Source organism: Melanostigma gelatinosum, assembly GCF_949748355.1.
Source record: "Melanostigma gelatinosum genome assembly, chromosome: 6".
In the NCBI taxonomy this organism is placed as follows: Eukaryota; Metazoa; Chordata; class Actinopteri; order Perciformes; family Zoarcidae; genus Melanostigma; species Melanostigma gelatinosum.
Window position 1 is genome coordinate 25,390,224 of NC_136639.1, and position 70,370 is coordinate 25,460,593.

Here is a 70,370-nt window from a genome sequence, read left to right on the forward strand (position 1 = left end):
CATTTTCTGAAATAATGGTGTGGTTTTGGAATCCCTCCACTTACAAACCTGTCAATTAAGTTAGGAGTACTCGATCTACTGCAACACAATACACATGTCAAACAGATGACTTCAGTAAGAATTGTGAGCAGTTAGCTGGCCGCATATATAGGAAGCATCTTGATTCAATGACGCTGAAGTGCTTTGAAGCATCAGAACCTCAGCCTGGAGTATGTTAAGATGGTGGGTGATTACTGAAAATGATCATGTTCAGCTCAAACCAATTCACTGTCAAAACAGCGTTTGTCAGATCACCATTAATATAAAGGCACCGTCAAAGAGTTGTCTTGTTCCACATCAACAATCATAATGGAGCCTTTTGATGAATAGAAACCCTTAGCATTTGATGTTCCATAGCCTGTCATTACTCAACAGTATTGTGGCCAAAGGCAGCTGAATGACACAAATACCAGCGTTTCTCTATCAGCTTCCCTCATTGGTAAGTCAGCTTTGCAGCTAAACCCCTGTTTGAAAACACTGACCTCTGCTACAGACCATGCACACACTCTGTGATGTACTCTCAGAGACAAAGAGGGCCCAACAAATGGAAATAAGATGTGCATGTTGGCTGCAGAGCTCAGGTGCAAAATTGAGAGGGATGAAACACCTGCTGATCCGTCATCGCTCAGAAAAACAACATTTGCCCAGGAAAATAAAGCAGAGACGTGCAGCAAGAAACCAGCATGGTGCTGACTGAGTCCCACTTCGATTCCGGCATGTTTTTCACAGATATAATTCTGTTCAATTAAAGGAACTGAATCACGTCACTGCAGTACAAGGGTTGAGTTGTCATAATAATGAGTTATAATTGTGCTTTTGGAAATTTGTAAAGTATTTAGGAAAGTACGTTTCTCTCCTTTTTATGTAAAATACGAGTTGCCATATTGAAATAATTCAAACATTACCAGATTTCAAGTATACATACCATTTGCTCCTGTAGCTGTGCCTACGGTGTAGAACTGTGATAGAATCTGAATTGTAAGTCACTTTGGATAAAAGCGTCTGCTAAATGACTGCAATGTAATGTAACCAAATCGCTTCATTGTTAATATAAAAATGTTGATAATAGCAGATTGCTGCATACAGTAGGATGTAGGCTGCTAGTAGTGACAAATCCACTACTATTCAGCTCTACGGGGCTTTTCAGTGTATTTTACCTCAGTCACCAGGAAGAGCACCTTGAAGACAATTTGACACAGTGGCGAAACTGTGGAATTACAACGTCTGGCTCCGTCGTGTGATGCCATGGCGCCCAAAAATACTTTTTACCATTGACTTACATTGGGAAAGAGACAATGAATGAAATAAACAAAAAATACTTTATAAGTGGAAGGTGGAGGAAGGTGGAATCTCCTAGCCTGAGGAAAAAAGGTGGTGGAGAGCAAAACAGAACTAAAAAGAGAGTGAATATTGCACTTAACGTTGTAAATAAGACACTATTCTAACACGTTTGTCACATCAATGGCAGAAGGTGATAATATGTCAATGTTAACCAACAACCAATTAATGTGGTTCTAAAATCCGATGTTATCAAGCCTTCAACAGGAATCTGACTCTCCTTCACTGAAACACCCTCCGCACCGTTTGACTCCTTTAGCATCGTTTGTCCCTATTTTTGCATTTTGACCGCAGTTTCCTGTGATTATTGGTAAGACCCCAAGAAGCCCAGCTGCCACTCCAGAGAGTCCATTCCCATTCTGTGGTAACAGCCCCATCGGCCCACCACAGCTGCCAAGGACTTCATGGAGCTGAGGGCAGAGACCCAAAACTTCCAGTGTGTGTGATGGTGAACCAGAAGGCCCTCTGGGATCACATTGACATCCAGTGGTGATATTACTCGCGGTTCCCTTTAAAGAGAGCACTCACTGGGTTCTCTTTTTTAGTCCCCACTGCCACAACACAATACCTACAATGAAGCACTGTTCAGTTCACATCCCTTCCATTTGAAATCACATTTTCATCACCACTGTGCCGAAATTCATGTAAGAATGATAAATTAGATTTTCTCCAAAACAATCCAACACAATTCCCTCATATGCGTAAGTGCTCCTCCAACAGGATGCTGGGTGCTTCTTATGTATAATTGCGAGTGAATAGGGCCTGATTTTGATGAAGGCCATGGTGATCGCTCCATTCAGGCGAAGTAAGAAGGCGATAAAACAGCTTGCCGGTCTTTATGCTCGGAACTCTGTTAATCAGCGTTGAGGAGGGAATAAAAAGGGATTCATTCTTACTTTTTTTTGGCCTCCGGGGCTTCTTCACAGGACGTGAAGGACAATGGACGTGAAATTCAGCTCTAAAATGTGAAGCTGCAAGAGCGAGTGTGTAAAATTTATGATACTGCCTCCTTTGCTGGAAAACGAGGGGACATTTTCCCCGTCCCTTAATCTGAATTTGTGATACTGATGTACGACTCTGCGGAGAATAACTTGTAAAATGTAGAAAAAGGTCACTGTGACAGGATTCAGGATGACTTTTTCACAGTAAGAAGACATCATCTCTTATTCACAAAGTCAGCCCTCTATTCGCCACCAACAGAGTGGCTCCACACTGCAGATCTGTATCACATCACAGGTTTGAGTCGTGAGTTTGGGTCCAGGACAGAATGGTTCATTCCACTTGTCCACAGTGTAATAACCCAAATGTCAGTTTCGGTGGGAATCCTAGCGGTGAATTGTCCTTCCTACACATCGTCTGTCAGGACGGTGAGCTTTCTGACCCGAACTGCTGCAAAATAAGACGAGTCAGCTGGCGTGCAAGTCACCAGTTGACATAGCATGCATCCAAGGACAATAAAATACATCTTTTTACATAAATATGTTGAATGAATTGTACTGTGATTTGTTTCTAATATCTACTCTGCCCTCACTGATATAAAATGAGTGGAAGTGGGTGAAGTTGAAAGCTTTGCAATGAGTTTGGCTGTCCCCTGACTTTTCCTCCAGCGCCACCATGAGGATGACTTTTGTGTTCTTGAGTGAACGTCTATTTGGTTTATGACCCATCAGCCTCTCTCAGCTGCACTTTGTGTTTAGTTTTAATGAGCAAAAGCTTACATTATTGCTAAACTATATTGTGAACATGGTAACCACCATTATACCTGCTAAACATGAGCATGTTAGCATGTTAGCATGCTGACGCTTGCAAGCTTTTTCTGAGAACTGCTGCATGTGTTCCCGCCAAATGATCTAATAACTCAACCAGGTCACGTGTTTGAGGTTGTAATCGAGGTGTGGTTGACAATGCAAGCATAAAGCTCACAACATGGAAGCTTCGACGCTCAAGCAAATGACTCAACAGTTTACCAACGTTTCACCATGAGAGTCTTCTTCAGGGTATCGAGGGACAAACAGCACCACTGTCATTAAATATGCGATATGGCACAGGTTCCTGAAGATGATTGGAAAGATATTGGAAAAATATATTTGTGAAATTTCAGAAAATACATATAGAGACAAACAAATGTATTACATGAAGAACAGGAAGTTCAAAAAGTGAAGGAGAGATTCTACCATCTGCTGCAGTTACTGCATGCACAACAGGGCAAATCTGAAATAAAAGCACCTGCAGCACAAACCTGGGAATATGCATGGTGTGTGCATTATTTAGTGACTGTGAAGCAGTCTGATAACAGGAATGACCAAGTAAGCGTATTCGGTACATTTGACTTATTGTGCATGTCTCGGTGTTTTTATTGCCATAGTGTGCTACTCTTTCAAACTGATTATTTTGTTTGATTCTGTCCTATTTCTTTTTCTTTATTTTTTACATGTTTTGCTGATGAATGAGTTTGCTTTAGTGTGTCTGCAAGCCAAATTTCAGTAAAGACAGAATATGTGCCAGTGAAGAAAGTGAAGAGTGAGAGTGAAGAAATATGATTATTGACTATAAAATACATTGTTAAGTACTGTTAATGATAGTAGTCAGTAAAACAAATAGCAGATTTTCATAATCAACAATTACAATTAAAGTATAAAGTATAAATGTAAAAATAAATTAACATATGCATTTGTAGAACCTACATTTATATGCATGCATTATTATGAAATTAGTTTTACTGCCTATATTACCTGTCATATTACTTACTTATAAGTCCTTTAAACTATAAATAAAATATATTTTCAGGACCAAAAATTCTTCAAAGTACCTTTTTTTTAGAGCAGTATATAATAGCATTGAAATGCATGAAGCAGACAACAACACAGAGGAACACGTCAGAAACGGACTCATACTGCCTCCAGGTGGAGCTGGAAGACAACAGATCTGTACAGGTCATCACGCAGCCATAGCCCTCCTCCTACAGGGAGGCCTTTTGGATTCATACGGTCACTGTAATCACCGTGTACAGTCACGAGTTTACACTGCCTGTTTGTATTTTTATGACTTTTTAATGTTTCAATTAATGTTCTTAATTGTTGGAATGCTGTTAAGCATTCTTAACCTGCTGAGACTGACCTGCTGAGGCGTAGGACTGGTTGATAGTCTCGTTTCTGGGAGCAACTTGGAGAGGGATGAACCTGTATACTTGTATACTATACCAAATATACTTGCCTTGCCTTACATTGTTCCGTTCAAACGTAGAATCATCACGATTAGATAGCGGGTGTGCTGGTGACAAAATAAAACCACATTTCCCACAAGGCCTTGCGCTGTCAATAAGGAAATGGCTTAGGTAAACATCTCTTCCTGAAATGAATTTCTTAAACCTGTTTAACTTGCATATGGAGTGTGTGTATACGAGTTACATGAATATAACGTTACGCTTTTTGAACCCGTGAATTATTCCGACTGTTTATGTACATGCTAGCAGCAGCGTTAGCTACGCAACTTGGGACGTGTACGTATACCAGACTTCGTTTAAAAAACATGCTAATTAAAAATATCGCCGCATCGTGAATTACCGTCACGTTAACGTGTACTGTAGAAATGACACTGTTTAAAACGCTGTACTTCAGAAATGTTGTCAGAATGTAAATTGCTGACGTTGAAATAGTTCGCTGGATACGTGAAGAAGACACCAATGTCACGCTGAAGGTGTAACCTGCCCTTTGAGTCACGAGACCTCCCTTTGCCAGAAAGCCAGGCATTGTTTTTTTTCCACTGAGGTTTTTGTTGCACTAACTTGGTCACTTTGTCACTTTTGGAAAGTCCGCAAAAAAAGTGTTCACTCCACTTTAAACTTAACAAACTTTTCATAATGTCAGTTTGTTTGGCTGGAGCAGATAATGTGTTTTTGTTTGTTGTTTGTTTGCCAGATGCTTCTAATGACTCTACACCCAGACTGATGAATGGACCCCACTCCCACTCTCCATCTTATTTATAGGCAGCAGATGCAGCAGGCTGGCCCCTCATCTCCCAGCTGTTCCACCTCTGACTGCTTCCCCCTCAGCAAAACAGCTGAATGTGGAAGTGAGCATTCAGTAGAACCAGCGAACCAGGAAGTGAGAGCAGCTGGAGCTGTGAGTATCTGTTAAACAGTAACCAGATGAAAGACAAAAACTTCAGTTCAGTAGAGTAGGAAGTGTTGTCAGTGTCAGAGCAGCGGTGGAGCAGGTAAGAAGTCCAGCACGACTGCATATTTCTTATGACAATGACATGTCTGGCTTATGATACAAGTGTTGGTTTGATGTGACATAAATAGTGTCAGTCAAAGGAAATAATAAACTTTCTTTTTTTAACCACTTTTATTGCAGTTTAGTGTGTTTCCAATGGATAAGTTGAGATTGTTAAAAATAATTGAAGTACATTTTCACAGGATTTTTATATTTCTTATTTCTTATTTCTGGCATTAATTTAATTTAGTGAACGTTCAAATGATGGCAGTTAGCTGCTGCATGTGTCCATTGCAGCTGTAACATTGTAACATTGACTACATGTGACCTTGATGTCTTCAGTAAAAAAGAAATAAAGCTCAGTCTTAAAGGGATAGTTTGGATCTGTTGCATGAGGAAGGCTACTTATCTGGTCAGCAAGCCCCCAGCTTGGAGAAGAAACAATATCAGTTTACGTGTGCGCTATATTTAAAATGTTTTCACCGCTTTACCTTGCCGTCAGACATGCATTTCCCTTCGGGGAACTGAAACTGTAATATCCATCTGCAGCCCTTCTTCAAAACATCCAAACTAACCCTTTAAATGGAGACATTCAGGAATCCTTTGACCGGCAAATGACCAAATCAGTGCTTCCTGGGCGATGTCACTCTGACTGTGTAAACCGCTTCAGTGCAGCGCCACCCTATCTGTTCTGATGTTGCTTCTTCTTCTTGGTTCAGCCGACAGGTCTCAGCAGGATGTGGTCCATCGTGAGCTTCTACATATGTTACCTGCTGTGCCTGGGCCTGAGCCTGGCCTGCGTGGTGTGCGTGTGTTTGTGGAACAGCCAGTGGCGGGGCGGCTTTGCCTGGGACGGCTCGGCGCTGCAGTTCAACTGGCACCCGGTCCTGATGGTAACGGGCCTGATTGCGCTGTACGGCAACGGTGGGTACCGTGTTTTTTTTTTTTTTTTAACGTTTTGGATGAAATTGTTTTATGTCTGTTTCTCACTTCTATTGTACCTTGTGTCACAGTCAGCCTTTATCGAGATAATTACACACGACAGGCTTCAAAGACACCTAGCCTATAATTAATTGCATCATTTCAGTCTCAAACATGTGGGCTCTTCTGCTTTAAGTGCCACACCTCAGTGATTGAAGTCACTGTTTTTGTTTCATCTAATGTGACGTTTAATTTGATGGAATGAAAGACGACGCCTTGCAGCAATGAATCTCCACCAAGGTACATTGTAGTCTAGTGATGGCTGCTGTTTGTTTCTGTCTTGAGTTCTGTGAGCAGTACACGGTAGACAGTTCACACTTTGGTCAGTGAAATCACATTCGATTTGTATCAGGGTGGCTGTACAGTGCACACGTAGGGCAGCGCCTCTGGACATTAACTGGTGTCGAAGGTATGTTCAAAAACTGAGGCAGAAGTGATATAAATGTCAGTAAATAAGTACACACACATCACCATGTTGGACATGTCTGAGTCCACCAGTTCTGTTTGCAGTTTGTTTTGTTCATGAACACACAAATGACACTACAGACATTGCTTCATACAATGTCAAATATTGTTATCATTAACGTTCAGTACCTGGTATGAGATAATCTCCGAAAAACACCAGCTCCTACATTTCCCATAATGCAACAATGCCCATGCGTTTCAAACTCCATGCCTCCAGTTTGTAATACAGACGATCAAAAGATTTGTCTTCAGGCCAAAAGCACGTGAACCTAAATGCCTTTATAACCAATAGACATTAACTGGAGTGTACGAATGACTTCAGCATGTTGTCTGTCGTTGCCTCCTCCCTACAGGAGCTGTGTTGTACCGCGTCCCCCTGACCTGGGGTCAGAATAAACTCCCCTGGAAACTGTTGCACGCCACAGTGATGCTCCTCGCCCTGATCCTGTCCATCGTGGGGCTCTGTGCTGTGTTCGACTTCCACAATGCCAAAAAGATGTCCAACCTCTACTCTCTGCACAGCTGGATTGGAATCGCTGCCACAGCTCTTTTCGCCATACAGGTAGACTTGACATGCAGAAACTGAAATCGTTGTATTTGTCAAGTTGATTACGGTGGGCGTGGTCTTTGTTTGTGTTCACTGTATCTGTGGACGTCTGTCCCTTTCGGTCCAGTGGGTGGTGGGTATGGCGGGCTTCCTCCTGCCCTGCTCCCCAATGTCACTGCGTGCTCTCCTGAAGCCCGTCCACGTGTGGATGGGAGGCAGCATCCTGTGGCTCAGCATCGCCGCCTGCATCTCCGGAATCAATGAGAAACTCTTCTTTGTTCTGTGAGTGCCATATTTTGGAGTTACTTTTTTTTAAATCAATATTTTCCCTTAAGATATAATGATAAAGTTGTCCTCTTGTATGCATTTTTCCACAGCCAAGGCAGTGCAAATCAGGCGTATGCTGACCTTCCACCGGAGGCCGTGTTTGCAAATGTATTAGGAGTTCTGATCGTAGCCTTCGGCCTGGTGGTCCTTAAGATTTTGTCCAATCGTGAATGGCAGCGACCAGAATCCAGGCCCGAGGATCTGGCTTACACGGTGAGAATATCAGCAGTTGATACGCAATAAAAGAGATTGGAGGATTTATTTTTAATGAAGTATTTCATAATCGTCCATATCTCCTCTCTCCACAGCCACTGCTTCAAGAAGAAAATGAGTGAAGTGAATCACCGCAAACCCGTCCATGCAAAATCAGTTTAACCATCACAGGTCACAATTCCCTTCATTAACAATCCAGAAGATCTACTTTGAATGTACAATCAGCTGAACACTGATAATTATCTGTTTGTTTTGGGTGTAAATATTTAATTGAAATTATATATGAAATTGTTTTCCCGCCAAAGAGTAAAATAAAGTGTGCTTTGCCAAAACAATCTCCTCGTGCACTGTTAAATCTCTTGCTAGCCAGCTGAGAGAACCTTGAGGGTATGAAACTGAAAAATGTTTGCCACAATTGCACTCCCAACTTAAAAAAACCCATAAATGCTAAGATTTAATTGTCATTAAATTCAATTTAATCACAGAATTGTTTTTTTTTTATTATTACATCACAGGATGTAAAAAAGAGAGTTTAATCATTTCAATAATTTAGAAAGGAAATTTGGTTGAACTGATGTCTGATGGAGCATAAAATAGTTGTAACGCTGGCGTTCTAACGATATTCAGTCGGTTGCAATCTGCAACCACGTCGCTGCTGACAAATCGCACTGAGATGGCACACTCCCTTCCTATGCTGTATTTTTTGATGGCAGTAAACGTTTTTGAAAGGCTAACACCAACAAATATGGATTGAAGCAATATTTTGCTGGATAAAAACATGTGAATTTAGGAAATGGTTACATTTCTCTTTTTGGATCACACGAGTCAGACACAACCCTTCGCAGGCAAGACTGGAATCTAATTCTACTCATAGTATAATACTAATATCAGTGTAGCCTGATCTTTATCTGGAACTGCAAAATACCCGGTTTAAACTAAATGAAAACTGTATGATGACGTGCTATTTTTTTGTAAATATAAATTATTTGTCAGAGTTTGCAATACATTTAAAATGTATGTTGTCATACTATGTAAGGGTTTCCATCTTTGAGCTTCGACTCAACTCTTCCATGCAGACTTCTGTTGAGACTGTAAACACTGATAACGCTGATCTCATCCTCTCAAGACTTCTTGTAGTGTTTCCTCAATGACATGGAGTGTGAAGCTGAAGTTAAAAAGGGAACAAGACATACATAACAGTTAGCCATAGGTGTGATTTAGCTGATACTCTTCCCAGACATGGTCCACCACAGAGAGGCTGGCCAAACGTTGCTGTAGCAGTTGACCTTAATAACAAATACCTGCTGAAGTACTTTGAGTGAAGACTCAGAACTCCCATTCTAATGGGAAGCGGTGGGGAGGTCTGCTGCTCGGTTGTAACCTTGCAGGACTGAGGGTGACTTATAACGAATGCGTTGATCCTACAAATGTCTTCACTGAAGGAATAGATTGAGATTTTGTGACATGCGCATGCTTTTTTGCAGAGTTAGACGAGAACATTTATAACACAGGAGCGTATCTGTGTTCCCAGGGTTCTGTGCTGCTTGGGGGTTCCCCAGCTCAATATGACACATTTAGGAGACTTTTCAAGGGATTTGATGTTGTCGGCAGTGTTATTTTCTCGAGGTCAAATGTTCAGTGTATATCGAGCTCAATAAATTAACAAAAGCCAGAGTGATGTTTTAATGCTTAAACCTGTAATCTCAAATTTACGACGGATTTTTACCATTCAAACTGCATTTGAAACGTACATCTCCCTTTAACTGAGGAAATAGCCCTTGCTATTCTATTCCAGTGTATGATTATATGATGACATACGACCCTGGACACATCGTGATGACCCCGATGCCACTCTTGTGTCTGTACGGTAAATGTCGTTAGTGTATTTCACGACATAACTACGTCACCAAGCGCTTGCGCAAGACTTCAACGGCGACTCGCCGACAGCGTATCTGGCCACACTTGGCCGCTGTCAACTCCAGCTCCTGGCCAAGAAGTAGTCGGACATTGCTCGTAATCCTGATTATAATAGCTGTGAAATTGAAAGGCAAAGATGTGATTTGTATTTGTCTCACTTGTTCCCCTTGACAGCCAAAGTACTCTGGGTTGTGCGACAACTCACCTGTGCAGAAATGAAAGAGGGCAAGATGAAGTGAGTTCACGGGCCACTGATCATGATCGAGTCACTGCTCCATGTGTCGTCTTTGTCTCAGTAACGAAAGAACCGGCAGCAGCAGTGCAGTAACGTGGAGGAGCACATGACCAGCAGATGCCACCAACACTGCAACGACAGCTATAGATGGTAGAACCTACCTCGTGAAAGACTCGATCACTGTTCGAGAAGTCACACAACAAAACCAAAACGTGGGAAATGTGAGTTCAAGACACTTCACATGAGCGTTTTGGGGGCCACAAATATGGCAAGAACACAGAATCCAACCGTGTTGTATCATATACAATCTTGGAAGAGAACATAATGATGATCATTGTGAGACATGAACGAATCAGACATGATGTTGAACATCAGCTGACATTTTGTTATACTTGTCAGCCACAAAGTTTGCAACATTACTGGAAGAAGGAATGTCCCACAAGGTGGCAGCAGAGTAGAGTTCCGTCCAGTGAAGCCTTTCAACACTTTCAGGACTTCTGCTGCACTCTGCGTGTTGAATTATACGTCATGTACAAATTGTGTCAACGTGTGCCAAATGAAGAACAGATGAGCGGGCAAATATTCTCCAACATGTGACGGGTCAAAGTTGCCTTCATGTACTTGCGGAAATATAGTTGAGGTCAAATGCATGAGAGGGTGGTATATATAATAAAGAATACCTGCAGAGATGTGATGTAATCGGAGACAATTTGTTAATAATGTTATGCTTTACTAATGTATTGCACTACATGTATAATAATTATAACAGCACATTTTCACAATTCAGCCTGAGAGACATTTTCAAGTACAGCACCTGTGACGTTCATTTCTTAAACAAGGCAGAAGCCAAAATGAGAACACACAATAATTAGTTTATTGTCTTACAGCCGTTTGGTTCCAGCCAAAAGCACTTCAAAATCCAACGGAGCACATTCAGTGTGTTATTGCTATGTGTTTAGCAATGCAGTGCAACAGTTTAAAGAGCACAAATCATACTCCTACTTTGTTTTCCTTGCACGCCCCCTGTATTGTAGACTGATGAACCCGAAATGTAACCAACAATCAAATAGTTTAGGTATTGTTTGTTCTTTTGTTTAATTTGAGGCCTGAAACTTGTCCAGCTAAACCTCAGCACACGGGACCAGTGGCGGCTGGTCAATAGAGGGCAATGGGGCCTGGCCCCACCATGAGCCACACACAAAAAAAAAAGAATTATAATAATCATAAATTATCCGCCTGTGTGCACGACACTCTGAGAACGCGCAGCTTGGGGGGCCAAATCGTGTTGGCCCAAAAGAGGCGGGTCTATGAAGCAGTTTAGCCAATTGCTGATTCAAGATATAAATGAGTGACATACAATTTAGCCAATCAGCGCCCTCAAATAGATTCAGCTATGGGCCAGAACGATCAGGCCCCCCTCGCTGCGCGTTCTCGTCAGGAGAAGTCTCTACAGGCGAGCGCCAGCGCGAGCACTACTCCTCCAAGACCCGTTTGAGAGGAGAACTTTGAGGAGATTCTGCAGCCAAAGAGCTGATATCAGATCAGCCTGACCTCACAACCAGACAAAGGGAAAGGGAAGCAGTACATGCGAAGCTTCTGTACTAGCTGTACACCAGACAGGTTTGGCTAGCTGGATGACGTCATGCTAATCATTTATTTAGCTTTTTAAAACAACGGGGACGGATCCAGCACGGACAGTTACGGGAGTGAGGGATGAGGAGGTAAGGAAACATGAGAACACCAGGGTAGGGAGTGAGGGATGAGGAGGTAAGGAAACATGAGAACACCAGGGTAGGGAGTGAGGGATGAGGAGGTAAGGAAACATGAGAACACCAGGGTAGGGAGTGAGGGATGAGGAGGTAAGGAAACATGAGAACACCAGGGTAGGGAGTGAGGGATGAGGAGGTAAGGAAACATGAGAACACCAGGGTAGGGAGTGAGGGATGAGGAGGTAAGGAAACATGAGAACACCAGGGTAGGGAGTGAGGGATGAGGAGGTAAGGAAACATGAGAACACCAGGGTAGGGAGTGAGGGATGAGGAGGTGAGGAAACATGAGAACACCAGGACACACATGGAGAACTCTGTCAAGCTACATATTAGACAAAGTGAACATCTTTTCTTCTACATAGCCTCAGTCTCATCTGCTTAACTTGGTCATGGAGGCATCAACATGTAATAGAGATGTTAAATTAACAGTGAAAACTCATCATAGTTTAATTTAACATCAGTATTCATAATTACACTTCATGTTTACTTCTCATGATCTTTACCTCCTATAACAAGGTCCATAGGGGCATCTCAATAAATACACATGTTATATTATATTATATAAGTGTTATTTACTGATTGTTTTCATGTAGGAATAAATGTTAAATATTTAACTGCCAAGTAATAATGCGTGTTTGATCCTTACATTTTTTTTTGCATTAAATCATACTGGGATGTTTGCTGAAATTGATAGGATGGCCCTACCTAGAACATGTTCCATGCTAGCTTCCATCTCTAACTTTGTTTCTTGTATGTTTTGTCTCTTACACTCAAAATACAAGTGTAGGGAGGCGGAGAGTCTGTTCATTACTGTACAAAAGGAATAGGCCTATTTACACTGTCATATGTGTATTGTTACCATGATATCAATATTTCACTTTTTTAAAACATCATGGCTATCGTCAATACCAGAATATTGCGACCCCTTCAAATACAATGACTAGTATATACACTACAACTTAAAATATAAAAAAAGATATCAATTGAAAATATAAAGATTGTAACGTTTCTGTGTAACATAAGTCATTACAAGCGAATACATGAATCATATTATTTTTGTAGTTCCACTATTTTTGTGGAAGCTAAAGGTACAACTAATGACGACCCCAAACTGGGTCGGTTTATCAATATGTTGACATATTATCGACTGAAATGAAATCATATTCTGCCCAGTACTTTTCCATTAAATAGATGCTCTCCCATCGACCCATTTCTTCATGGTAGTTCAACAATCGCCTCGGCGTTGTTCCTAATGTTTACGACAGTCTTTGAAGGCAGCACGGTCGCCTCTCAATAAATCAGCTCATAATAATGCCATCAGAGTGTGTTCACGGTCGCATCCGCTATATGTCCACGTCCCGGGCCATCTGCGGTGAGGTCATCGTTAAGGTGGGCGTCAGTGGGCGGGGCCACCGCCCCTCCGTTCCCGCAGCTGCAGCTTTTGCAGGAGAAAGAGTGAAAGTTTCGAGAGAAGGGGAGAAGCAGCTGACTTCAGGTTTTTGTTCTGCAGCCTGTAAAACAATCGCAGCCCGAGGAGGGGCACGGAAAGTAAGTTCAACTCGAGCTAAAACCACGTGAGAGTTACCTCAACAATGTACCACTGAGAGCTTAAAGCCTTTGTTTTCAAAGAATGTGATGATGCTGCCGTTTGCATCGTGTGTGACTGTTAGTGGTTATATATATCATGCTTTAAAGTTTTGCCCTGTCTTTCTAAAGTCTGTCCTCGGTAGATCTGAGCTACAATTACAGAAACAGACTGTTTTATTTCAGTTTTTACATCATTTTAAACATGTGGGTAGTTCACAGTGCATTACGTTTGATCACTACTTACAGTAGCTTTTAGTCAATTAACCAATTAGTCGATTGTCAGAAAATTAATTAGAAGCTATTTTGATGATACATGTTTAAGTTTTTCATCATGCAAACACACCAAACATTTTCTGCACTGTCAGTATCTTTGCGGGGAGGATGTGCTGCTTTTCTCTGTGTGGGATCAAACATTGAATCCATTTGGGTTTTCAATTGTTCCTCAGACAACTTCTGAAGATGTCACCTGAGCCTCTGGAACTTTTAATGAGCTTTTTTTTTTTTTATTTCATCCAATTGACTGAACGATGAAAAGATTCGTCTGAAAAGTAATTAGCATATTCAGGGCTCGTGGTTTTTCTGTGGGAGTTTGGCATTACGTCACCCTGCAGCTCTGTTTCAGGCTTGAGTCCAGCTATTCTTGGACTCATTTTCTGAAGTTATCGCAGAGACAACGAACGATTTATTAGCCCTTGAGACACATTCATTCAGACAGTCATTTGAATAGTTGTGCAGCTTTTTCCACATCGTAGCATTAATATTTAACCACTTTATTCCATCTATTGACACATCACAACAGTAATTCAAGCCATAGCAAGTTTTGAGAATGTTTCTATTTGCTGTTGTAAAGACGAAGGTGTCCTCTGTCATGTGAAAAATCCTGTGCTGCACAAGGACGTAATACCTTTAGAATTTCTATGTTTTTTGAAAAAGTATTAAAAAAGAATACCGTTAATTTGTGGACAGCAGTGGTGTACAGTTTTGTACACCGCAGGTTTGTGAATCAGTGGTCCTAGCAGCAAGTTAAATCATTGGTTCATCACGTTCATGCGCAAACAAGTGCTCTCAAAGCCGCGGTGCTGTGATGCCCAGTGATGTCCAGGATGCTACATGCTATAGCTAGCGAGCGACTACCTGAGTAGAGTTCCACACAGGACGGGTGGGATGAGGAGAGGTGGACGGTCAAACTAACACTGTGTTTCCTCCAGGAGGCCGCAGTTTGTGCCGTGTGTGAAACGAGAAGCCAATGTTGATTTATTTGTGCCGTGACTTCCGTACTTAAGCAACGCCACTTCCGTAGATATTTTAACGCAAACCACGATCTTTTCCTAAACCTAACTCAGTAGTTTCATCGCCTAAACCTGAGTTGTTTCCTGTGAAGATGGAAGTTTATTTTGAAAAGATGTAACAAGCCAAAACAGACTCATGTTGCTGGACTTTTGCAGGAAAAACGCACGAAGAATGAGGAGTAACTTTTCATAAGATATCAATAAAGCGGGGATGCATTTATATCATTGTATAAAGAGAGTGACATGAGAAGATCAATCTCATGTCTGTAAGTTAAATCAGCTACAATCACTCTTTTAAAGTGATTAGTGACTCGTCTAAAACATTTAAAACAGGAATAATTTCAATAGAATCATTCTATACACTGTAGCTTCTTTACATTCTATTAGAATGTAAAGAAGCTACAGTGTATAGAATGTAACTTCTTTACATTCTAATACAATGTAGCTTCTTTACATTCTAATACAATGTAACTTCTTTACATTCTAATAAAATGTAACTTCTTTACATTCTAATACAATGTAACTTCTTTCCATTCTAATACAATGTAACTTCTTTCCATTCTAATACAATGTAGCTTCTTTACATTCTAATACTATGTAACTTCTTTACATTCTAATACAATGTAACTTCTTTACATTCTAATACAATGTAACTTCTTTACATTCTAATACAATGTAACTTCTTTACATTCTAATACAATGTAACTTCTTTACATTCTAATACAATGTAACTTCTTTACATTCTAATACAATGTAACTTCTTTACATTCTAATACAATGTAACTTCTTTACATTCTAATACAATGTAACTTCTTTACATTCTAATACAATGTAACTTCTTTACATTCTAATACAATGTAACTTCTTTACATTCTAATACAATGTAACTTCTTTCCATTCTAATACAATGTAACTTCTTTACATTCTAATACAATGTAACTTCTTTACATTCTAATACAATATAACTTCTTTACATTCTAATACAATGTAGCTTCTTTACATTCTAATACAATGTAACTTCTTTACATTCGAATACAATGTAACTTCTTTACATTCTAATACAATGTAACTTCTTTACATTCTAATACAATGTAACTTCTTTACATTCTAATACAATGTAACTTCTTTACATTCTAATACAATGTAGCTTCTTTACATTCTAATACAATGTAACTTCTTTACATTCTAATACAATGTAACTTCTTTACATTCTAATACAATGTAACTTCTTTACATTCTAATACAATGTAACTTCTTTACATTCTAATACAATGTAACTTCTTTACATTCTAATACAATGTAACTTCATTACATTCTAATACAATGTAACTTCTTTACATTCTAATACAATGTAACTTCTTTACATTCTAATACAATGTAACTTCTTTACATTCTAATACAATGTAACTTCTTTCCATTCTAATACAATGTAACTTCTTTCCATTCTAATACAATGTAACTTCTTTCCATTCTAATACAATGTAACTTCTTTACATTCTAATACAATGTAACTTCTTTACATTCTAATACAATGTAGCTTCTTTACATTCTAATACAATGTAACTTCTTTACATTCTAATACAATTTAACTTCTTTATATTCTAATACAATGTAACTTCTTTACATTCTAATACAATGTAACTTCTTTACATTCTAATACAATGTAACTTCTTTACATTCTATTAGAATGTAACTTCTTTACATTCTATTAGAATGTAAAGAAGTTACATTGTAATACAATGTAACTTCTTAGATTAGAAGAATTATGATGATAAGTTCATAGTAGATGCAAAAGTATACTTATGTACAATATATTATGTTGAACATTGTTGCTCCTGGATGGATCACAGCCAACCCAATTATGTTCAACACAGCTCCATGTCCTTGGTCATGGTGGCCACAGCACTTAAAAGAATAAACTTCATAATTCTCAAAATTCTGACCCTTTGCTTTTTTATTAACAGCATTTACTTGTACTTTTACTTTCAATACTTAAGTACATTTAATATCAGAAAATTACTTTTGATACTTAAGTACAATAAATATCAGATACTTTAAGACTTTTACTCAAGTAGTATTCTAATAGGTGACTTTTACTGGAGTCGTTTTCCAGTAAGGTATCTTTACTTTTACTCAAGTATGGCTTTTGGGTACTTTATACACCACTGGTGGACAGTTGCCTTAATTGACTGCAAAATAAGTAATCTTATTTATTCAGTCTCCAAAACAATAATAAAAGTAAAGATAATTACTTTAAAGCTGCTATAAATACTTTTTCACCACGTGGTGGCAGTGGCTTCAGCTAAGAATGCAACATTGACATATCGCCTTGTGAAGCTTTCCAAACATGTTAGCAAACTACTGGATTTTTACACAACTAGCAGAGCAACATTAGCAACTTGGAGTTGTTTAATGAACGTCATATATTCACTCTCCTTTTAGCTCTGTGGTCTCCACCAACTTCTACGGGGAATATCTTGATTTTGAGATTCTAAATGTTAGTTGCTAACTTCGTCGTCTGTTTGGCGCAGGGCGAGAAGCATACAGTAGGTTTATCAGAGCCTTTTCATTGAAAACAGCTGCCTGCGGAGAGAGGGAACCAAAAAAACATTTACAGGCCAAAACCAAGGCAATGAGCTGATAGAGGCTAAAACGGGAAGAGCAGAGTCGGGAGATGATTCTCTAAGGGGGGCTCTTTCATCCTACACATCGACATTTAATCTGTTGCAGTATGGAAACATTGATTAGTGCAGCTTTAATATTCCAAGTGGAACAACAACATGGCGAGATGTCCCTTCCCATACCTATTCTTCAGTCTGATTCCTCTCTAATAAACGATTGTGAAGAAACATCTGAATTTAATGAATGCTTTTCTCTTTTCATCAGTTCCGGTCAAAATGCCGACCACCCGGTGTCCGCCCCGCTGCACTGTCGTTCTGTTAGTGCTACTACAGCTGGCTCTCGCCCAGTACGAACACCTCGGCTACCCGCCGGGCTTCCCTGACCCGGAACAGGAGCAGTACAGCGCCCCCCAGCTGACGCCGGACACGCCCAGGATCCAGCTCCGCTTGGCGGGGGACAAGAGGAAACACAACGAGGGTCGCGTGGAGGTTTTCTACAACGCCGACTGGGGCACTGTCTGTGACGACGACTTCACTATCCACGCCGCTCAGGTGGTGTGCAGGGAGCTGGGCTACCTGGAAGCCACCTCATGGTCACCATCTTCAAAATATGGGAAAGGAGAAGGTAGGTAAAGGAACGCAATGTTTTGTCAATGTTTGTCCTCTTGTTGGGTTGGAAACATCCAGTGTGCAACATGTTCTACCTCCACAATCTACGCTTCAAACTATGACGCGACACGTACCCGTCTACCGTCAGTTTTGTTTGTGTCAATTTCCCCTCTTTAGATGCATGCACTGTCTTTCTAAAGAAAACTTGGTTAGGTTTATGAAAAGATAGTAGTTTGGGTTCAAATATGTTTGTTACGTAGGTAAGTAGGCTATGTTGCGTAAGCTCTGTTACCTAAACAACATCATAAAGTTCTGTAATGTGCGTAACTCTAAATATCTCAATATTGACTTTAGGTTTCACACGGGACATGGACACCTGTCTCCCGGGTTAAAGTCTGCTTGTGTTGTATCTTTTGTAAGCGCCGTGATAACGTCACGTATCGGCAACTTCAAATAAGTCCACACTGACTTTGGTTTCACTTGCTTTTCTCCCGCCATGACACTGGCCTCGTAGAGCATCATAGTTTGATGCGTAACCTCTCACCAAGCTGCCCTATTTGAGGGGAGTGGACTGCAACATGTTACGTTCTCAAACAAATATCGTCTTATTCCTCACACTAAAAATGGATACCATTACATTTTTAATACAAGGCCAACACTGACTGAACATGCAGTATATTGAAGGAACCCATATGCATCATCTTTCAATTTAGGACTCATTTGTACTGCTATGCAATGGAAAGTGCTTCACAGTAAATGCCTCACCACTTTTGGAGAAACCAGGTTTGCCTTCAAAAGAAATCCATTTCTCCATCGTTTCCACGACCAAAGGGATGAAATTCCTCCCCATGAAAGCACCGACGGATTTCTCTTTTGTCTCTTCAGGACCCATCTGGTTCGACAATCTCCACTGCACAGGCCAAGAAAAGACCTTGGCGCTGTGTCCCTCCAATGGAATCGGCGTTTCAGACTGCAAACACAGTGAAGACGTGGGCGTGGTGTGCAGCGACAAGAGAATACCGGGTTTTAAATTTGTCAACACTCTCCCCAACCATGTCGAGGTAAACTCACTCACTCCAATCAATCACTTCTTTCGCTGCGAGACTTCGTGAACCTTTTGTAAACTTCTGTTGTTTTTCATTTACATTTACTGTCTGCCCAAAGGACATGTGTTTGCTGACACCTTAAGCTTCATTCATGTGGAATGTAAATCATACATTCCATATATTACAATATACATATAAACATCTGAAGTCTCATAAACCCTGTTCATACTTGGATTGCGCAATATAACTGCCTTCTTCTATCTGTTTTGGCAATGGCGTTTTGTCTTTCAGAGGGAGTCTGTTACTGTACATCAATCTTAGTTATGGCTGTATTCAGGCAGGGCCGTTATGGAAGAAATCACAATGCACATTATATATTGACACCTGGTGTACAACAGGGAGCAGTGGCACAGCTGGAGAGCACCATTTTACTGCACTATTTATCAAAAAGTTTTCTCTCACGGGCTGTTATCAGTGATAGATTTCCAAACTTATTTTGCTGTCGAAGCCCAAATGAATGAACATTTGCTGCATTCATCATGCATCTCATCACCTTTTATAGTTTGTTGTAGAATTGTGCTCTCTGTGTCATATTGGTTGTGGCAGACAGATTAAAACAGAATGTCCTCACCTTTACAGCCTGGTATAGGTCACGTTCCAAAACCGCTGGATGCTACGTGTCCCACGATACAACTTAACAGGGACTTTTCTAGCGTGGTGAACCAGACCCCCACTTTGTTACACTTTCTATGACAATCCCTCGACTCAAGATGACCCTGATGACATCACTCAGCTTTTTCTTTCAGACTTGACAAATGTCCTCCAGAGTTTTCAGTAAACGGTATACAATTGTACAATGACTAAACCCCCTTTGAGTAATACATCTTACCTAGGTGTTGGCTGGAAACAGCTCCGTACACTTAAAGCCAATCACCCAAAGTGATTCTGGTTTAATAACCTTTCTGAATGGCCTGCAGTGAAAGTGTGTCAGTGAAAGTGAAGTTAAACTGGTAATTGTTAGGTGTTGCACTCATAACTGTCAGAGTCGTCCGCCCGGACCCTTCCAAAGGCTCCGCTGAGCATCGCTCTCCGGGCCGGCCAATAAGCTCCGACCTAATTGCCACCAAAAGCAGAACGCTGTCGCTCTGCTCCCTGTGCAGAGCTCATGGATCCACATTCCAACGTTATGAGCAAAATGCAAACCAGAGCTAACTCTCCTTCTCTGAACCACTCCTCTACTTCTTTAAAAAAGAATCAAGCATTTTTCATAAGGCACTCAAAACATGCGCCGACATCTTAGCAGAGGCTGGTTTTTTTTTTTTTCAAAAACAACTGTCCGGATTTAGACGTTGTTCTGGTTGGCTTGAATTGAAAAACTAGCACTTGAGTCCCAGAGCTTGTCAGCTATAATCGTTCTTTCACAATAACAAGGTATCAAATGACAATGAGAAAACAATGTGGGTTGCTCATAGTGACATCACATCAGTGGCGGGCCGTCAGGGCCTGCAAGGCCTTCTCTGCTGACCTAAACAGAATCACAAATCTATATATATTTAAAAAAAAGAAAAAAAACTATTTTATAATTTTTCTTAAATACACTACATGTATTATAATTTACAAAAATATTTTCCCATTATCTTATTTTCTCATTGCACAGCTGCTGTCTTCCTCAGTTGCTCTGCTTCCAGTGCAGCTTGTTTTAAGTAGCTTTTATCCAATCAGATCTCACCTCTGTGTCTCTATGTAAGAACAGAGCCAGAGGCCTGCAGACTCTCACCTGCAGCCAGTGCAGATTAAAGTACATGGGGACGATATTGTTGATTGTCATAGTGTTCAACCAATCAGATCTTTAGTTTGACATGTTGGGCGTATTCTTTGACGTGTCAGCGCCTGCGCGCCGGCCTATAATGACGTCAGAATTACATGCTGCTCAGTGTTCATCTGTAGCTTTCCCGCTCGGTGCAGAGTGTGCTGTGATTGGTCAGTGGGCGAGCACGTGACTATCGTGAAACGAAACTTAACAGCCAGCAGAGGCTGATGGGTAGTGAATCACATCACGTGATGCAGTTCAGCCAATCAAAATGCATTCTGAGTTGAGCTGCACCATGATAGAGGGTGCTGAGCCGAGGAAAGACATTGCAGAGCAGTACGTTTAACGTTCAAGTTGTGATAGTAAAATCCTATGATACTCTCTTTGGGTCGTGGCTTTTAAGGATTGACGGTGGTTTCCTCAGCCAGACCACCTGAGGACGTTATATTTTCGTGAATTTAGGCTTTTGCATTTTCTAAATGCTTGAGCATTATTCAAACGACTCGTACCGAACGGTTTAATATGAAGACGTACATAGTTGGAGCATTAAAAATTTATAATAGCTGTGGCGCCACAATGTGGTTATAAGGTGGTATTTCAGCTGCAAGGACAGCAGTGAAGGCCCAGGTATGAAATGCACGGCCCGCCACCGCTTCACATGAATCTGCAGCGTCTCTCTACTTCACTGAGATTTATAGTGAGTTGAAGCTTGTTGCTCATTGTTGTCTGGCACACGACTGGGCGTCGAGATGCTGCTGCTGTCGTCGCTGACGTCCTGGCTTTGTTGAGTCAGATATGGTGGAAACAAGCTGTCTGAGCGCACCCAGGGCTCTACCTCATATTTGTACAGGCCCCAAAATGTACCATCATCTGTGGTTTGCCATACGTGTATCTATGGTATGAAGACTCCCTTATCCCTTTTTTTGCTAATTTATTTTCGATTTTAAATCACAGCAAATGCAAATTCAACCCCTGCCTGTAAATGATGTGTAAAATCAGTGGAGCCGCCCTCTAAAGCTGCATTGTGGGAGGGGCTACCTCCAGCCGGCTTCCTGCACGCAGGTTTACAGAGACGAATGGTAAAGATTATGATTCTCCAGCGAGCACGACTGGAGAGGTCTAGACGTCTAGAGTCGAGCGAGAATAGTAGCTGAAAAAAACCATTTTCCATTCACTGAGAGAAGTAGGGCTCTGAGCATGTAGCATGCAGCCGGGCCTTATCTAGTGGAAGTGGTAGTGACTCACCCCCACTCATTCCGGCGCGTAATAGCAGCCATGACGACATGTTGCGGTACGGCATGATTAGGACTTTCAGTGTGGTTAGGAGCCTGCACGTAGAGGCATCGCTGCCCTCTCAGGTGATGTTGACCTCAGTACAACAGCCAGCCAGTCCACCACAGAGGAAATACCCGGAGGGTGAGCTAAGGGAGGTGAAGCATGAACCTCTTGCAGGCACGTGTTGCTGACCTTTGACATGTGTGTTCAGATTCCTCTCTGTGACTGCTTTGTCTTCTCACATTGTTGAAATGTCGAGGGTTTTTTTACCGACTTGTAAACTTCCAGGAAACAAACAATCTCGTTCCATGAATTTGTTCGATTGTGTTTGAAGGGGTTCATGTGTTTTGCATGGACTCCAGCGACTGCATATTTAGCATCGTGTCTCAGTCGGCTGCACAGCAAACAGCGTTCAGTGCTGTGTCTCTGGAATATTTTAGTCACATCTCTCCGCTGTTTATTTGTGTGTTCCTGTAAGGGCTCGAGGAAGTCTGCCGCCTCGCCTCAACATTTCGGTTCACGCAGAAATGGCTACAGAGGTCCGACCTGTTATCGTGCACATGCATTACATTCCATCACATTCCACTTCAAACCAATTTCAACATGAAGGAACTCAGGGCTCGTGAAATGTGATGTTTGGCAGTGCCTGTGTGCTCGCTGGTCCCGCAGGCCGCCGCATTTATCCAAATTATATGTAAAGCAATGCAGTCAGATTTCTCAACCTGATTTATTCAAGTTTACTCAGAAAGGGACAAAAACAGCAGTTAGAAATGTCTGAGGATCGGCCTGTGAAAGAGGAAGATTCATAGTCATTTGACTTTATGTGGAAATGTTAACTGGTGTGGAGACTGACGGCACAAGGGAGCATTATAGAACTGTCTGTCGGCCGTGGAGAAAGGCTGGAGAGTTGTAATTAGGGCTCAGTATTGTAATCTTTCTAGCTTTTTTTGCCGCAAGTGTCCTCAATTATAAATCATCAAAAGCTTTTGAAAATGGGACATAATGTTGGGCTCTCACAGTCTTCTCACTTTATAAAGACATCTGCACTGTGAAATACTGTTCATTAGTAACTGTCACACATTCGTTTGACCTTCACTGGGGAAAACTTCTATTTTTGAACAGTGTCCTCTTTTTGTCCAGCTGACATGATTATTCATCAACTGTTTTTATAATCAAATAATCGCAAACGAGTGTTACCTGGCTCCGGCGTCCCATCGGCATCAATATTCTTGTCTTTGTCTTATATCGTAATGAACTGAATACCTTTATGTTTTTTTATTGGACAAAACTAACTATTTTAATGACTTCACCTCGGGCTGTAGGACCTTGCGTAGCAAAGCATCATTAACATGTTTCCACTTTTTAATGAACAAGATCGAGAAAGAAATTGCAAGTTTATTTCAAAAGGAAAAAAATGGTCAATAGTTACAGCCTTTCATATGAGAGTAACCTTCAGCTATTACTGTGCACTAATATATTACAGCCATATTATTAGAGCTAAAGCTGCTGATTTCATTTTGTATTCGTCCCTCGCAAGCCGTAAGATAATGCGTTCGGTTGTGTGTGTGTCTGTCTGTCCACACCGTATCTTGCATACTTGACCTGTCAGCCGAATATATTTTGTGCACATTTATGAATATGCTCAAGGACCTCTCTAGGTTGCGTTGATTACATTTTTAAATTACCAATTTTATTGTTTTATACCGTCATCGACTGCGGACGCAAGTGATCAACAACTGCTTCACTCGCAAAAGGCATTTCCTGAAAACATGACCTGCCTGGTCTGTTGCAGGCTAGTCTTGTTTTCTGCCTTTGTAGTGGTTCAAAAACTGACATTGATGGAAAAGTTTGGTCTCATTTTGAACCCGGACCACCATATTAATTCCATACCCGATATGTTATGATCCACTTAAGTTATAGGCCTGAAACAAGATGAATAAATCCCCATTATTGTTGTCTTGGCTGCCAAGAGTAGCGATTTGGTGAGATTGAAGTGTTTTGGAAGGGAGAGACTCACCTGGCTGAGATCTGCACTCTATTGATTCAGCTTTTTGATTTTTATATTGTTATTTGTTGCCAGAGTTGTAAATACAATGTTATTTAATTATCCTTTTTATTAATGTATTTCCTTCATTTCTGGGTCATTGCATCAATACTGCAAACATTTCGTCCACATTTGTAAGATGGCACAAAGACCGGTTCATGACAATCATTTGCGAGGTTGATACATAGAGTCCCCACTTCTACATGAGATCCGGAACTCTCCTCTCTTTTTGCATTTTTCATCTTCACTTTTTTTTCTCCTTTTCTTCTCTCATGCTCTCTCCTTCCTCTCTCTCTGCTGCTCCGCCCTCTCATAAGTAGATTACAAGCAGCCATGAAGTCACCCCAAGCAGAGTTTACAGCTCCCATTTTCCCCTCTTTAGTCATTTTTTCCCTCCGAGGCCTTAAGGTCAAATCTTTCACTTTCCTCCCTGTAAATCTCCAACGATGTTGCGGTAGGGCGCTGTAAATTGCCTTGTCAGCACATTCGCGCTATGAGCGTGGATTAATACATGTCTTCCCTTTGTGTCACAACCTTACAATGGTTTTGACTGTTTAATTATTTCGCACATAGCTGCAGAAGCATCTAACAGCTATGTTAAAGCTTTTGCCCCCAGGCATCACATTCCCACAGTGCAACGCGGGCGGATGTTTAGCCTCTGGAGACTCTAAAATGAACTGCTCCGTCTGACTTTAGTGTGAGTGGAGGATCTCTCTCCGGGCAGAGCAATTGCTTTCACAGACAATGTGATTATTTTATGTTTTAGACAAACAGGCATCAATGTCATAGGAAGTATGCCTTTAATTATTCTGACTGTTAATGTTTTTCTAGCCATGTGCAGAAGGGATTCGGCTCATTTAATCGGCTGTGTTGTTGAAGCTATGTCGTCTGCTAGTTCTTTGGCTCTTCTCCACAGCTGTTCCTTTCTTCTCTCTGTCACAATGTGTAACATGTGTCACATGTGCTGACAGAAAATAACACTTGTTATCTGGCCAAAAAAGTTTATTCTTGACCTTAGAAATAGGATTTTGACAAAAAAATACCAACTCAAGGACAACTCACGAGCTTTTTGTGGAGCTTTCAAACATCACATGGTCATGATAAAGATCAGACCAACCAGAGAACTTAGCAAACTCCATCCGAAGACATTTGTGGTGTATGGTTATACGCAATGTGCAAAACGTTAAGTGGACATTGAAAGAGGTTTTTTTAGCTGCTCGTGAGGCTCTAGTAGTGGTAATGTCAGTTGGTCCATACTAAAATATTTCATTAACTTTTGAATTCATTGCAAAGATTTTTTTGTACAGACAGTCATGTTCCCTAAAGACTTGACTTTTCCTCTTTTGCCAGCATGAAATTGACATTTGTAAGTTTGACTGTAATGTTTCATTGACCGTTGAATGGATTGCCATGACATTTGGAAAAGACATGTATGTGCCCCTGTTTTCATTTTTCCACTTTTCATTTTGCGGAATTGTTTTGACTGAGATTTGTCCAATACCCTGGTTTACAACAAAGTACCTGCAAAATGTCTAATTAGCAAGTGTTAGCATGCTAACAAGCTAAAACTAACAGTGTGAACGTCATGTTGTTGTTGTAAGTGGGAGCATGTTAGCTTGCTGATGTTAGCATTTAGCTCAAAGCACCGCTGTGGCCAAATACAGCCAATAAAATCTGCTATATGGACACTCCAATACGATCTATATGTGTTTGGGAAATGTCAGGAATTACATTTGAAAGTACAAATACAACCAAAGCGATTGAGAGTAAACAAGTGCTGTTTGTGTATGCAGTTTTCTTTAGCAAAGGGAACCCTGTGTGTGCACAAGGGTTTTGTGTTTCGGCTCTGTATGGACCAACTGAAAACCTTCCGCATATCTCACCTGCTATAACTTTACATACAGTACAGAGGAGCAAATGACCAACGAGTCTAAACTGCTGTTGTGTATTTAGTAGGTTTATCACCCTGTCATCTTTGTCGGCTCTAATAATGATTTACTTTGTCAACAGACAAAAGTGCTACAGATGTTTACTTTGAAATACAGAATGATACCAGCAGTACCGCCAGACAGATCCCTGAAATCACTCCCAAGTGTGTCTTTGATTTCCACACGTTTTTTTGTCACTTCAGCTTCAATGCCACATGAAAGTAGTTTATTTCCATTCAATCATTGTCCTTGTAATTTACGCCCCAGTTCGGGGTTTTTAATGACTTTGTGAAACATCTGCTTTCAGTTTGTTGACACAAGCTCTTTTAATGGATTTTAAAGGAGGAAGTGCACACTACGGACAGCCTGCATTCTCTAAACACTGTCTCCGAAAACACGCTATCCTCAATTTGCATTGCAGCTGGTCTGTTTTCCCTTCTTGAAGTCCAGATAGGGACAGCAGACGTGCCTGAAAAAGGCTGCTGCTCATTAGAACTCTCAGAAAGAGACGTGCAACTAAATATCACACTGCATTGCTGTGGATGTGAGGTGATTTCTGCTGGCAGAGAGACTTGTTCGGGACCTCTATTGGAACCATATGTTCCGTGCACTTTATTTGTTCTGGCAAATGCAGTCTTGACTCCGCCGTGGACTGTAGAGGAAACGCGTACTACGTCACTAAAAACTATGACATACTGAGTTTACTCTTCTTCTAGTAGTCACAGATGACTGTGGGCAATATAAAGTAACTGAAACAATAGTTCATAACTATGCAGGGTATTTGGATATTCTTTTTGTGAATTATGTCGTGGTTTGTATCCCAAGTGACTTGTTGGGAGTGAGAAACAGATGACTGGGACTTATTATTATTGTTATTGGGCCTTTGGTCTTTGGCCATCCCCCTTTTTTTTCAGAGACTTTTCAGCCCCCTTTGTCAGAGACCTCTAACAACAGCATGAGTATAATGGAAAAGGGTTTCTTTTAAGGTGTAAAACAAACCCTTTTATAATTCCAACTGAGAGGAAACATGAATAGTCAAAGAAATAATGTGCTGTAGAAGATAATCTACATTGTCAATGGAGACCACGGTGCAGTAACTATTTTCTGTTCAAGAAATACTAACTTCAGCTAACTACAAGCCAATGACGACAGCTCAAGGACTTAGCAAATAGCCAATCAAATTGGTGCGGGGCAACAGGCGTCAGCCCACTTGGTATCAAATATGTACCATCCGTTCTCATTGCCAAAGGCTTTGGGCATGCATGTTGTTGTTGTTTTCCCACACTTGGGGCACTTGACATTGTGAGAATGGGCCACACATCCCCACAGTGGTATCTCGAACCAACACCATTTTTAAAACTCTATCCAGCCACTAGAGTAATGATAAATAACAGCAGCAACCAAAGATCTCTTTATGTCATGCATTGATCCAGAATTGTATTAATTTCCAAGTGCTACTGAAACCACACCTTTTCTGCTTCCCTGCAGCAGGTCGGGCTTTGCCCCACTTGCCCCCAACTGACCTGTCGCCTATAATTACATGACCATGAGTGTAGTGGTGTAATTAGTCTTCCAAATCTAGGAATTTAGGCTTAAAGCATTGGTAATAGAAAAATATGTATCATAACCTCGAAGTAGCCTCTGTAAAAAGGAAACTGAGTTTGAGATTTAGGCCCCTTAACCACTCCGGTCCAACTCATCCCACTAATGGCTTTTCCATCTCTGCCACTTTTCCTCCTGGACAAGCAAAGACTCAGGAAGGGCCCCCTGTCCCGGAGTGTGCCGAAACAAGGCACACATGTTAGAAATCTTTTTTTTTCTGCAGTCAAAGGGCCATTTTTGTCCATGTGATGAATATCTCATCTCGTTTTTCAGACTCTTATATAAGTTCTGTTAAATGCACAGGTAAGGGTTTGGCATGGATTTTGTTTATCTCACCAAGATTTAGGATCAATCCGTTTGAGGGAGAGGGTATTTTGTTTCTGTTTACAGACATTCAATCTCGATGTTTAAGGACCAGCAATCTGCGTCAGTACCCCATTGTCCTGTTTGGTTGGCTCTTCAGTCAGTCTGGATTTCCTTACTGACCCAACTCAAAACATTCGTCTGCCACTGAGTCGTGTACTGTACATCCAGTAAACCTAGACAAGGTCACCATCGCCACATTTCCAGTCATTATCATGTTCCATGATTTTAGCCTCGATCCAGTTTCATACCCTCTGCAGTCCAGACCTCGTTGCCTCTGACCAGAATGATTAATGTGGTTATCTTTGGGAGAAAAAAGTAGAGGGTAGCAAGACTAATGGGTTGTACCTTTCACTCTGGTGGCCTCTGCCCTTCCCCGGAGGTAAATGCCAATTTAGGAAACCCTACTTTGTCATTATTTGATGTCTAGGTTCTTCTTGGCTGTATATGAGAGGAGTCTTAACTGGCCCGTCTGTTGAGCAAAGCAACGTACTCCCCGCTGCTGCCAGACTGAGCTCCCTCCCCTCTGCCTGCACTGTCACGTAGCACAAGAATGTGGGTTTGGTCTGTTGGAGGGGAAAATGTTTATTTAATCCCTGCAAATAGTCTGAGAGGAAAGGCTCTGATCTGATTTTCGGCGGCCTCACACTGCCTGCTTCGATGCTCAGAGGACTCTCTTCTACGCTTACACTGATAAACACACACCATTCTTCAAAGTTACGAACAACGATGGAAAACTGTTGAGTTGATCAATGTTCCGAATCAAAACATAGACACAACAATGATCCATGTGTCTCGAGGAGAGAATATAATATCAAATCAGATCGAGGTTTTTGTTTACATTTTCGATTGTGTTCAAACCGTATGTGTATGAGGCCATGGAAATAAGTTCTGTAAAATGTCTTTAAGAATGTTGACATTTCCACCCACCAAAAAAGGGTCTGAGGCGGGAGGCCGCTTTTAGTGTTCAATATCTTCAGATTCTCCCACAGAAACATGAAACTTGCTACAAACACTTGTTGTGTGATGTTCTTGCGTAGTAGTGTGGGACGGTCCGTTGCCTCTTCTACTCAAGTCTGGGGTTGGTGATGGTGTAGCGGTAGTGCGTTGGAAAGAAAGGGCAGTCACTTTAACTGCCTCCTACTGCACGTGTATACTCACAATGCTGAGTTTGTTCATTTTTTCTCTTCCGACTGACGCTTTCCACTTAAACGTGTTGCACATGTTGCAATGGAATACTTTCGGCTTTTAAAGACAAATACAGTTGCAGGGCAGGTGGTGGGGTGTTAAGCGTCAATAAGGTGATTCGCCGTAAAAATGTTTGAGCAATCTGGAGAAGATTTGCAAGCAGCGCTCACGGGGCTGAGCAGCTGTGGTTGCAGTGTGGACCTGGGGTTGAGAGTCAGGAAATGCTGTTTCTAGACAGATGTATAGCCTGTTCGTATCACATCAGATCACAGAGGTCTGTCTCGCCAGAAAATGAAAACACAAAACACTTCGTGGCTCTTAAATTGACATAAATGGACATGTACAAGTCGTCTACTATACAGAAATAGACCAAAACGTGTTTGTTGTTGGATTATACATAAACACTGTACATACTTTGACACATAACATGTCAGTAAGAACAGAAATAATTTGTGGTTAGAAAAAACAGCTTTTATATGTTTATGTCTGTGATTAAAGCAAGTTTCTTGCTCATTTTATTTTTGTCCACAGAACCTTGATATTCAAGTGGAGGACGCGCGCATACGAGCCATCCTGTCGTCCTACCGTAAGCGGATCCCTGTGACAGAGGGCTACTTGGAGGTCAAGGATGGCGGGAAATGGAAGCAGATCTGTAACACGGAGTGGACGCAGCATAACGGCAGAGTCATCTGCGGCATGTTTGGCTTCCCCGGGGAGAGGAAGTACAACGCCAGAGTTTACAAGTGAGTACTCCACTACTGTAGGTGTGGCCCTGGGTAACTCAAAGAGCAGAGGAGGATTTAGGGGCAGGGATACTCAACTTTTGAGGGCAACTGTTGCAAAGTAACAGCCAGGGGCCAGATAATAAACATACATGAATATTTGTCAAATACAATGAATGGACATTAAAGGGCCCAACTAACGAATGAAATTAAATCTTTTTAATTTTTTTTATTTCATACACTGTCTATTAATTCTTTTTTTATTCACTCTGACACCTTACTTACATTAATAGTAAAACCAAAAATATTTTCATTACCAATTTGGACATTCTGCACCCTATTGCGAACCAGATTTTGCCTGTGGGACGTAGGTTTAGTATCACTGATTTAGCAATTAACTCTTCAGTGGCCACACAATGGAGGACATTTGGGTGCATTTGGGGTCGGATGTCTGGGGAGCCTGGGGTGGATACCTGCTTTGTACGTTTCGCAATCCACCCTTAGTTAACAGCCTGTCCCGTAGGGATCAGTCTCCATACCTTCTAGCAGTCCAACGGTGTGATACATTTGTAAAAACTAATGATGAAACATAGTCCAATTGCTGTCATTCAAGAACACTACAACCAGAAGTCATTGTTAAAGAGTTAGAATACATTGAAGTAACTCCAATTTCTACATGTTCCAATGTGTGGATCAAATGTTACATCACAAGCCTTAGGACAGCACATTGAAACTCAACCTGACTCTTGCATATCCAACATTAGTGCATTCCACGAAGCTGTGGAGATGTGTGAGCGACTACCGAGGGATCTAAATCTTGCTGACACGAGGAAGTTTGCAGCCAAGCGGCCACATCTGCTTTTTCAGGCTGTCTCTTGAAACAGCAGTAACGTCATCCTGATTCGGCTCCTGTGCCGATGCTCCCGTGTGGCTTAATCCAGGGTCACTTTGAGAATGGCAGATTTAAATTCAAATGTCTAAATAAAGACGTGAACAAGATGTGGGCCCTTGTAATGTGTGTGCGCTGTAGAGTTTTCTAAATAGTAAATGATCAGTTTCATGCTTGTTGATATTACCGCTGGCACACGTGTTCACAAAATAGCCTTTTTCCACACGTCCCAACGACTCAACTATTTTCCTTTTGGTGCAACAACAACAACAACAACTGTGGTGCAAATGCAACCCATTGCACCCAGTTACAAGCCCCTCCCCCTTCAACCCGTGTCTTGTGCTCCTCATTGGTTTTAGCTCCCCCTACAGACCCAGATATTTAGCCTGCTAAGTACCAGCGTCTGCAAAGCATCAGCCAGCCTTTTAGAGTGCGATAAAATTCCCAGTAAGACCACCTCCAACACGTTAACATAATGAATCACTGCTGGAATTCGTATTCATTCGATTGCTGAATTTCAAGTTGTAATCCCTTGCACAACGTATTACTGAAAATTAGACACCGCTGTTTTACCCTTGTACTTAATATGGGTAAAGCTCCAAAACACTGCTACACTTCCCTTAAGCAATGGTATGGAGTCATTTGACAAAATTCACCCTGCCTGGTTATCTTTCACAATCCATGCCGAGACTTTCTGTTATAGATTTTCAGTCTCAAGCCTCAAGCCGAGCTGACTCAGGTGGTGTCACTCGAGCTCTTTCGGAGCCCACAAGTCATTAAACAACCGTTTTCATGGTTGAGTAAACTTTACAATTATATTGATATTAAATATCAATGGAGTTCTGCATTTAAAGGCCCACATTGTTGTGCAGCACCATTAATTGCAGCTATAAAGTTAGTTACATTTATGAAAGTATTGAAAACCTTTGATTATGAATGTGGAAAAATATTTTAAGCATGGTTAGAGATTTTGGTGAGAAGTCAACTTTCACAGCCTCAGGACCAAATGTTTATTCAATCATCGCTCAATTTGAACAGCACTGATATGCATCACAGCTGTGGTTAAATTACATTTGAGAGCATTAGTTTTGGATATCTTCCAGTCTGTAGCTTGCCTCTCGCCAGCTCCCACATGAAAAACAAATGCAGCTCGGCCTATTTGAATCCATTTTTTTTTCAAGTACACCTCAGACATAAGATACAAGGATAGGACGTGCCGCTCTGCCAATGATGCTCATTAAAAACATAATTTGGGCTCACTAATAAGTGGGGAGGAAGAGATTAGCACCCCACCAGGCCTGAAACCCCAGTTTGTTCAAGTTCATATGGAAGACTGTGAACTCTCCAGCTGTTAGCTGACCTTTCACTTTTGGTGTTAATTATACAATGTGCTAATAGCATTGCCCTTGTCTAGTTTTGTGGCGTCAAGAGAAAGCATTGTGATGAGTTTCATAATTTAACTCAATGTTCCGAACAGTAGATCTAGAATTTCAACTGCAGGTGAATTGAGAAAAGAGTGTCGACATAAACCATCATGTGTATTTTGCCACTTGGTCGCAGAACTGCATGAATAGGTAAACATCACACACTTCATTGACAAGGCACCTTACGAATCACTATGTCAGCAAAACAGTTGCTTATTTACACATCTCGCAGACAAAAGTGCAATATTCACTCTCTTTTCACTCCGTTTCTGGTCTCCACCAACTCCTGAGGGTAATATCTGGCTCTAAAGCAACGCTGTCCTTTGTTCACAAGCTAGCAGCTAGCTTGTGAATCAGCTTTTTTTTGCCAAAGGAGCTGCCTGCTGCAGCTGAAAGCGAGGATGAGTTGAATTTATAGATACTGAAAGACTCAGAGTCGAGTGATAATTTTTCCGTGGATTTATTACTACTGGCAACATCTCACACATTACATATGCTCATTAGCCCATTGTCGTATGAACAATATTGATGAGTGCAGCTTTAAGTTCTAGCTGTTTCTAGTTGTCTCATTAAAATAGAAATACCTATTTATGTGTTTGATATACCCAGTTGAAAATAAAAACCGCTGAAAGATTTGTTGAACCTCCTTTCTTTCTCCTCCGTCTGTCCAGGATGTTTGCTCGCCGGAGAAAGCCCACGTACTGGGACTACGCTGTGAACTGCACTGGCAATGAAGCCCATTTGTCCAGCTGCAAACTGGGCCAGGTTACATCAATGAAGTCCAATGAGACCTGTCCTGAAGGGTTGCCTGTGGTGGTGAGCTGCGTGCCCGGTAAAGACTTTGCCCCGACGCCCATGGCGGGATTCAGGAAGGCCTTCAGACAAAAGGTAAAGTCTATTCTTATGTTGATCTGAAATACCACGCTGTTGAGATGTTCTTTAAGACTGTCCACAGTCTTAAAGATCTCCTGCTTTTCCAGTTCTTGCTCAGACATAAAAAATATTTGAACTTTCAGTACACTCATTTTTGAAAAGATATTTTTGTCCTTGTATAAAGAGCCACTGTCACAGTAAGTTCTTACTGTCTTCTGTCAGTGACCAAATGAAATGTGTGATGTCGATGGACGGGGTCAACAAACTGAAGTGGTAAACAAAGCTGTTTTTAGAAATAGCTGCACTGGTTCAGCTCAGTTCACTGATTATGTAAAGGCCAACGCTGGCCTTTGCTATTCCCGGCCACTTCGTGTGCTGCAGCTGGAGCTGATGTGGACAATTTGTTCCCATCAAAATGAATTATCGTCATCTTGGGGTTTCAAATATGACACGATGTCCTGAAATTCTTGGCACAGGGCAAGGAAAAACATGTTTCTCCAGAAAGCAACGCCAGTGTGAGCTAACTTTGACTCTTCTCAAATGTCAATGAGCATGAAACTAGGGTCCAGAGTCAGAAAAGCTGCATCATTACTGCAGTTATTACACATTTACACTTAAAAAGCTGCTGCTTTTTGATTTCCTCACCAAAAAAAAAAATCAGGAAAATCAAGATATGGTGCAAACAAGCCCTCCAAAAGATAGTTTATAGCTCCGAATGGGTTCATGAATTCAGTTATTTGTATCGGTGCTGTGCCAGTTGCCAGTGTCTGCTATTTTTACAGTTAAATAAATACACTATGTGGCCAGGAGTGTGTGGACAACCACACACGTTTGTGCACTGAGTTTATTAGAGACACGGCTTTTCAGTCGGATGCCTTTGTCAGACATCATCTTATGATCATGTTTTCAGCCTTTCTTCCTCATAATTGAATTTGCAGCCGTTCATCAGGTGTGCATGAGGTAACAGTTTGGTCCCGGGAGGTTAGTGATGTTGCGGACAAGAAAACCTCATGACAAGATAAGAGGAAGCTTGATATTTGAAACAAATATTGTGCTTCCGACTCTTTGGCAGCACTTTTGGTGGTTCTTTTTAGCTGCCGCAACATGACAATAGCCCCAGAAAGAAAAGGTTTCCCGAGTTTGGAACCCCATCACAGCAACAATCATGACATGAAACATGAAAACCCAAAGCTGTATCGCCTTTTGATTTTGTGTTACAGAAACTTTTCATTGGCACATACCGTTAGTAAGTCTTCACTTGACCTCCTTCTGGTTCCACAGGTGCTGTTTTCTTCCTGATTCTGACCTTTGACCTCCCCCGTGGGTAAAAGAGGGATTTCTTTCTTACTCATGCCCTTTGCAGATTAAAAATAGGCGTTATTTTTTCTTAAGGTTTCAGTAGATGTAAAACTCACTTAGTCTGTAAACAATCGCAGCAACTTTCAAATAAGAACCTTCTAAGCTGACAAGATGTCTGTGTGTGTGACTCCATCCACATTCCAATGTGAGGTTTGAGCTTGCCTGCTCTGTGTCACGTTCCACAGCTGAGTGGCGGGCTGGGAGCGGCGTGCAACACAGTCAACAAGTCTGATGAAACGGAATTTTATTCTAAAACCAGATATTTACCGAACAGGACTTCTCCAATTATACAACTGAAAGCAAGGAAATACCCCGGCCTCAATGATGACATCGATTCTTTTGTGAAATATTGCTTCAGGAATCAAATTAAAAAAATACATATTTTAACCAATCAAACTATTTCAGTCTATGTGTTTGAGTCATAAACAGAAACATAAATCAAACATCACTCCGGGAATGAAATAAAAACTGCATTCTAACATGTGAAATGATTGAAGGTTCAGGTGATTTTGTGCTGGAATGTGTTCGTAGGCATGAGATGTGGACCAGGGTTTATAAGTCGCATTGTATCATATCTATTTGTCTTTTAATCATTCCCTCATCTCCTGTTTCTTAGTTCTTCTTAATTCTTACCTTACATTTACTTTGCTGAGTCTTGACATATAATGTTTTTGATGTATTTTCCTTTCGTGTTCATTAAGTTTATGAACATTTATTTGTGGGACAACTAAAGATTATTTTCAGAACCTGTCCATAATTCGTTTAATTGCGGCAAGGAAGCATAAAAAGGCTTTTGCGAAAAATGTAATTTGCAATGTGAACACTGCTTATGAATTGCATTTGTAAAACGGATGCGAACACATTAAAAAAGCTCAGCTACCACAAACTTTGACCAGTGCACAACCAGAAGACCTGAGGTCCTGGTACACCTCGTGGGCCTGTTGGTGCTCAGCATCTCACTTTGTGGATTGGGTTGGGAATTGACATGGTTTTATTGATACCTATGCCATTATCGACTCTGCGATCAATTTTCTGTGTGGAAAACAATTGCGATGGATCAGAGAATGTGGAACTGGTTCCCATCCCGACTCGGAAAGGTGGAAGACTTAATTAGAAGGATTTTGATTTCAATCCTTAACAGAAAGCCAGAGATTTAGCAAAGCCAACAACAGGGTTAAGACTTTGGTTTAATCAGGAATATGGCACCTTACAACAGTCAGGAGGAAGAGAGGAGATGCGAGGATGGACGATTTGTTAAAAATTAACTTAATAACTTCAGGACTTGAGCTGGTTGCCAAGGAAATGCAAAATATGTGAAACTATTGTTAATAGAAGTAATAAAGTAGTGAAAGATGCTCATTACAATGGTGATTTGTCTTCCTTGTTCTGTCCACAACAATATGTTACATTCAATAATAAAGATTGTTTTATGAAAGCCAGACGAACATCAAATTTGAAAAGTTTGAATCAGACATATTTGGACATTTTTGGTCAAAACATGACAATTGATATTTATTGGATGAATGTAGCACATTTAAGGATGATGAATTCTTTACATTCATTTTCTTGTTGATGCCAGTAGGTGGAGGATTTTATTCCAGAGCGCACACATTAAGACGTCTGGGCTTTACTTTGTGTCAGATTGAACTGGGACTAATGTGTTACTTGTAAAACTAAACACTTCCAGTTTGTCTAAACGGTTAATAGGAGAACCGCATTTATAGCACGTTCTATAAACATGAAGCCACCCAGTCTGCTGCCTCAGCAAGTTGAGGTTCCAAACTTCCACTTGAGGCTGTTCTCTTTGAAAGAACCAGAATAAAAAAAACATATATGTGGTTTTACAATTTGAACATTTCAGCTTTTACAGTGATGTTCTGTGTTTTTCCTCTTCAGCAACCGCTGGTTCGTCTTCGTGGTGGGGCCATCGTAGGCGAGGGTCGGGTGGAGGTGTTGAAAAATGGAGAGTGGGGCACCATATGTGATGATAACTGGAACTTGCAGTCTGCCACCGTGGTGTGTCGAGAGCTGGGCTTCGGTACGGCCAAAGAGTCTCTGTCCGGAGGTCGCCTGGGACAAGGTATACCGGTTTTACATTCTTACTGTTTTTTGTGCTGAAAAAGTTCATAAAAAGACTAATTTTCCAGCCTCTCCTTGCTGCACATTTAGATTTACGGGCAAAACATAAGGAAAGGAGAAATGGAAAAGGGCTTTTTCACTGAAACTACAGCATTACAATATGCCTAATGTAAGCTAGACTGCTGCATGAAGGGAAAAGCATGAAAAAGTAGATTGTGAGCAGCAACAGCCTGGAATAAGTACACGGTCGCCCTAAACTGTCCCATGCCAACGAGCTCAGAATGACTGTCTTTATTGTTTGAACAACCGTGCACGTATATTTCCTTCATGGCAAGGAATGGAAGGTTATGACTGTGTGGCAAAACCCACATATCCCAAACATTTCAGGCAGTAATTCTATCCTTTAAGCGATTTAAGCTGAGCAGAGTATCATGAACTCACAGACCTGATGGTGAACGTGATTGAGCTCGCTGGAACAGGATTAGTGACGTTGAGCAGGTCTGTGAGGACGAGAATCCGTCTCTGAGCTGCTATGAATTCATATCTTTCTGGAAGGATATATTGAGATTCACGCGCATTCAACTTGGAATTAACTCGGCGAGTTAAATAAGTGATAAGGCAAGCCTATAGCTCAGCTGGACTGTGAACAGACCAGTGGTGTATAGTAACGAAGTAGAAATACTTCGTGACTGTACTTCAGTCGTTTTTTTGGATATCTGTACTTTACTTTACTATTTATATTTCTGTTGACTTTTACTTCACTACATTTTGCAAAGAAAACTGATACTTTGACTCCGATACATTTCCCCTGAAACCTTCGTTACTCGCTACAAAATCAAATCTATCTTCAGAAACAAAATGAATCATGAGAGCAGCGTCGGGGACTGTGGTGGAACACAGACTGCACGCAAGCAGGTTTGTGAATCAGTGGTCCTAGCAGCAAGTTAAATCATTGGTTCATCACGTTCATGCGCAAACAAGTGCTCTCAAAGCCGCGGTGCTGTGATGCCCAGTGATGTCCAGGATGCTACATGCTATAGCTAGCGAGCGACTACCTGAGTAGAGTTCCACACAGGACGGGTGGGATGAGGAGAGGTGGATGGTCAAACTAACACTGTGTTTCCTCCAGGAGGCCGCAGTTTGTGCCGTGTGTGAAACGAGAAGCCAATGTTGATTTATTTGTGCCGTGACTTCCGTACTTAAGCAACGCCACTTCCGTAGATATTTTAACGCAAACCACGATATTTTCCTGAACCGAACTCAGTAGTTTCATCGCCTAAACCTTCGTTGTTTCCTGTGAAGATGGAAGTTTATTTTGAAAAGATGTAACAAGCCAAAACAGACTCATGTTGCTGGACTTCTGCAGGAAAAACGCACGAAGAATGAGGAGTAACTTTTCATAAGATATCAATAAAGCGGGGATGAATTTATATCATTGTATAAAGAGAGTGACATGAGAAGATCAATCTCATGTCTGTCAGTTAAATCAGCTATAATCACTCTTTTTAAAGTGATTAGTGACTCGTCTAAAACATTTAAAACAGGAATAATTTCAATAGAATCATTCTATACACTGTAGCTTCTTTACATTCTATTAGAATGTAAAGAAGTTACATTCTAATAGAATGTAGCTTCTTTACATTCTAATAAAATGTAACTTCTTTACATTTTATTAGAATGTAACTTCTTTACATTCTAATAGAATATAGCTTCTTTACATTCTAATACAATGTAACTTCATTACATTCTAATACAATGTAACGTCTTTACATTCTAATAGAATGTAAAGACGTTACATTCTAATAGAATGTAGCTTCTTTACATTCTAATAAAATGTAACTTCTTTACATTTTATTAGAATGTAAAGAAGTTACATTCTAATAGAATGTAACTTCTTTACATTCTAATACAATGTAACTTCCTTACATTCTAATAGAATGTAGCTTCTTTACATTCTAATACAATGTAACGTCTTTACATTCTAATAGAATGTAACTTCATTACATTCTAATACAATAGTAGCTCCAGGATATACTATGAAAAAAAACATGTAGGTGTTTCCTTTTTTCAAAAACGCAGGACACGCAGTACATTCCAGTAACATTAGACGTGGAAAATGTTGAAACAGAGGGTTCCTTTTCCCAAAATCATTTTCCATCTTGATTTCTCATCAGTGGCTCTCCTTCCATGGAGAAAAACAAAACTCAAATGGAAATAAGAATATGAAATATCTTATTAGCACACAGTAGATATGAAGCATTTATCGGAGCAGTTTTGAATTTCCCCATGTGTACTCATCTGCTGCTGTAGTACTTGTGGGGCTCTCTTAGTAACTCATGTTTGTACACGGAATATTAGCAGGCTGGACATTTTCTATTTGCTGCTTCCAGCTTTTATGCTAAGCTAAGCTCAAACAATGTTGAACTATTGCTTTAAATGTTTCGAACTTAAACCAGCGCATGATTTAAAAATGGAAATGGTGAATTGACATGAAATCAAGACCCAACACAGACATGTCTCGGCCATAATAACCGTTTGTTGTTCTCTCCCAGTTTCAGTGGGAAACGGTTTCAAAACGGTTCCTCCTGTCTGTGTGTTCCAGGGATGGGCCCGGTGCACATGAACGAGGTGGAGTGCTCTGGATTTGAGAAGTCCATCACAGAGTGTTTCTTCAACAAGGAGGCTCTCGGTTGCAGCCATGAGGAGGATGCAGCCGTCAGATGTAATGTTCCTGCTATGGGCTTCCAGCAGTCGGTGAGCCGCAAGAGATACGACAGCAACATAGAAACGTGATTGTTTAGTTTGAACCAATGATAGCGGGAGGCTGGATTCGTCTTTCTAAGTCTGTTATGAATATAGATGACTTGCAGATGTTAAAACATATGTGAGTTTATTTTGCATATCATATTTTTATATATCACAATCATCAACAGACTGTTGAGCTTCAACTGTTTGTTTTGTGTGTTGTAGATACATCGCATTAATGTGGATCGTTTCACAGTTTCTCACTGCATATCGACATTTGTTATGCCGGTGCGCCGTCATGTTTTCGGGTTGTCTGTCCGTCCCATTGCCGTTAACTCGATAGCTCAGGAACGCCTGAAGGGAACTTCATTACATCTGATGCAACCGTCCAATTGGACTCAAGGATCAACGGATTAGAATTCGGTTGTCAAAGGTCAAAACTTGAGAATTCATATGCTAATTATCACATAAATGTCTAAAAGGATAAAATGATGAAGTGATGACATTTTGGACTGACATGGACACTTGATTGGTTGGCGGAGGCTTACAACCGAGAGGTGGTCATTCTAGTTTTAGGTCATTTTCTTCATCCTCGTAGTGCTCCAAGTCATAAGTAGTAGTATTTGTTATATTGATATATTACCTTTCCAAAACCTTAGAATCATTGGTTGCATTAAATGTTTCCTCAACAGTCAAACATCACTTATTCACCCAACAGTGTGGGTTCAGCCTCTAAGTCGGCCCCTCGGTTGTGTTGTTTTGTGCCCATGTAGCTGCGTCTGAGCGGAGGCCGTAACCCCTACGAGGGCCGCGTGGAGGTGCTGGTGGAGAGGAACGCTTCTCTGGTGTGGGGGACGGTGTGCAGTGACAGCTGGGGAACCATGGAGGCCATGGTGGTCTGCAGGCAGCTGGGCCTGGGCTTCGCCAGCAGCGCTTTCCAGGTACGCAGCAGCCAGGGGGTCAGAATCGGTCAGTTTGGGTTTGTTCTGAAAGAAACAGTATTTTTCCTCCCTTCAGTTTAAATGTCACAACCTTAAAGTAAATATCTGAAAAGAATAAAAGCAACAGATGGTGTATATTGTGTTGGATGTTCTTCCAGTCGATGAAACCAAGAGTTAACCCTGATTATTATGTCAAATTAGTACTTTTCTTTTGCTACATCTCCAACATCATGATCAATGTATTGCTGTGTACACACTTTCTCACAAATCACACACAGGTGGTTTCACTGAAATAACTTTTAACAATAGTGAAAATAGAGACAGTTAATTGAGTTTAGTTCGTTATATTAAGTGTATAGGCAGCTGTTGATTTCCTTAAAACACGTCTTTATTGAAACCTAATCAATTCTTGATTTACTTTCCAATGACTGTTGTGAACTTAATCCAATGATTGCACATGATTTGTATGGCTACATATCAGTTCAAAGCCCTTGTTGCAATTGAATTGTGTCCTGATTTGAAGCTCATTTCTGTTGAAATGGAGATGACCTTAATGATGGTCATTTTCATGGTGGCTGAATTTAAAAGATCTCCCAAAGTGGATCTTTGTTCCGTTGTGAAAATCTTTCTGTGCTTTGTAAAAGTCCACTAAAATCGTTTGTCAGTGTTACTTTGAAAGTGTTTGCAGAGTTGTCGGAGGGGAAATTGTAAAATAATGGTTTCTGGGTGATTATAGGATGTCAGGTTTACCTTTGAGGCAGAAGTGAGAAGGACTGTCTCTTGTTATTGGGGTGCATTTACTTTGTTATGGTGGTTACGGCTCATTTCTTTCTCTGGCAGCACAAATGGTTATATTCATCACGTAGCTCAGGCCTTTGCAGCTCAAGCTACACTTTGTAAAAAAACAAACTACACAACAGTAGCATTATATATATTTATATATATATATACTGGAAATATCGATGCAGTGAGGATATAAAAGGAGGGTGTGCCCTCTAGTGGTCAATGTAGAATATTGGCTTTTCTTCACAATGATTCATGGTATTACTGTGAACATGTCTATTGGTTTCCTCAAAACGAGGACCGAATAGTTCCCTGGCATCATTGCACTGAATGTTCAGTGGGACTACAGTGAGCGTGTCTTGGTATCAGACAGCTCTGCGGTTAGTTTTGGCATCTATGGTATTTCAAAACTCATCTTCCTTGTAAGTAGTAGTGGAAATACACTGGTACGGCATGACAGTGAGGGATCAAGCCATATGTTTTTCAGTTGTTCTCATATTTCTGAAATGAAATAGTTTCTTGAAATCCGTTATTATGAACATGCCCGCGACGTTTTCTTTCTTCCATTAGTTTAGTTTGAAGCTGAATATGGACCATCGTTTACTCTTCAGTAAGAGCCAAACTGGTGACATTGGAGATTTGTGATGCACTCCTAAATGAACTGTGTACATTTACTCAAGTAGTTTACTTAACACTCATCCTACCAACGTATTGGACATAGAGAGACAACTGTCTGGCAGCCCTTGGACGCCAAGAATAAAGCAACATGTTATTTCTTCTTAAAACATTATTAGTTATGTCATTAATGTAATCAGGGAGAAACAAACAAACTGATTATTATTATTTTAGGAACGTAACAGTTAATATTGTAAAATTTAAATACATATCTATGTCTTCCTCAAAAGTAGAGAGTAACCCTGGTCTCAGTATGGCCCCGTCAAAATAATGGTTGAATAAATGTTATTTAAAGTCTGTGTCAAGCTCCTTCAAAATGGCAGAGTGCCCTTAACCCCCCCCCCCCCCCCCAAAAAGTTAAATCTATAAACTTCCAAAAGTGACCCTCAAAGGTTTAGTGTGATGAGAACATGTACCTTTGTTACTGAGGGTCCAAGGACACAGGAAGTCGTATGTTGTACCGATTTTAAAGCCCTCTGAGGCAAATTTGTGATTTGTGATATGAATTAAACATCTGTACTTTTGCTGGAGTCAAATTTTAAATGCAGGACTTTTCACCTATAATGGTGTAATTTTAGATGAAAGAATTACTACTTGTATTGAAATATTTCTGCCAACACTGCTGGAGAAATAGCGAATAAATACGCATGGTGCTTAAAGAAGGTTTCACTGCAGGCTTTTGCAAACTGAGTTAAAACCTCCATTAGTGTTGACTTCTAACAAACCAAAGAGGTTTTACTGAGCTGGGATCAGTGATGGATGGAAAGTTGCATTACAATTTAGCTGAAGGGCTTTCATTTGAACCAGTTACCAATTCTACAAGTACATGATCAATCAAAGTGCATTGTACCAGAAGTGGATGACATATAGATGCCCCCCCCGTCAACTGTGAACCATGTGTCCTGTTCTCTCAACAGGAGACCTGGTACTGGCCGGGAGAGGTGAGTGCCGACTCTGTGGTAATGAGCGGCGTTCGCTGCTCTGGTACGGAGATGTCTCTGTCCCACTGCCTGCACCACGGGGCTCACCTCAGCTGCGCTAAAGGAGGCGGACGCAACGCCGCCGGAGTCTCCTGCTCTGAGAGTAAGAATCCCAAATGAATGCAATGCTTTTCAGAGGTAACTGTGAGAAAACGTGGCCAGAAAGCAGTCATATTTGTCTCCTGCCCCTCGAGGGGCAACTGTGGCTCAGTGGAGTGTATGAATAGGTGTGAATGGTTAGTTAGAATCCTGATGGGCAGCCAGGTGGCACCTTGCATGGTGGCCCCTGTCATCAGTGTATGAATGGGTGAATGATGACAAGTATTGTTGAAGCTCTTTGAGTGGTCGGAAGAATAGAAAAGCGCTATACAAGTAGTATAGTCCACTTACTACTTATGATCCTGCAGTTTGAATGAAAGAGTACAGAAAAGAAAGAAAGAATAAAAGACATTTCCACGTTGAAGTATATTTCAACTCGAGCCTTTACCTTTCAATTTGTCAGCTCACACTAAACAGCTTTGACTCTTTTGCTCTTCACATTGAGTTTTAATTCAGAAAGTCAAATGATTTCTGCCTCTGGAGAAGCTCTACCTGGGAGAAATGTTTGCATAACTGAAACTCAAACATCCTGAGGAATCTCCAGAGGGCTCTGCAGTTTGACACAGAAACAACTCATTTACATGACGTGCCGGAGCTTTTCCATTTCTTTTTGCCTTTTTCTCGATGTGTGTATTTATGTTTTGTCTCTGTCTACTTCTCTGTGGTTTCTCTTTCATCCGCCCGTCCACAGCGGCTCCTGACCTGGTGTTGAACCCTCAGGTGGTGGAGCAGACCACCTACATGGAGGACAGGCCCATGTTCATGCTGCAGTGTGCGTACGAGGAGAACTGTCTCTCCTCCAACTCCAGCCAGGCGCCGGCCAACACCTACCGCCGCCTGCTTCGCTTCTCCTCCCAGATCCACAACAACGGCCACTCTGACTTCCGGCCCAAAGCTGGCAGACATTCCTGGGTGTGGCACGACTGTCACAGGTCAGTTTCAGGACGATTTTTTATGTCCTTGGATTTCTTCCCTGAATTCATCAGATGATGATTCCATAGCACGCTTTTACTAATTCACTGGACACCAGAGACAAACCACTTGTTCGCTAATGCAGAGTGTTGAAATTGTCTGTTTCATTCTGTTAAACCTCCGAATAGTCTTCAGTTTGCTTCAGGAATAGTTCAACATTTTGGGAAATATGGTAATGGTAATAGGTGTCTTTGTTTTCTGCCCGAGAATGGGATGATGAATCGATACAGATCTGAAGTCGGTAGGCGATTAGCATAGCTTAGCATAAAGGTCCTGGCTGTCTCCAAAGTTAGAAAATACGGCGTATAACATGTTATACCTTGTTAGTTTAGTCAGTTCATGAACAGAAATGCATAAATGACAGCTTTAGAGGGAGTTACATCCTGGAACCTTTTCTTGAAGTGCTGGGTGTTCAACAGGAATATTTGCAGCATGTAACGAAAGCACCAATGTTATTTTTAAATGTTCTGTTAGTATACGGATCAAACAAACAAGAAACTAAATGATAATCGTTGAACTATAGAGGTGTCGGTCGAAGTATTTCTTAACTTTAACCTTTTAAGTAGCCAGGCTAGCAATTTCCCCTAGCTTGCAGTCTTTATGCTAAGCTAGGCTAATCACCTCCTGGCTCCATGTCTGTACTTAACACACAGCTTTAAGATGGACAGTGATATTTTTATCCAACTCGCAGAAAGAAAGCAAATAGGTGTATTTCTCCCCTCACAAGAAGAACATCTGGTGGAATATTAACTCAATGTTTCTATCATACTTGGAGTGACTTGATAAAATCCTATAGTGCACTAGTGGAATCCTTACTTCCTTACAGAACAATGAGCCCACTGAAATGCATGTGACTTTTATCATACAATATAATTAGTGGAAGCAACTGTAACCAGTCTATATTCCAGGAACATATGAATTGCATCTTAATTATAAAACACAAGCGTAAAGTTATTTGTAAACCACATAGCAGAGGAGGACATTTGAATGATTCAGAAATGACGTCTCAGATTCGACTTCATTCAGAGAGAGAGAAATGACTCAGCCCCGATCTAGTTTCTGGAGCAGTTTGTTCCCTTCCATACGTTCTGCTGCCCTGTCATTGGACGAGTGCTGTAAGCTGTAGCTTCTGTACAAAAAGACCCACATTTTTGTGGTGACTGTTGGCTGAAGGAACAGTTCACTGTTGGCAGCTTCACACAGCGCCCAGCCTTCCACATGTCAAACCTTTGGCACCTTTGAGTGGCAGAACTTGACGTCGCGTATCAGACCGTTTAAAAGAAATGGATTGCAGATGGAAAGTTGACTTTTTTTTTGCCTCTGTGCTGGCGACAGATTTCAGGTTGTCAGACCGGCCGGTACATTCTCGTGAACACGATATCTCAGGAACGCTTTTTTTTTTTGGTACAAATGTCCACCTGGTCTGAAGGATGGACTGATTAGAATTTGGTGGTCAAAGGTCAAGGTCGCTGTGACCTCACAACACATTGGTCACAACTCACTTGATATGCTAATTATGACAATTTCACACAAATGTCGAATAGGATACAATTCTGATGTGATTACATTTTGGATAGACATGGATGTAAACTGCAACTTGACTGTTTGGTGAAGGCATACAACCATAAGGCGGTAATGATAGTTTGTCCGCTGTTGACAACAAGAAGTATCATTCTTGTACTTGTACTCGTGTGCGGCATTTTGAGCCTTACTGGGTCTGTAAAACTATATTTCTGTCTGTGTGTGTGTGTAGGCATTATCACAGCATGGAGGTGTTCACACTCTATGACCTGTTCACCCTCAATGGAACCAAAGTGGCAGAAGGACACAAAGCAAGTTTTTGCCTGGAGGACTCAGAGTGTGATGAAGGTGAGGACCAAAAGCGACATCCCTATTTTGCTATTTTTATTTCAAGATGTGAATATGCTTTCATTTTTCAGAAATGTGGCTGACAAACCCCCTTTTCACAGTCAATAATGTGCTTTTAAAGTAAATGGTACATTTATGGTACATTCATTCAGCTCTGATGGAAGGTGGCACCTTCCATCAACACTAGTTAACCATTCACACACTGATGGCACAGCCTGTCTTGCCCAAGAACACGTCGACACAGACTGCCGGGTATCGAACCGCCGATCTTCTGACTGTAGGACACTTGGTCTAACATTGACCCACAGCCGCCAAAGCTGCACCTATGTATGTATTCATGCATGCGAGGACGACAGGCGTGGCTCGAACCATCATGTTTTTCAGATCGTCCGTCCGATTATCGTGAACGCGATATCTCAGGAACACCTGGAGGGAACTTTCTTCAAATTCAGCACAAACGTCCACTTCGACTCAAGGATAAACTGATCAGATTTGAGTGGTCAAAGGTCAAGGTCGCTATGATCCAACATCTGACCCATTCTTGTGAACGATGTCTCAAGTGACGGGAATTTCTTCAAATTTGGCACCAATTGGCAATAATTCAGTTCATTTTAAGAATCAATTCAATGACTAAGTGTAATGTGAACGGGATCACTGATAGAAAAAGATCACCCTGGTCTGTAGTTGCCCTCAGATCTAGAGAGCTTTTTAGCATCTCGCGTTCATGGTTTTGGTTTTACGGCGAGCAGCGTTGCTGTTTTGGTTCACTCTTTGGTCCACTGCTCTCCTCAACCTCGTTTTTCAGTGAAACAGTTCAGATAAACCCACTGTACACTACCTGTCCAGCACCAAACAGCAGACAGACAGCTCCTAAATGCAGTGCTTTGTTTACCTACGTCTAGCAGGTCAGCATAGGGGAGCATTTAACAGCTAAAAAGATGAATATTTCCCTCAGAAGCTGGTGGAGACCAAATCAGAGCTAACAGGAGAGACGATTGAACTTAAACTCATCAGTTGGTCAGAAACACGATTACAGATAAATGCTAATGTTGGAGTTGTGTCTGCAGGGTGTCGAATTGAGCAACTGTACGCTGACCCTTTCATCATAACAACTTCATAATATGCTATGTCAATACAGTGTTTACTGCTTGTTTTACTGCCCACAAGTGGCCAGAAAAAATAAATCCATGCTGCTTTGGCATTTTTAAATGATTCTCCGAGGGTTTATTTGCCAACATTTTCTTCATCTTGTAATGTCTTGTTACAGGTATTGAAAAGAGGTATGAGTGTGCTAACTTTGGAGAGCAGGGTATCACTGTGGGCTGCTGGGATACCTACAGGCACGACATCGACTGCCAGTGGATCGACATAACTGAACTCAAACCTGGAGATTACATTTTCCAGGTAATGTTTCCCATGTACCTTTGATCTTTTTATCCAAATCAAGAGTGAAATTATTTACAGCACTGGCCTCTCACAGGAATCCCATACATGTTCTTCCTCTCACAGATAGTAATTAATCCAAACTATGAGGTACCAGAGTCAGACTACACCAATAACATCATGAAATGCAGATGTCGATATGATGGCCATCGTGTGTGGATGTACAGCTGCCATAATGGTAAGACCTCTCAGTTATTTAGATAAATACCGGTATCCATAACATCTACTGTGGATAGTAGATGTGTTTCATGGATCTTTGAAATGTTGATGATCAAAGAATTTAAAGGTGCAATGTATAAGATCTGGCCAGAATTTGAATTGAAAACATTATCAACAGGACGTGAAGAGGCTACAGTGTGTCAAAGACTTCTATGTTTTGTGTTGCAGAGATATTTAATGAACTGACCATGATAACCAGCTAGCTCAGGCCCGTCCCGTCTTGTTACACCACTTGTGCCCCAAGAGGTGATGAGTCACTGTCTGTGAAATAGAGCTGGTCAATCATGTGGAAAGTACAGCGTGTGTGTACGTTTATATAGTTCGGTTATTGGATTATATCCAAAGTGGCAGAAACAACAAAACGTCTCGTATTTTACGTTTTCGTCCTCCCCTAAATTTCGATTGTCTGGAGTCAGTAGTAGAGGTGAGATGCTGCTTTGTGAGATGTTGTTTTGAGCATGTGGCCAGATATTGCACAGTGCACCTGTTATGCATATTCTACTGTTAAATCATGAATGTAACATACATGTCAGTGATAAGCACATGTAGTAGCTACATTGATTTTGATGTCACTAAATGCAATTTTGGGGCATTACAGTCATGTGGAATTCATTTACATTCATAAAATTTATAACATTTGAGTTTTAAAAACACAAAATACCTGCCATGGCTTTGGCTATGATTCCTTTCAGTAGGAATAAATATTATTCTGTCCAATTGAATCACTTCATCGCACGTCATGTGTTACTGATCACTATTGATTTTACTAAGTTATTTGAAACGATATCATTTGACAAAAGACATTTTACTCAAGGTCCACGCACTTGCTTTTTCTGAAGCTTCTCAAACCCATGTCATGGTCTTCATCAGCAGATGGGAGTTTGCTCAGTTATCATGGAGTCTGTTCAGCTGTCATCACATGACCTGTATGAAAGTTTGTTCATGTGAAGAGAAACAAGGTGGTGGAAAGCAGATAGTGAACCCTGACTTCGTGTGAGTGAAGACTGTGAAATGCAGCTGAAAGCTCTGGAAAAAGTAGACCTTGAGTGTCACCATTAAACTTACGCTCTAGTATTATATATATTATATATATATGCGAGATAGTATAAAATTCACTTGATTTTCTGATTTATATCACATACACTCATTAAGCTAATTGAAGACTAGTCCAAGCAATTAGCCGTGCAGACATCCTCCACATTTATCACTGGAGGTGATTAAAACTGTTGGTATCCGATGTGAAACAAGGAGTGGATGTGGTAACTCTCTCTGTCTCTGCTAGGTGGCTCATTAAGCACTGAGACAGAACAGACGTTCCCAGGCCTCCTCAACAACCAGGTGACTCACAGGTAAAGACAAAGCAGTGCAGACGGACCATCTGCAGCCCAGCAACCACTACACATCTCCATCCGTAGTGGATTCCCCCAGCAGGCCCTGCCCCGGACAAACTATCTGTTTTATGTTCTCCATCATCCATGAGGCAGCTGCTTTCTACGACCCTCCAGTCTCCTTTACCTCCCAAACAAAAGAATATTCCCCCCCCCCCCTTCCTCAAAGAGAGGCAGCTACAGCCTTACGGACACTTCCAACCTCCCGAGTTAATATCAAGAGAACGGCGCAGCTCTTCTTGTGCCCTGTGAATTCTTTTTTTTTTTTTTTGAATGAGTGATGAAATAAACCTGCTGGAAAGTTGCAGGTATTTTACTCAGAGTGCAGCATTGGGGAATGTCATCAAGAATGTGTCGTCTTTGAAGCGCAGCACTTTACCAGAACCCTGCTGCAACACTTTTTGTTCAAAGCTCACCCTGGAGAGGTGGGATGTCAGCGCCAGGTCGCCTGAGGATTGAGAGGAATCATCGGTAACAACAGCTGTGGTCTGTCTTTGGAAAAAAATGCAGTATTCCTCCACTTTTCAAGAGTTTCATGAAGTGCCTTTTACACACTCCACATACACTGATTCATGTTCCACGGGCAGACTGAGCATTTATTCTGTATGTCAGTTATTTAGGCTGAAGTGTCGCATCTTCATTGAAGAGTTTATGTAAATCAAGCTGTGGCACAAGCAAGCGACTCCTCAAAAAGCAAACAGCCCACTCATCACAAATCACAAGTGCTAATTGCCCAATTCAGTCGTAAAAATGAATCCTCCAAGGCTGAAATATCAAATGCTGAAGAGCCCCAAAGCCCTATTTAAATAACTGAAGCATATATTCTCTGAAATTGCTCTGAAAACTTCATGGACAAGACTGTGGTCTGAATTCGTCAGTCTAAATTAGGTCACATTTCAAAGCACAATTGCACTACAATCCCTTGTGGGCATCAACGTGGCAATGTGTCTTTCAATCAAATATAAAAATGTTTTATAATTTATTTTCTCTCTCTACATATATATATGTGTGTGTATATATATATATATATATATATATATATATATGTGTGTGTGTGTGTGTGTGTATGTATGTATATATATATATATGTATATATGTATATATATATGTATATATGTATATATGTATATATATATATATATATAAGTAATAAGAAATCTACCAAAACTGGTTTACAATTATAAGGAATTTAATTCCACTGATGCAAGTACGATTACAGTTAAACATTGGGAGTACATACTCCTATGAAATATTACAATATTAACCCACTTTGGAAAAAAACTACCTCTGGTCCCATGAGACACAGCCGTCGCAGGGAACCACACGCTAAAAAGAGGCAGAAAAAACACTTTCTAACTCGCCCACATATTCGTTCGCGACTCCTCCCCTCCCGTCTATCTCAATTTCTATTGGCTAACTTCTCTACACACTTCTGTAAACGCCTATCTCCACATCTCTCTCTCCCTGAGCAGCTAACACATTCAAATCCTCAGTTATGGCTTAATTCCTTCTATGATAATCCTTCAGTATATAAACTAGACTTCTGCAACTTGGCAGAAGCTTCATGTCTTATTAGCTCCTAATCTTACAACCCTTTATGTTTATCTTAATTATGCATTCCCAAAACCCTTATGTTTATGACTAATTATGAATTATGAATTATGAATTATTAAACACTTTTATTATATCTACTGAACATACTGTTTTTTGCTCAAAATTCTTACAATATATATATACGTGTATATATATATATATATACGTGTATATATACACACGCGTGTGTATATATATACACGTATATATATACACGCGTGTATATATATACACGTGTATATATATACACACGCGTGTGTATATATATACACGTATATATATACACGCGTGTATATATATACACACGCGTGTATATATATACGCGTGTATATATATACGTGTATATATGTATATACGTGTATATATGTATATACATGTGTGTATATATGTATATACATGTGTGTATAAATGTGTATACATGTGTGTATATATGTGTATATATATATATACTGTATATATATATATAAACTGTATATATACAGTGTGTGTATATATATATATATATATATATATATATATATATATATATATATATATATATATATACACATATATATATACATAGAGAGCAGTTTCATGCCCCCAGGAAAAGTGGCGGGCTTTGAAGCAACTTTACCTATTGGCCAACCGTTGGAATTACAACCTCAGGGGCCGTCATGTGACGCCGTTGGGCGCAAAAAGACATTTTCCCATTGACTTACATTTAAAAAGAGACGCCTGTAAATCAGTGGAGGTACATCCACTTCCCAGTATGAACACTTGAATAGCCCTTATTTCAAACAGTAGGTCCTAAAAGGTGTAAAATGTGCTAACAGCCAAATCCAGACTTATTCTCCTTCCTCAGTTCATGTGAATGAGCCCGAGAGCGAGGCTGGACTGATGGCTGGGAGGCGGGGTTAAAGGAAACGCCAGTGCGCTTGCTCTTTGGACCTATTGATGTGGAAGATCGCTCCAAGATCCGGGATGCAATTTATCTGAATTTTGTACTCTGAGGTCACACTTTTTTTTTGCTTGATGCCCCACTGAGCAACTAGCCCCGCCTCCACTGCTGTACCAGTTCTCTGTAAACATCCATGGGCAGTTTGCAGGGTAGATAGCTTATTAGCTAGTCAGCTGTCGCACATTGTACCACTGCTAACAAACTGTTGTCTGACGATCTTGTCCATACCCCTGTCAGCTCAGCTGTCAATCAAACACCCGCTCACAGGCATTTCTGATTTACTCCAAAGAGCTTTTTTTCTTCCTCTTATTTGAATTATAAAAATATTGTCGATACATTGAAAAGTGAATGGTTCTTTAAGATATTTCAGCTTATATGTAACTAAAGTATGTTTTAAGTCTTCCACACCCAGTGGCAAGAAGAGAAGAGCTCAGATGTCTTTCTCCCCGTGCATTTCTCCCCGTTCAGACAGAGTTGCAGATATTAGCTACTTACTGTTGTTTTTGGTCTTTTTTCAGTTTTATTCCTTGTTTTAAAGAATAACATTGTGTACAATAATGTGTGTGTGTGTGTGAATCCTATTTTATTGTGCCTTTCATAATGGTGCTATCAAGCTGGTCCTCTGTTTTCTGAGGGTGCAGTAGGCGACATGTTGAACAGCCACATTGTGTAAACTGACAGCATACTTGAACAGAGCGCAAGAAATAATTTGCTTTGTGTGTTAAACTATAATAAAGGAGTTATGGAGCAACCAAATTTTTGCTCATCAGTTTTGTTTGTATTCCTTTTTTTCTTCATTGTTTTTTGTGCATGTATTCATTTTTCAGCATCACTCTGTCCCATATAGTTTTTTATGATAAGAACTATTAATCACAGCTACTGTTTGCTACAAATGGTTGTATTTATGCGTGTGCGCATCTCTGAATAGTTAAATAATAATTAAAATCCTTATTTTACAAACCTATTGTGCTTAGTTGTGTAATTTTTAATTATAAAATGTAAACTGCACTAACAGTCCCTAAATACCCTGAAAAACATTAACAACCCATGTCCATTTACAGCACCTTTCATCAGAAGCATAAAATGGGGCAGCACTGACCACTTGTGGCTCAAATAAAACATTGCATTTGTTTTTCTCTGAAGTTCGTTAAAGTGAACTGTTAGTTGTGACCCATTCTTAGTCTAGTTATAGGGGATTCCCCTGTTGACCTGAATGAACCACAACCTCAATATATACGTGCCGACAATGTTTGTTTGTTCTCTCGGCGTACAGTCTCCCACCCCAGAGTCCACTACCAGACGCACCAGAAGACCCGGTGACCTTAAATACTCTGCATTTGTCATTGAGACTTTAACATGTTAGGACAAAGACATGTCACTAGGTGGAGTAGCTCAAACAACCCAAAGCTTATTGCAGATTCACATCTGGTGCACAAAAACCTGTTTGAACTTTAAGAAGGTGTCACCCTGCTACAGTGGCAGAAAACTTCCCAGAGCAACTCTAAACTAAATAACTTACCTTTAGTGAGGTGTGGTTGAGCCTGTTTCTCAGTGGACTCTTCTTTTAAAGAGGTAGTTGGTTTATGCAACAATACATTACACTTTGTGATAATGGGCATAGAATAAACTAATGAGTTTATTCAGACATGGTGTCATATCTATCATGTATGCAAGGAACATCTCTAATTAAAATGTAAGCCATAGGCATTTTAAATGTAAAATAATTGAAGTTGATATATTTGCTGTTAATGGGGGAAAATGGCTCCGCTTTGTGCAGGTCTTTAAGTCGTGCTGTTGGTTGACATGAGAAAACCCTTTCATTGATCCAGTTGGATCCAGGATCTTGTCTTAACTGTAATTTCGTTCTGGTTGTTTTGTAATTGTAAACATTTTGGCAAAAGGAGCAACTGTTTGTATTGGGAAGCTGTAAGAATACAGCTGCAGGGTCCTCAAGCTGCTAGGTTGAAGGTTTGAGACTGAAATGTAATCAAACCAAGTTATTGGTTGTGACTTATGCATATGGGAAAAGTTGTAATGCCTTTTGTGGCTGCAGGGGAAGCTGTGCCAAAATCTGAAATCATTTACAAGACCACTGACTCTGTGCTGTACGAGGTGGAGTTGCATTAAGTTATCTAGACTCCAGGTTTTGATGAACTCCAGGTTTTCCACTGCACACAATCTGTGGAATTAAAAAAAAAAAAAAAAAAAAAAAGTGTTTGTCCAATTGTCTCCTTTTACCTGAATCAGTAGAATTTCAGAGAGAATGTTCTCAAGTGTATTTTGATGTAATGCATGAACTGGATATCTTCAATGAAAAATTCTTTAGTTGGTGCAAGAAGTTAGTGTATGTTAAAACTGTAATTGTTTGTGGAAAATGTGGGTTGACATTAACCCTCTACAAGTGACTCATTTTTTACATCCATGTCCAGCGGAATAAAAAGAAAAAGACCCAAGTAGAAAATGTCAGATGCAACAAATTGTACAGAAAAAAAAAGTAATTTGTATGCCCCTTGTCCGTAAGACAGCTGAAGTAAGAGGTTTGGAGCGCCACAAGAGGGACGCTGTAGCCACACCGAGCTGCATACTGCTTAGTGACAGCTACACACCCGACCCATCTGGATTACAAATTTTAAGTTGTCTGCTTAAGTGTTCCTAAATGTCATGCTAAAAAGTCGGGTTGTTCCTCATGTCCCTGGTGAGTCAAGTGCATTGTCCAAATAAACATTAGGCTTACACGTACGGAGGAAGTAATATTCAGATGGTGAAAAGTACCAGTAGAAATACTCCAATAATGGACGTTTCCTGCATTGAAAATGCTTCCGTGAAGTTATTAGTTTGCTGTTGCCGACCCCCTTTAACTCCCTGCTCTACAGTTTGGTAGAGCACATTTTGAGTCACTATATCTTATCAAATGATGTATTGACTTGAACTTAACCTGATTGAGCCATCTCTACCACTTGGTTGAGGTCTCTTCTCATAAAGAAATCCACTCGATGTCACTGTTTCTTTAAGGGGCAGGCCTTCTTAACTTGCCTCTTCACAGGAAGTTAGCAAGACACATTTTCCTCCAGACATGTGGACGCTATATGGTGAAAATTTCAAAGGTAAGCTAATTTATTTGACATATTACAGAACATAAGGTCTTACTGAACAGAATTATGTAACTTGATACAAAAAACAAACAAACTAATAAGGGTAAAATAATTTAGCAAAAGCATGCTTGACCAAACTGTTGAATTGTCACTTTATAATAAAGATAGCGAAGTTAAGCTAACGTAAATAAAAGTCAACATGATTGTTTTAAATATGATACATTTAAGGTTATTTCATCATATATATGCCAAAATTATTTCATACACCGGATTTTTTTCTGTATAAAAAGAAAGCAGTTACCGAACGGTTCATTTATCATTTTATGGTAAACAGTGATTCTGAGATGTCGTTTTTTTGACATACATATCTTGGGATAACATATTGAGCGCAATGCCTGTGGGATCATGCCTCTTTCAACTGTCAAACGGTGGAGCAAAGAGGCCCGTGCAAAGATTACTGTCCCGTGCCCATCACGGCCTACAATCAGCATATGGGAGGCATTGATCTGTCCGACATGCTGGTACACCTGTACAAGACCCCAGCCAAGTCAAGGAGAGGGTACATTCCCATATTTGGATATATCCTTGACCTGTGCATCTCAAATAACTGGCTGCTCTACAAGAGGGATTGTGGCCTACTGAACGAGAAACCAATGCCTCTCAAAAGATTCCGCCTGGCAGTCGCCCACAATTTGATGAGTCAACAAGCCAGGACCCAAAGTTGGCAGACCATCGACCTGCTCGCCACCACCTCAGAAGAAACGTTACGCCCCAAGACCCTCACATGTGCGTTATGACAACTGTGGACATTGGCCCCGTCACTGTGACAAGCGTGGGCGGTGCAACCTGTGGCCAAAGGGTGTGTCGAGACTGAAATGCAATGTTTTCCTGTGTTTGAATGCAAACCAGCAATGCTTTGCAGCATACAATCAGAAGTAAAGTAGCTATAATGCTCAAAAACATTTGTGCTGTTGAAACACTGCACAGATGGTGTGTTGAGACTGAAATGTTAGAAATGCAATGTTCCCTTGTTTGAATCAAAAACAAGATAGCACATCACCAAACATCGGAAGTGTATCAAACATTTATGCCGTTTATTACTTCAATCATTTTGTATTTCTACTATATTGGTATTTGTATGTATTTTGGTACTTTTACCATAAAGTGACCTCTCCACCGTTTGGTAGAGGCCTGTATTTAAAAAACTGTGGAGTCTGTTGGAAACAAAATTTTGGATTGTTGTTATAACTGCCCCAAAGAAGTAAATGCAAAGGAATAATTTTTCCATTACTTTCTTAGCGAGGACATTAAAGGGTTAAGGTGACGCCATATTTAACTACTCTAGAGTAATAATTTCTGCAGGGCTTTTGGTTACTTTAGCGATTTGATAATTTGGTTAAGTAGTGCTATATGTCCCCTATGACAGAGTGGTAAAGCATAACATTTTGTTTCTTAAAAATATGTGCGCAGTAACAGGTCCACCTCACTAGTCCGCTTTAATCTTTCACCCAAATCTAATAATCCTTACAACCCTCTCAGTTTGTCAATTTACATATTGGTATTTGACAGCTTCCTGTGTCTAAATGCATGTCTGTAGAAGTTGGGCAAGTATTTAACAGACAAATAATTTACGAAAACAGCTTTATTAAATTTAAAAAAAAAAATTTCCATTTAAAAATTACACTTCCTTCAAATTAGGGTAGGATTTACTTTGCTTGGATCCTTGTGCGCCTGTGAAGAGAGGGCAAGACATTAAACATTAACATAGTGACACCATAGCGCGGTAATCGAGGTTTTAAATGATAAAAAGCTCTCACTTTCTCTTCAACACACTGGCAAGTTTGTGAAAACTAGGAACTTCGATGTAGCGAGTAGAGGCGTGGTCAGCATGCATGTGCGAGATAGCTGGAGTAGCAGTTGTGGTTTGAAGTGCTGTAGTGGGCTTGATGGTGAAGCGCTGCATATCTACAGCACAGAAAGATGCGAAATGAGCCAAATCTAAAATGAGTGATAACCCCAACAAGTGAACAAACTACTGTACCTGATGTGGGCCGTGCAGTGTGGATGATGCTGCCGATACCAGCTGTGTCAGACTCAAACCTAAACGTTGTGAAGAGGCGATAAAGACTAGCCAGAGGATATGTGCACTGTACCATCACCCTGTAAGAGAGAACAATTTAATACCCCTCGTGCTGTACAGCATCTCTTCACAATTTAACACTGTATTGCGACACATACCTCTCAACAGCATCAGAGTGTACCTCACTGCTCCAGTTATAGAAAATCTCATTTTGATAAATCACATTTCCCATGCTGAGCTAAAAAGAAAAAGATGCAAACAGACACATCATGACATTTAGATTTGTCATCCGTTTGGTCCAATAGCAACGTTTGTTTTAAATCTGTAGCAGCAGTACCTCGATGGTGGTTCCACAGGTGTTGATTAGGAAAGAGAACAGAGCCCTGGTGCCGTTCTGCTCTCTGGCTCCACAGAATTTGTCGACCAGGTTGAATCTTGCAGGAAGTCCTCCGCTTGGGATGGCCAGAGACATGTCGGACACCACAGTCAACCTCCCTAGAGTCGAACACACTAGAGAAAGAGGTGTTCGAGAATTTTACCAGCTATACAGAGACCTCCACCTGCTCTCAAAGTAAGTAACAGGATGTCCTTACAAATGAGTTCATTAGTAGAGAACGGACAACTCTTGATAGTTGAGCTCTCGACCTCTGATGTCTCATGATCCCGTATGAGGATCTTGAAGGTCCCATAGAAGCCCTTCAAAGTAACTCCCTATTTAAAAAAAAAAAAAAAAAAAAAAAAAAGGCAGCTTAGTCATTCGTCGCCATGTTCAAGTCAACTAAAGGACACAAGAAGATGCGTTTAATGAGTCAACTCACGTTGTACTTGTAGCCGTGAGAGAAGAGCGGCACCATTAGCCGCAGACTCTGGCTATCGTTGCTCATGATGTAGCCGTGTTTGGCCGCCAGCTCTGGTGTCAGCAGGTCTGAGCCGATACTGATCTCCCAGAGGGAGTCATAAGGCCGGTGGTCCCGACTGAAGCTGATGCCAGACTTAGAACAGACGGCATCAAAGGCTGGAGGAGCTGTCAAACACAAAACAATGATTACTTTTCTTCATGCACAAGTCGGATTGGCAAAGTCTAAAAAATAAAGGTTAGAGCCTTACAGGCATCAATGAATGCCATGACTGATGTCGGGTGGTAAAAAGGCTCGTTTTCAGGCAGGATTATCAGCGTGTAGTTGATGTTCAGCTCATAGTGAAGAACTGCATCGTTGGAGAACTAAGAGAAATTTTTTTTTAAATGATGGCTTGTGCTCACATGACAGTTGCAAGACTTTAACGTCGTTCTTTTGAAAGAACCTTTACCTGCAGCAGGACAACAGGGTCATCAAAAGGCACCTTCAGAATGTAACCAAGAGTGTTGTTGGGGTAAACGACTTTAGTGATATTGTGGCTTCTCGTGTTCATGAATTGAACCGTAAACTCTTCTCCATTCAAATGAACAGCAACCAACTCCATGTCTTCAGGGACGTCTCCGAGGTAGACCGTGAATGAGAGTTCGTCAGCAACCGTTTGGTTTTCAGTGAAAACGGGGTGCGGCAGCAGGAGAGTGGACAGAGTCCTTTGGAATCGTACTCTGGTTTCTACGCGATCCTCATCTGCCAGGATTTGCTCCAAGTAGAGATGAAACACATAAATCTCAACAAGATCGCCAAGCACGAAGCTCTGAAACAGACGCAGGGAGAATACTTAGAGAACAGGTAAAACATGCCCAAAAATTCTGATGCTTCCGGTTTTAAGTTCGATTTTTATACAGAGTTTAATGTTCTATATTACACCTTTGTTCACTACGACAACATCTGACCATTGCAACATCTACTCCCAAGTGTCTTCTGACCTTCCTGTATCCTCCTTCAGCAGTTAAGGGGACGCTTATCTGGACTGTGGAGTTAATGTTCCCCACAACAAAGCCTCTGTCCTCTGCAACTGGCTGTACCACAAGTTCACCATTGAGACCAATGTTGAGTTGTGTTCCGTGAAGACTCCGGTACGGCACCTCGGGAGTTTGCCACACCATGTAGCCGCTGTCATCATAAGATCCTGCATCTGTGGATGTTACACTTTTATTAGAGCTTTGCTCATCTATCAAGGGGAGAATAAGCCACAGCAGAAAATAGTGTAATACTGACACATGGAGCAAGCAGTCACCAGGTCGACCATGAGGACAACCCAGCTTTGTCTGGAGAACAGCGTTGCATGGACCTCCTCTACTGGAACGCCGTTCACCTGGAGAGAGAGGGAGAGAGAGAGAGAGAGAGAGAGAGACTCATTGAAAACCTGCTTGAACTCAACTTCACAAGACAGATTCATGAATCAGTGGTTTACCTCAGTGCTGAATGATTCAGGTTGACCGTACGGAGTACGAAACACCAGCCGGCCATCGGTCAAGCCAAACTCGTAGCCCTTCTTGCGAGCATCAGAGAGGGCCATGGGCGGCAACTGCTCCTCATTTCTCTGAAACGTCACCTGCCAGTCTGAGGTGGTGGAGCTATGTGCCTGGGAAGAGATTTAAAGTCTTAAACACAAACAAGGTGACACGTCACAGAATGAGACATTTAGGCAGCATTTTTAAAACATACAGGTTTAAGAGCACTCCAGTCATCCTTTACTGTCCGAGCGGGACAGGCGACCTCACTCCTCACAGACACCTGGGAAGAAGTCACAATTAGTAAACATCTGAAACTATTACATGAGGAAAAAAGAAAAAGTAAACCAGATTACCTCCATGTAGTTTTCCTCACAGGTAATCTCTCTGGGAGACCAGGGGAGAGAGGGAGAACAGGTCTTGGTCAGGGCATAGCTGTCCTTCCGTCCTTCACGCGTCACAGTCAGGTTGAAGTTAAACAAGAAGACCTCATCATCCTGAAAGAGCAGAGTGGAAAACACCTCGTCTGTACAGCAATAGTAAAAAGAAAAAGAAAAGAAAAAACAGTTTCATATGCAAGTTGTACGCACCTTGTTGTCAGTGTGACAGCTGAAGTAAGAGGCTCGGAGCTCCACGTGGCCCAGTAGAGGGAGGAGTCTGACGCTGTAGCCACACTGAGCTGCATACCACCTAGTGATGGCGTACACCCCCGTCCCATCTGGCAGACAAATATTACATGAGCAAGGCAGCTTAATATGTCCAAACATGTTCTTATTGAAGTATAGAAAGGATGAATTTCTAAGAGCCTATCAACGGATTTCATAGATGCATGTGGAGTAAGTTTGGATGAAACTCCTCACAGCACATGTTATCCCGTTTCAGACAGTGATGGCCCAGCGTGAAGCTGTGCAGGACTCACCAACGGCCTCAAAGAGAGGTTCATCCCCAGTGAAGGAGAGATCAACGGCTATCATGAAGTACCGATCACGACACTCCATATGAAGAGCTCCTGTGTGCACAAACAAAGTGACGGTCAAAATATGGAGGTTCCATTAGTTATTGTGGATCAACGAGCTAAATACTTCAGTTACCTTCGGGGATGCCAGAACATTTTGCAGTGGAACACACAGACAGGAGTAAGGAAACACTGCAAGACAAAAGCACGTGTCTCCTGCATGCAAAAATAAAGCTGAAGAGACTGTATGTTGCCACAACAAAATACTTACCCAAGGCAGAACCCAAAAGCCATCGCAATGGATGTGCTGACAGAGTTTACAGCTAGCTGCTAGAAAACTACACCTGCCAACCAACACGTGCTACGGTGAACCACTTGCTTTGTGTATATCTTGGCCGGGGTGGCACTATGTCTCTGCTGTCTGCTGCAACAACTTTTATAAGTGTCCTCACTCATTAAGGCTGAAAGGCAACCCCATCCTCATCACCTGCAACTGATTGAAAGTGTGCTTGATTGCTAACGAGATACACATGTGGCTGTAAAGACTGAAGGCCTCTGATTGGTTGGTGCAGGAGAAGGCAGCCGCTTGATGCCAGTTTGGCCAGAATATACACCGAGCAAGTGTTGGTCTTTTTCAGGTCTTCTCATTTAACTTCAACCTTATTGCAACACATGAAGGAAAGGACAGCAATGCTCTGAACAAGACGTGTTCTCTAGTGATGGCGAGATGAAGCCTCATGAGGCCTCGCAACACTTCAGCCAATTGGTTCGAGAAAGGGTTCATTACTCGATGCTTCATGTGCACACGAAACCACCTACTGGCCAAGTGTATAATCACAGGCAGCTGTCTCTGAACCACATAATGTGATGCATTGAATTGTTATGTCTGTTATGGCTGTTGGGAATGACTGAATTACAAAAATGTATGACCAAATCATTTCTGTACATAAATTATGACATATGTGCATAATAAAATATTTTTATATATTTTTTGAATGTATTCTGTGTGTGAATTTTCCCAAAATGGTAGTATCATATGATATGGCAGGTTGTGTAATGATGTTATTATGTCACTTTAGGAAAATGGCATGGGCTTAAGCAGGCAGAGGACAGTGAAAGTGCTTGTGGAACTAGGAAGAGGGGACTGAATATGCTTGTGGAACTTGGACAGTGATGTACAGGACACGGGACATTTCATTCATTTTTATTCAGAAATAACAGTTTCTCAATTTCATGCATGCACCCATACATACCTGCCTTGTAGGGATAACATAATTAGGATCCAGTTTGGACACAAATGCCCTGAATCCAACATCATCCACAAGACTGAAGGGCTGTGTGTCCGTCACTATCATGGAGACGAGGGCTTCATCCAGCTCTTGTTTTCAACACATATTAACACCCACCCAGGTGTGGGTGTTTAAGCCACCTAATTGAGGCGGGACTAAAGAGCTGCAGAGGTGAGGGGGAGAGAGCACACGGCTGGAAGGAGCTCCGAGAACATACTCTGACTGGAGAACTGCATAAAGTCCAGTACAGAAGCCGACTGAGAAGGATTGAAAGAAAGAAGACCGCTAGCCTGTGAAACCGAGGACATTCTAAGTTGAGTTTCTAATACTGTTCAATTTAACGAGCCATTATCCCCACTTGAACGCTTTTGTTTGTTTTGGACTTTTGATTTCGATAAAGAGAGATACCTGAGTTGCCTAGTGACAGAAGAATAAAACTTCACCTTTTTCTAGGAACCTTTGATGTTTGTCTGTTTTTGTTAATTACCTTGCACCACCCCACCCTGCCCTAGTGACTTCTCATGACATTACAGTCGACAGACGGATAGAAAGAAAGAGAGGATGGATGGACTCTCCGAAAACTGGTTTCAGCTCTCCCATTTAGTTTACTCTTGTCACAGTTTACAGTTCTACACAGTTTTTCCCTTATTCAATTCAATTTATTTTTCTACAGCCCAAAATTACAAAGTTGCCTTAGAGGTCTTTACAATCAGTACACATGCGACATCCTCTGTCCTGGAACTCTCACATCGGAACAGGCAAAACCCTTTAACGGGGAGAAAAGAGGGAGAGACCTGTGGGAGAGCAACAGAGGAGGGATCCCTCTCCCAGGATGGACAACAGTGCAATAGATGTCATGTGTACAAAATGAACAGCATAACAGAGTTACAACACATATGACAGAACCACGGCAGGAGGCAAGACCATAGTCCAGGTATAACCAGGATACACGGAAACCTGCGAGGCGAGAAAGCACAGCGTCTCCAGGGAAGAAGCAAAGTTAGTAATGTGTGTTGAAGGTATCGTGGCAGACAAAGAGTCAGACAGACAGAATCAGAAATCAGTCAGACAGACAGACAGTCAGTCAGACAGGAAGTCAGACGGACAGAGAGTGGGTGTAAGAATGATGCGTTAATGCTGGTGGTCAGGGAGTAAGTAAAGAGAGATTGTAATCATTGGGCCGTTTATCAAACAGTTACAAAAGTCCTCTTTATCCGATCCACCACCACCAGAGGCTCATAGAGGTTATCCAGGGACTTAATAGGGAGTCATATGCAACCCTTTATCAACTATCAATCTCTCCTTTATGGTATGAATGAAGAGTCAGGCAGAAAGTCAGACAGAAGAATCACACAGAATTCAGACTGATAGAAAAGAGAGAGACGGATAGATCGTCAAATATATTATTACATAAAAATGTCATTAAAATATATTTGTGCAACATTTCAACTGTTTTCATCCTTCCCCCATGCATTCCATCAATCTTCCAAAGCTTGTGTGCTGAGTAGTCTTTAACAGTAACATACTGTGGCGCTAGCACAGAATGTCATCACGTCTCATATCAGAGTAATGATAAAATCCCTTCTCTTCTACCTCGAACTAACTAAATCAGTACATTTGTTGCACAGTTGGTAGATGATGTGATTCTAAACACTGTATTGGTTGTAGGAGTCTCTCTGCACAATCAACTCATCACAGAATTCAATTCCTCCTCTGAACACTAGATGGTGGGCACGACTTACTCAGTCGTGTCAAAACTTCTACGGCTTTATATTCAGATATCACATTCAGAAGTAATGTTGTGTCACAAGTCCAAAGATTATTCCAAACTGTTTGTTCACATTCAGTCGTGGCATTATGGTTTAGTCCAATATTACAATATCTGTTCAGCAGTAGAGCGGAGCAGAAACAAGAAGACTGTCAAGTTGAATGTGTAGTGAAGTTACATCTGGAAGTGTTTGGCTACACTGTTTCTAACTTCTGTTCACTATTGTAGGCGCGGGCTTTTTATTCCACGCACACACACACACACACACACACACACACACACACACACACACACACACACACACACACACACACACACACACACACACACACACACACACACACACACACACACACACACACACACACAGCTAGGGTGCAATGTGCCCTGGAGTCCCATCGTCATACTCATCAGCAGGCAGTCAATGGCCGCATAAAAGGTGCAATAAGAGAAGCCAGCAGGATGTAAAATATGTACACATTTTATTTGTTAGCATACAAGTTTTCGATAAATAACATGTTGGATTTCAACTGAAAAACAGAACATAGAAAAGTCTAATTAACAGAAGTCCAGATAAATAAAGTATGAGCTAAATCAAAACATTATGAATACAATTATATTTACATATTTAGAAATCAAGATGTCTGTTCTAACAGCTTTGCCATTCAGAAATCTATACTTGTACATGTAGTTCTTTCATAATTCACCAGCCATACGCATGACAGTTTATTCAACCTTTATTAAGGTTTCAATGACATTCAATCATCATCTCATGTTTAAGATGCTTTTTAGCAATAAGTGAACAAAGCCACCTTGTGACTGACATGATTTCACAGTTTAGGTTTGGTCGCTCCAGAAAGAGGTGCAGTGAAACTGATCTGTGCGTTATGCAAAGCGTTTCTTTTTAGAAGCTAGCTAACGTAGCTCCAGCGACTATAACCGCAGGGCTAGCTGGGGCAGTGCTGCAGAGCAACACTCTGGAGCTCACCCCACCGGCTGGAGGTTTCCCCTCTCCTGCTCTGCTAGCTGCTAGCGGGATAATAACTCCACGCAGTTTATTCAAAGGACATATTTGCACCATTGACTCCGGTCTCTTTCCTGTCTGCAAACCATTGTTCTTTTGTGGAACCGCTTATACTTGGCCAGAGCAGGTTAAACTAAATTTGATGGTGCAAATCCACTGCGAGCGGAAACAAATTCCATTGGAATGAATCAAGATCTGTGGAAAACTCTGGGGTGACCAGCCCTTTAGACTTTGACCAAGGCAACATTCAAAACCATCACATGCACTGTCGACGAACAAGAGCACTTTGATTACTTCCATCGAAGGCAACCTCACAATATAGGAATGTATGCTTATTCAACACGAGTCAACAGTAGTCACCAAAACACTATGCATAGCACAGTTTACAAAAAACAACAACTTGAGAAGTAGCATGAATAATATTACATGCTTAATACAGAGCGAGCACAGGGTTTGGCTTTTCTTTTATCAATAAAAGAAGTACGTTACGGTCAGAGTCGGTTTGATTGGAATGTTTGGATCCTGACAAAGCGATGTCAGTTAAGGTCAAACGCTACAAAGTACACATGCAGGAAAGATGATAAACTACCAAACTCACCGGCAAGAATACACAAATAAGAATAAAGCAAATCAACCGTAACAACCAGTCTTCAGTTCAGCTAAGACAATCACTTAAAGCATGGGTGTGGATGAATTCCATATAAAAAATAAAAAATAAGTTACCCTGTCAGTTCACTGAATTGTTCAAAAAGGAGTGTCAAAAAGAAACGTAAAAAAGTTGTTTTCAGTCCAAATGAAAGGACATAATAACTCATGGCGAGAAGATTGTCAATAAATTGTGTGCGTGAATTAGTTTTCCTCCAACCTAATAACGACCCTCATGTCACAAATAATGACACAATAATAGTTAAACAAGTGAACGTGGCCACAAAGGATGCTCCTCTGACTGATAATTAGTGGAAAGGGCTGGATTATAGAGACGCAGTATTAAGGGTGCAGGTCTGGGGGGGGGGGGTCCTCTGGGAGGTGGGTACTGGTGCTGGGCTGCTGTGGACCTGGTAGCTCTGCTCAGACAAACAGCTGAAACAGAAACGGATTAGTACAACAGACATGCTCTTCATATCAATGCAGTCATTGATAATGTTATTATGTACAATCCTCAGGATGCTTAATCGAATGTTAAAACATTTAGTTTGTACTGTAGGCAGGTCGGAAAAAAAGGATTTATAGACAAGTAAAAGAACAACAAACTAACGATGAACACCATTTATGCATTTGCCTTGTCCGACATTCCCCACGGACACCAAATGCTCTCATGTGTGCAGCCTAATTCACGACTTTGTTTTTTTAAGGGTTTACTTTAGCGTGCTGTGGCGAAGCAGCGAGTTTGTACGCGGAGCCAAACAAACACCTCGTCAGGAGCAGCACATCTTTTGGACGAGATGCCGGCAGACCGACACGGCGGCTCAGCAGTCAGGAGCCGTCCGGGCCAAGTCTGGTTTTCCTACAGTGCAGTCGTCCCACTAGAGGCTGATCCATCATGCTGTTCAGCCACCTGAGAGGCTCCCAGCCAAACAAAAACAACAAAAACCGATTTAAGCCAGCTCGGCCTTCAGCCACAACGGGGAAGGAAAGCTCGACAGACACGTGATGATGGCTTAAAAAAATAAAATAAAATAGTAGCTCATTCAACTAAAACAACATAAATAATTTGGAGGGGAAAAAAAACCGCAAAGCGGTGCAAATATCTTTTAACTGACAGCAGGGACGCTGAGCACTGGGACTGACTTTGAGATGGAGAGGCCTTACATGCGAGGTCACGGAGAGCTTCAGCAGAAAGGTTTGGGGCAGTAGTTTTAATGCTAGGACAGTTGTTCTTGGTATAAAGACGATCTGATGACGCCGAGGACCTTTAACACTCTTTAGGATGTCTTCCTGACACGTGCCTCATTAGTGTGTAGCAGCGCCGTCACTGCACTGGATCAAAACAAGCCGAGGTGAGCTGGAACACTGGTCCCGGTTGGTCACCTTCACGATGGAAACGACAGCCAATCAGATTTAGACAAAAACAAAGATCAGTCCAAATTGGGAGGGGGACGCTTGTAGTTTTTTGAGTAGTTTATCTGGAGTAGGCTTGAGTAGTTAAACGTTATTGTGGCCAATGCTCCCCATCTTTAAATAATCGGAGGAGACTATGGCTCAGTGTTAGAGCGGGTCGTCCTTCAATCCCCGGCTCCGCTGTTCCATGACGATGTGTCCTTGGGCAAGACAATTGTCCCCAAAGTTGTTGTGTTTGTGAATGCTTATGGTCAGGTGGCACCTCGCATGGTAGGCCCAGCATCACCGTATGAATGGTTGTGAATGACATGTAGCGTTAAAGAGCTTGGATAACTAATACCTGTATTTTTCAGCCCAATGTTTTGGTTTTCTGGCCAGCAAATATACTGTTTTAGTTTAGCAGTTGTGTAAATAAAAATACTGATTCTAGCCAATTCAAAAAAAAAAGAATACTTAATTTCACGTTTGAAAATGGATCTAAACCCCATCTACAGTTTGAAATTAGACCTCATCTCACTGGGATAGAGTTGACCGTTTGGGAGTAATCGACGTCATGAACACAAACAAAATGTCTACACCCTCTAATCAGACTGGAAATTAAACTATCAGCTGGCTTTCCAACGCTGTGACAAGAGTGTGTAGATGAAGCCTTAAGTTGAATTCTTCTCATTTAGCGGCTGGCTGGTTAGCTAGCTAACGGTAGCTTGTTGATTCCGCCATATTTTCTTGCTAACTTTACACTGGTTACAGAACAACGCTGGGCCCCTGCTCCATGACGTTACATCTGTGAGGAGAACAAAGCTACATTAGGAGTTGCTACAGCTGTGGCGGTCCGCATTCGAAGCCGTCAACAGCTCGCCTCTGAGCAAGGTGGTCTCCCAGATGTGGGGAGGGAGGCAGAGGGGCCGCGGGGGGTCGTGTTGTCTCGTTCGTGATTGATAAACAGTAATTCAATCAAATTCAGCGCCTCGTATTGCTATTTTCCAAGCTACTGTAGCCGTCATGTTTGACAACGCTGCATCGAAGCCTTCGCCAACAAAAGTGGGCGTGGTTAAATCTCTCAGCTCCTCTTTGCCCATTTTTCCAAAAATGATGCAGTGGGTGGACTAAGGCTCAGAGGTGAGGTTACACATAAGTTACGACTTATCGGCCGAATATGATTTTTAATAAAAGGCTCATGTCTGTTTGATACTCGGGTGTATCAGTGTGAGCCTGCATGAGCCAGAGAAGAAGAGACCATGGCAGGATAGAGAGGCTTAAACTCTGGGAAGGATGGATACACTCTCTGCTCGCTGGCTGTGGTTTATCCCGTCTTCATGGCAAAGCTCCAACGCACTTTTCTTTCAACAGCTACTTATAAAAGTCCTGGGTTTACGTTCCTCAATAGGACATGTTTATGTGTCCAGGCGCTCAGCAGGAATTTCAAATGGGAAGATAAATCCCTATATGCTTCTGTACGGTAATAGGCCAATGGGTTATCCATCCACAGGGGTGGATGGTCTCAATTCACTTGCCAAACGCAACATTCCCCACAGGTGAAATATTTATGCCGTATGTCTTACTCTGCCTGACGGTAGCGTCCACGCTACAGTGCAGACTGGGCCCCGTCCAGCGTCAACGCAAAGTACTTTTCAGTATGACTTTGGGCCCAGCACATCCCAGAATGACACCATGAAAACAAACTTCCTCTCAGTGCACCGCAGGAAGAAGAAGGGATTTACTGCGACAGAGATTGAAACGATTTATGGGAGATGAGCCGTGCTCTTGAGGCAATGACCATGAAAGATCTGCAGGTATATCGAAGCCATCTGTGGACACTGTCCTGCCTATTATATCACAATGCAGATACAGTATCTCTAGGAATTCAAAGCCTTTGCATTGGGAACCTTTCTTACATTTAGAAAGCAGAAATAAAAGCCAGTACACTGCTAACACTGCTGTAGACAGACTTTAGTTCGATAAGATAAGATAATCCTTTATTAGTGGACTGCATGACAGCCTGCAAACAGCAAAATAAAATAAAAACACTAGACGTCATTTTCTCTGCGCCGTTAATTACTCCAAGCTGTCGCACAGTTAAAATGTGCAAGATCAACGTGGGCTGGTCGTCCATCCATAATAAGTAATGACATGCATTTCTGTGAGAAATACTGAAAGCTATTTTGTTGCGTTGCCTCTTAGCGAAATGCTGAGAGTGCATTTAAGTTCCGCCTGGTAAGCGGCGATGCAGCGTACATTTCTATGGCTTTTATTGTGAAAGGTAGAAACGGAAGGAAGTTTAAATGCCGGCAGTGCCAACGTGAGGGGCTATAAGCGGATTTTCCCAAATGAATACCTACAAAGTACTTTGTTGCCGTTTATCTTGTGATGATCTGCTCACGTTATATTTTCATGCCACAACTCTCAATTTGTCTCACTCTGGCTGCCGTCTCTCCTCTCGTCCGTCTGCATTGCATTCTATATATTTGTGTCCAAAGACTTCACAAAATGAGCAGATAACGTGTGTAGAAGTAGAAGTCTCTTACTTTAAGGTGCTACATCTAAAAAGCATCTACCAAAGGGTTGGTTAGCACCTTAGTCATAGAGACAAGCTGATCTCATGGGATCTGTTGTTGTTTTGCTGCTGTTGCTTTCTTTGGCTCCCTAGAAGAGTCAGTCGCATCAACAATACAAAATATGCAAAAAGAGAGAAGTATCTGCTAGTTTGTGTTCGGTTGATGGAGACACAAATACAAGTATCTCACTGGTGAGCAATGCTTTCAAACTCGGGGCCTACTCTCCCACTTCCACCCACAGGACTTCAATGTGGTAGAACCCTGGCGGCCAGCAAACTAAACAATGTGATAGTTTGATTCGAGCTTCTTAAAGACATGTACGGCCTCGTTCAAACTGTCAGCTCAAATCACTTTTCTGCCATGGACTTGGTAAATGGACTTGCGCGTGCACAGCGCCTTTCTAGTCTTTCGACCGCTCAAGGAGCTGTGCACGTCATGTCAACATGAAGGTGCCACCTGTCCATCGGGATCTAAAGGGATGCACATTCAAGCACAGCCTTTGAGAGCGACTTGGGGTTCAGTATCTTGCCCAAGGACACTTCAACATGCGGGCTTGAGGAGCTGGGGATTGAACCACTGACCTCCCTCTACCTCTGAGCCACAGATTGATTGATTTTAGAAAGTCTGGACAGTAAAAACAAAAACACATGAAAAGTGATTTTTGCAAATCGGATCCAAACCACATTTGGAGAACAGTCTGTGAACAGACGCCGAAATAAATTGTCTGCTGGCATTTTCTTTTTCACTCTGATCTCGCTTTCTGCTGCTTCCCCCCTCAAAATGTATACCAGCCGCTCTGCTCCGTGACTTGACAGCACGTTTGTTTCCAGGGCGAACGCTTCCTGGTTAGAAAGGCGCATCATCAGCGTAGCTACGCAGTTACTCACGCCTACGTCGTTACCATCCTATAAAGATACGTTGGTGATGTCTGGACACACAAACACCATCCCATTACTTTGTCTTAAGATCTGATTGAAGAAAGAAATCAGATTTGCTGGTGTGTGCTGTGCTCAAAGAACGCCTGGTCACTGTTTGGGTTCAGCTGCTGCTTGGCTTGTTCATGTGCTCTGGACAGCAGCACTCCGACAGTGGTCCATGTGCATGTTTTATAGCCTTCAGTTAGGCAAATGACACAGAGTTCTATGCAACGTCAAGTCATAAAGTAAGCAGAAATCCTTTAAATGCTTTATGAAACAGCTCTCCTGACTGTAAAGCAGTTACCCACTATTACTCACAGATGAAGAGGCTTTCAACTTTGATGTGGGATTTTGCTTTGAATGCAGAGGAGGCATTCTGCATGAAAGCAATGGTACACAAAGAGTGAGCCCTCTTATTACCGCTCTTTGACTCCAGCACTTTTTCTTTGCGCTGAATGTGACTCATAATTATAAAAAAAAAGTATCTGTGCGCTTTTAAAAACGTGTGCGTGTTTGTGTAAATACTTAACAGTCCAGCAACAAATCTGTACTGGACAGAAAGTGTTAAAGTCGAGTATTATTTACCAGACTCACAGTGGCAGCTTTTATCTCATCAGGCTTCTCTCTTCAAACACGGTAACCTCAATCTGAACAGGATTCAGTCAAGGAAGCACATTTAAAGCAAGGTCGGACTCATTTTACATTCAATGAAAGCCAACTGAATCGTCTTCAAGACAACACAAACTCAAATGGCACAGCAGCTATTGATTCATCAACAGAGCATGGAAACAGAGTTTGGACGTGTTTGTGGTCACAGCATCTTACCTTCAAGCCTTTCTGTGGCAGTAGCTGACTTACATTTTG

At 41.3% G+C, this 70,370-nt stretch overlaps 3 protein-coding genes across 5 annotated transcripts in view; 2 read left to right on the forward strand and 1 right to left on the reverse strand.

Annotated features, from left to right (window-relative positions):
• The first annotated feature begins 4,694 nt into the window (after positions 1–4,694).
• Positions 4,695–8,449, forward strand: cyb561a3a (cytochrome b561 family, member A3a). 3 transcript variants are annotated; one of them, XM_079271138.1, is made up of 7 exons: positions 4,695–4,711; positions 5,295–5,498; positions 6,311–6,515; positions 7,391–7,599; positions 7,712–7,866; positions 7,962–8,124; positions 8,220–8,449. In XM_079271138.1, the coding sequence occupies exons 2-7, from the start codon at positions 5,328–5,330 to the stop codon at positions 8,244–8,246; spliced, it is 930 nt and encodes a 309-aa protein (XP_079127264.1). In that variant the 5' UTR covers positions 4,695–4,711; positions 5,295–5,327; the 3' UTR covers positions 8,247–8,449. The 3 variants fall into 3 exon arrangements, with proteins under 3 accessions (XP_079127264.1, XP_079127265.1, XP_079127263.1); XM_079271139.1 differs by having other exon boundaries at positions 4,696–4,711; positions 5,363–5,498; XM_079271137.1 differs by lacking the exon at positions 4,695–4,711 and having other exon boundaries at positions 4,718–5,498.
• Positions 8,450–13,479: 5,030 nt separating this feature from the next.
• loxl2b (lysyl oxidase-like 2b) lies at positions 13,480–50,501 on the forward strand. The gene is made up of 14 exons (XM_079269422.1): positions 13,480–13,593; positions 17,808–18,167; positions 19,037–19,212; positions 29,939–30,150; positions 33,114–33,330; positions 36,571–36,754; positions 39,356–39,507; positions 40,272–40,439; positions 42,815–42,980; positions 43,668–43,908; positions 45,702–45,817; positions 47,085–47,221; positions 47,327–47,438; positions 48,762–50,501. The coding sequence occupies exons 2-14, from the start codon at positions 17,819–17,821 to the stop codon at positions 48,830–48,832; spliced, it is 2,301 nt and encodes a 766-aa protein (XP_079125548.1). The 5' UTR covers positions 13,480–13,593; positions 17,808–17,818; the 3' UTR covers positions 48,833–50,501.
• A 19,495-nt stretch (positions 50,502–69,996) lies between these two features.
• LOC306778667 (golgin subfamily A member 7-like) overlaps positions 69,997–70,370 on the reverse strand; it is a 9,536-nt gene continuing 9,162 nt past the window's right edge. The window contains exon 5 of the mRNA XM_079270281.1: positions 69,997–70,153. Coding sequence (XP_079126407.1) covers positions 70,112–70,153 — 42 coding nt within the window. The 3' untranslated portion in view covers positions 69,997–70,111. The remainder of the gene's footprint in view (positions 70,154–70,370) is intronic.

What these genes read in the sequence shown, in the direction of transcription:
- cyb561a3a (XM_079271138.1), top strand. Translation starts at nt 5,328, where the DNA reads ATGGACCCCACTCCCACTCTCCATCTTATTTATAGGCAGCAGATGCAG. An exon ending in GATTGCGCTGTACGGCAACG is followed by an intron (nt 6,516 to 7,390) that starts GTGGGTACCGTG and finishes TCCTCCCTACAG; the next exon opens with GAGCTGTGTTGTACCGCGTC. An exon ending in CAGCTCTTTTCGCCATACAG is followed by an intron (nt 7,600 to 7,711) that starts GTAGACTTGACA and finishes CTTTCGGTCCAG; the next exon opens with TGGGTGGTGGGTATGGCGGG.
- loxl2b (XM_079269422.1), top strand. Translation starts at nt 17,819, where the DNA reads ATGCCGACCACCCGGTGTCCGCCCCGCTGCACTGTCGTTCTGTTAGTG. An exon ending in CGGAGTCTCCTGCTCTGAGA is followed by an intron (nt 42,981 to 43,667) that starts GTAAGAATCCCA and finishes GCCCGTCCACAG; the next exon opens with CGGCTCCTGACCTGGTGTTG. An exon ending in GTGTGGCACGACTGTCACAG is followed by an intron (nt 43,909 to 45,701) that starts GTCAGTTTCAGG and finishes GTGTGTGTGTAG; the next exon opens with GCATTATCACAGCATGGAGG.